The sequence below is a fragment of the Amborella trichopoda genome, chromosome 3 (assembly GCF_054954075.1).
Source record: "Amborella trichopoda isolate Santa Cruz 75 chromosome 3, AtrichopodaSantaCruz75HAP2 v2.0, whole genome shotgun sequence".
NCBI classification, from domain to species: domain Eukaryota; kingdom Viridiplantae; phylum Streptophyta; class Magnoliopsida; order Amborellales; family Amborellaceae; genus Amborella; species Amborella trichopoda.
Genome location: NC_142338.1, coordinates 11,043,565 through 11,100,122, shown reverse-complemented (window position 1 = coordinate 11,100,122; position 56,558 = coordinate 11,043,565). Strand labels below are relative to the sequence as shown.

The window sequence follows — 56,558 nt, the reverse complement described above, 5'->3', positions numbered from 1 at the left end:
AACCTTGACTAAGATCTAGACTAGATGGTGTACGAGTCTCGACTCGGACCAAGAGTGGGTCTAAGTTTAGAGGGGTAAGCAACGCTAATGTATTTTTTTTAATTTTTTTGTTTTATCTTTTTAATTTTGATGAAACACAATTAAACTAAATATGGTGAAAGCAAGAAAAATATGATTTCAGTCAAAATTAACAAACTAAAATAAAATCAAAAGGGCAGAAACAAAACAGATCTATCTGAAGCAAAATAGTTTTTTATATATTTTTTTTAAAATTATTTTAGGTAAAAAGCTGGTCATCAGGGAGCCAAAAGTCCCAGGAATGGCCCTGTGGGTCCTAGAAATTTTTTGGGACACTTACAGTTGGGCAACACGGGTGGTGTCGCCCAAAAAAATTATTATTTTTATATTTTTATCTTGTTAATCTTGATGAAATAAGACTACTTTAACCTTGAAAGAAGTAAGAAATAAAAATATTTATGATGAAATAAATTAAAATAAAGTAAAAACATCAAGCCCAAATTGAATTAAAAAATATTTTTTTTTGTATTTTTAAATATTTTATTTTGTTCTGAAGTTTTTTTTGCAGTCACAAAAGAGACCCTAGAACAGATCCACAAAGTTTCAAAGGTTTCTGAGTCCTTTGAATTTGGGCGACATTGGCAGTGTCGCCTAGAAAAAGCAGGGTCTGGTCACATACGACTTTTTAGGATCTTTTGTGACTGAAAACAGTGAAAAATAGTGAATAAAAATTGTATTTTGATGCTTGGATCAAGCTCGAAATAGCCCTACGCTGGGCGCCAAACTGTTTATGATGAAAATATGACAGATCTTCTGATGAAGATCTCTTTAATTTTAACACGTTAAACTAATAAAATAGATGTAAGTAAAGTGGTAGAGAAAGTGTGACTGATCGAATTCAGATTTGAGGCCAGATTTGCCCGAAAACACGCATATCTACTCTCAGATTTGTGACAGAGCCAGCATGATCCAAAGCATTAAAATACAATTTTAAGACAAAGCTAACACATCAAAATAATAAAAACGGAAATAAAACAATAAAAGAATAAAAAAGAGAGAGGACGAAACAACACCAAATCAAGCCGGATAGTCCGGGGTTCCCGAGCCTTCGAGGGCTCGCTCGTATCAAAACCGGTCCTCTTTGCTTCTCTGATTCAGATGTTTTCCAGTAGATCTCTAGTGTAGAAAGGTTAGATCTAGGGTTGTTGTGCCTTAGGTCTAGGTTTTCTCAAGCTTAGGGGTTAGGGTCTCAAGAGGTTAGGGTTTCTGTCTTTCTGAATCTCTAAGGTTTCAATCTCTATATGTTTCTCTGTGTTTCTCTCGAGTCTGGAGGTGAATTTCTTTAGTTTTCTAAGGGTTTTGTGATCTCCAGAGATTGAATATGAATTCTGAGATTTTCTCTAATTTTTTGGGATTTTTCTTAAATTTTTAGGAATTTTCTATGGGTTTTTCTTATTTTTGGAAAATTTTCCTAATTTTGGGAATTTCTAAGGTTTTTTTTGGTTTCTTTTCCTCTCTCCTTTTGGGTTAGGGAGAGGGGGGTATTTATAAGATTCAATTGGTGATTTTTCCTAATTTTTTTGAAGTTTTTTCGGATTTTTTTTGGATTTATCTTGAGCTTTAGCCCTATCTAATTAAAGAAAACACGTTTACTGTATCATCAGATGTGTCGACTGCATCATCAGCCCACGTCTAGGGCTATCGGACCCATTACAGCTTGACCCGTGGCCCGACAGTTGGGTCTTAAAGGGACCAAATTATCATTTATTATATCTTTTTATCCGTATGTTCGATTCAGACAATTTTTGGACCGTTGGAAAGCTCTTGGACTCTACTTGAAGGTATGATAAGATATGGATAGTTTTGGGTTAATTAAGCTGGGTCTACTAGGTCATAAGGGTTCAAAAAACCATAGAATTTACTAAATTTAAAATGGGGTGTCTACAATATGACTCCTGTTCTCAGCCATCAAATATAAGTATACCAGTGGGAGGATGGCTTGAGTCACAATATCACAAGTTTGCTCTCAAGCATTAGATCTTGATTTGATGGCTAAGAGTGTGTTGTTTTTATTCTTTATTGTACAAGTTATTTTGTTGCAAAATTTGGGGCATGCTTATATGACAAGGGTGCATATGATAAAAATAATAAGAAATATTTATTTTGATGGGAAATTACCAGAATACCTCTAAAACTTTCAGGGGCATTTTGTTATATTTCATGAGATTTTTTTTTTTTGGCCATGTGCACCCAATAAGAAGATGGGACGCCCCAAATTTCACTAATTTTTTTTTGTAAAAGCTTTAAGAATCAAACAACATTTTGGCGTGACATTGTGATATGACCAATTCTAGTTGTCCATTCAGATTGAACAACTAAGAAGCGGGGTTACATATAATTTATACATAGGTAGGGGCAATGTTAGAAAAATCGGCTAGTTAGAACCGGAACCAACAGGTTATATCGAAACTGCTAGTTAGGGGTGGTTTTAGGGTTCTAATAAGTATAAAAAACATCACAAAAAAAATCTGGACCAAAACGGGCTGGAATATACCCAAACCAACCAGTTTTTTAGCTAATATAAATCCCGTTTTAACGTGCGTTATATTTTAAGCGCCGTTATTTTTAGCAGGGTCGTTATATTAGACAAAACCCATGACTTTTGCTTTATTGAAGATTTGATTCGATTTTTGTTGGCTTTCTAGCTTTTTTTTTTTAGGATTTTTCAGTCAATTATTGACTAAACTTATTGTTTTAATGGTATAAAATGAAGGATTTGCAACACAAAACCACCGAAATTTGAAATTTTTTAGCCTACTCAGAAAAATCGGCCAAAATTCATGCCGTGACCTTGTTTTTGGATTGTTATCAATGAAAATGGAGGGATTTTTGTAGATAATAGATGTAGTGAGTATATTATACTCCAAAGTTCATTTAAAACGCTAGATTTGGAGCGATTAGGGCATAGGCTCGATTTTTTAGATCGGTTTTGAAAAAATCCGCTATCCTCCCGATTGTTGGTTCACTTTTGTTTTTGTTTTTTCAATAAAAATCTAGGGATTTTGTAGATGATGGAATTAGTCACAAAATTCAAGTAATAATTTCATTAAAAATATGAGATTTGGAGCTCGATTTTGCGTAATTAGGGCATCGACTCAGTTTTTTTGAATTGAGTTAAAAAAATCCACCATACTCCAAATTATTGATTCAATTTTGGTTATTTTTCAATAAAAATCTAGGGCTTTTGCAGATCATGGAGTTAATCACAATATTGAAGTCCTAATTTGATTGAAAATATGAGATTTGGCAATTGATTTTGACAGATAAGAGCATCTACTCAGTTTTTTTGAACTGAGCTGAAAATCAATCGTGAATCGCTCGATTTTGTGCTCGATTTGGTGATTGATTTTTACAGCTAAGATCACATGTATGAATTTCATGTGACTTTTTACTTCGTATTTTTTTTAATATGATTTTTTTAGTTGTTCTAAGTATATGTTTACAACTTTATTTTGTTAAAAAAATAATTATTTAGCTCAAGCATTATTCAGTTACCATAATAGAAAAATCACTTACTTGAATTCGAAATTGGTGGCTTTTTATGGTGATTTAACATTAGACATCAATGTGAAGAATTAACACACTCAGTATTTGATATTTTACTCAAAAGATTTTTTCTTGTTTGTTCTTTATTAACTTGGGGTTATGAGTTATAAGAGACTTAGCCTATGTAATGATGTGAAAAGATAAAAAGATGTAAAAGTAGAACCTGTGATATTTATATCCTTTATGGAGAATGAATAATTGAAGATTTGAACTCCTGTATCATTATGCGCAAATTTTAAAATTGCTGATGGGAAAGTATTTGTTTTTTATTTTCATCGTATGTTCATTGAATTAAGACGGTTAATGGGATAGTATTTGTTTCAATTTTTTTTTAAGATAAATATATGTAATATGATAATATACGATAGATATATGTTTTTTTTATTTAATTTTTTTTATAATTTTTTTGACTTATTTTTTAAAAAAATTCCTACCGAATCTGATTGACCGCCTTGTTATTTCCGATTCTAACCTGTGGAGGCTCGTGGCCGATTAACGATTCCGGTTAGATTTTACGAACACGACCGTTATCACTGTGCTAGTCGTGTTTCCCACACCTGCCCATTACTTAAATTTAACCGGTTCAAGTTCAACACACGGCTGCCCCACTAAACCTAAACCTAAACCTAAACCTAAACCTAAACCTTTAGCTGATTCGGATTGATTTGCATTGGCTGTCCACCTCTCTCCAAAATCTTCGGAAAGCAAAGAAAAAATGGTAAAAAGAGCGTGGCAACTTTTCCCCCACCAATCGAATGTGGGCCCCAATTTGCTCTCTGCAATCTTTTTTCCCACCACTCGTTCTTTGAACCCAGTTTTACTCTGCTCTTCCGAGTATGAGGAGCTTATGATTCAGCCATGGCATCCCTCTCCCTCTCCCTCTACTCTCAATCGACTCCTTCTCTTTTCAACTCAACCTGCAAGCCCCTTCTTCCTTCAGAGAGCCCAATCTCTCTCCGTAAAACCCCACTCCACTTCCTTCACTCTCAGAATTTCGGAAGAAACTCGAGCTTTCGTGTTTCGTCCAGCTCACCCACCATATCTTCCCCAAAACCCACATCTTCGGGTGTCTCTCCTCCTGTTACTGAGACCAAAGTAGCCAGAGATGGAAATGAGTTCGACTGGTTTTCGAATTGGTATCCAATAGCCCCTGTCTGTGATCTTGATAAGAGGGTTCCTCATGCGTCGAGAGTTTTGGGTCTCGATGTTGTGGTTTGGTGGGATAAAGCTGAGGGAAAATGGCAGGTTTTTGATGATAAATGTCCTCACAGATTGGCTCCTTTGTCAGAGGGGAGGATTGATCAGTGGGGTCGGCTACAGTGTGTTTATCATGGGTGGTGCTTTGGAGGCTCTGGTAACTGCAAATTGATTCCGCAGTCCCCTCCTGATGGACCTCAGGTTCTTACTCTCGTACCTTAATGCCACCCTCTCTCTCTTAATTGCTAAATGGTCCGAATTCATTCATTCTTGTGTTGACCTAGTGATGAGTAGTTTGATATTGACCTATGACAATTTGTTAGTCTAATGATGATTTGATCGAGATTGATATACTGGAAACGCACTAGGTGAGGACAATCTATTTATTGTGAAGAATGATAAACCAATTTGTGTTCTTTCTAAGTTCTTGAAATGTTGTGCAGTTGTTGTTTGATATATGTTGTCAGGTCATGCAGTGTAGTGAATCGATAATGCTTATGCAGTGACTTTTGTTATGGAGAATGACAAACCAGATTCTGTTCTTTCTGAGTTTTTGAATTCTTATTCAGTTGTTCTTGAATCTTGATGTATGCAGTCAGGTCATGCAGTGCAGTGACCTAATATTGCTTATGCAGTAACGCGATTAATAGGGTTCAATAAACAGGCAGACTTGGGATTGGTTTTTCTTGGCATGTCTATACCGTCGCTCCCTCAATGTGTTATATCACATATACAGGTAGTTGAGTATATTGTGGTATGCTCGTAAGGTCTGTTGTGCATTCAGGGAAACTTAATCCATTTCCTGCTTAGTGATTTTTATCTGGGTGCGGTTTGCATAAGGATGCAACCTTACTTGTAGAAGTAAGATTACGGTGTTGTACACTATCCATTTTAGTTGGACGGTCTACATTTGACAAACCTTTTTAGGCAGTATCCAAATGTGGCATGTCCTTTGAGAAAATGTTAAATCTATACTGTTTAAATAAAATGGATGGTGTAGATTAATGCAACCTTACTTCTACAAATAAGGTTGCATCCTTATACAATTTTTTTCCTTTTATTTGGGTTAACACCTATTCAAATGAATCCCTTTTCCAAATCTGGATCCAAAATTTCACATGTCGATATTCTCACCACCGTGATCATGAATCTAAAAAGGAAAATAGGTTTTTGAACCTCAAAAATGGTTTAATTTGGACTTTTTCTTTTGACAGTTCATTTCAGCTCTTTGCAGATCATCAAATCTGTTGGAGTTGCAAATTCATGGATCAAACGTGAAATTGCCCGTAATGATTAACGATGGGTTTTTGATCAAATCCATGGGAAAAAAAGGTGTTCTCGTGTGCTCAGCACGCAATAAACTTCTGCTTTGATAGTGAGCTAAAGCTTTTGCTTTTATTGTGAGCTACTTCGGCTCATTTCAAGTTAACGCAGTTATTTTCACTGTCAAATCCTTGTATTAAAATGTCATCATGGTCTGGTGAAACCATATTTCACTATTCAATACTGTTATTCTTTGAATCCCCTTCTATCTTAACCTTGGTTTTCGACAAAAACTTGAACACAACAAACTGAAATTTCCAAGGCTAATCTATAATTCTACTGTTAGATGTACATGTGGAAATTCTTTTACATGCGTGTCCTCCCTTGGCAGTGGGATTTTGGGAAGAGATGACTCCTCCATGAAGCAGAATGTGGCATGAAAGGCAACGGTTAGAATTTAAGCTAATCATGCTTTGAAAAATGTTATAGGGTTCCTGTTGGAGGGCCATGCTGAGGAGGTGGCTAAAATTTTCAGAAGTTTGGATCTCGTGAAGCAAATATACTGAGGAAGCTTAGGAGCCAGCAGAAGTTGGAAGAGTTAGGGGAAAGGTGTGAGGGAGTTAAAGAAATTTATGTGAATGACTAATAACAAAATAAAATCAATGGACCTAATGGCCAATAAGGAACAATTAATGGTTGTGAGGGGGTTGGATGGGGGGAAGGGGAGATGTTGTTCACTGAATCATTGAGATGTAGATTACCAATGGGGAGGTTGATTGGTGGGGTGGGGTGGGAGGGAGAGGGTGGGGGGCGGGGGGGATATGTGGTGTGCTTTGGTGTTAGTCAAAACTTAAGTGCTTGGCCAAAGATTGATGGTGGACTGCAGTGGCAGCTCATGAGCCTAGAGCCACAGGTAGTCTTTTGGTACATCATGGCATGTATGGGGGAAATGAGTGCGTACTGTCATAGTGGGGGAAACTTCAATTCCTTAGGTTCTCTAATGAAAAGAATTGTTGAAGTAGGCTGTTGAGGTGCATGGCTAAATTCTCAAGGTTTGTAGGACAACATACCTATGTGACCTTGCTTATAGCTCTCAATGACTTCATCTAGTTGAATAACCAAAGTGATCTCGTGATGAATGGGATTCACTGATTTCTCATATCTAGGGAGTGGTAATATCAGTTCCTTAAGATTCATTAATGTGGGTCAGCGAGTGTCTCCCAAGAATTGCATGCAACACTTCTAACTCTTAGATTTTTTCCAGTGGGTATAATGTCCATGTGACATGTTGTATACAATATGCTTAGGACCAGATGGTAACAAGGTTTTAGGGATAATAAGACAACCTACTCTGATGCCGCATTAGACATGAGAATACTTTGGGAAGAAGCACTGACTTTGTGTGCAGATTCTTTCAAGTCATAATGAGAGGGAGCAAGGATTCAGGAAGGAGACAACAATGTCTTGTGAACCAGATTGGGGTTCCACCCATGGAGAGGACAATTGAGAGAAATAAAATAAGGGGTTATTTTACTGCCCCTAGATTGGAACATTTATACTTGGGATAATTTATGGAATTTTGTGATATTTTACATAATACTTGAGAGAGATAAAATCATCTCCAATTTCCTCAAGTTCATGGGCAGAAATTTCATCTTTTACCTATAATTTCTTTCTCAAGCCAAACATTTGAGGATTTCATTTGGAAGAAATTTGTATTACCTATCTTGGTCTTTCCTCTAATTCTCGTCATTGTTTAGATTTTACAAGAATAGGTTTGTAATGGGAAGAAAATCTACTGCTAGATTCTTCAGTGCTTGTTAGCACAAATGTCATTCCGGTTGTCCTAGGATCCAAACTCAAGTATTTGAAAATCTTTCAGTGATACTACATTTGGAAAAGTCTCCCGAAAGTTGTCATAGAATATTCTGCCTCTTTGGTTTTGTCAAATGAATCATTTGGCTCCTCAAGGAATTGAGACCATTAATTCTAATGTAGGGAATTGAGCACACTGAATGTAGTTAGTGACTTTTCTTCCATCTGTCATTTGAGCTTATTTGCATACTCTTTTATCATCAATCCAAGGTGTCCAACAACATGATAAGGATGCTAAGAAATCTCACCTTTTGCAACGTCCTTCTGGCAGACGCTCATTGATCCATTTCATAGACTCTGGGGAAGTAGACATCTCTCTATCACTTCTATTGCCTATTTTCATACTGATTTTTAAAAAAATTGGCTTATTATGACAAAATCACTTTTTACACTGTCACGTCATTTCATGCCTTAGCCACATTCACATAGATTCCATAATACTCATCATCATCATCATCATCATCATCAAAGCCTTTTTTCAAACTATTTGGGGTCGGCTACATGAATTCTGGTCCGCCATTCTGCTCTATCAATGGTCATACCCTTGGGAATGGGGTTGAGGTCATGGTTGTAGCACCACCTAAGCCTCAACTACTGGTCATGGTTTCCATTCTCACTGACGCATTTGAAAACCACTTACGATTTCTAAAATGGGTAGGGGCCCGTATTCCCCACTGATCTACTAAAAAAAGAAGAAGTAGTGGGGCCATAAGTCCCGATATCTTTTCTCACTACTTCTAACCATATCCTTTTGGGCCTGCCCCTTTTCCTTTTTGAGCCTTCCACTTGAACTAACTCGTACCTCCTAACAGGTGTTGTATTGGGTTTGTGCTGCAAATGCCTAGCCCACCTAAGTCTACTTTCTGTCATCTTACCGCCTATTGGAGCCACACCTAAGTTCTGCTGACTGTATCCATTTCGAATTTCATCCCTTATTGTCTTGCCACTCATCCATCTCAACATCCTCATCTCAGCTACACTCATCTTATGGGTAATGTTGTTTCTTGAGCGCTCAACATTCTACCTCATAAAGCAAAACTAGTCTCAGAATTGTCCTATAGAACTTTTCCTATAGCTTCATTGGTATTGTGGGATCACATAAACTCCAGCGATCACATACATTCATTTGGTCTAAGAAGGGTGAGGACCTTAATACTTTCTCGAAACCCATCCCAAGTCCAGGTAAATGAGGTGGATTGTGTTAGTTAGGCAGCTAATGTAAAACTTTGCCAAAACTTTCCATGTGTAATATAAATCAGTTGTTCCAGTACTTGGCACTTCCACCATAGGTAATAAATAAGATATATGCATTTATGTACTTATATATATTTCATATCTTAAAAATATGATGTGACACTTATTCCTATTATTTATCTAGGATATATCTATAGGTGAAGAATTTCTTCTAAATGGGATCCTTTAAATGCTTTATTGTGATCTAAAATAAATAAGATATATGCATTTATATACTTATATATATTTCATATCTTAAAATTATGATGTGACACTTATTCGTATTATTGGTTTGTTATCTAGGATATATCTATAGGTGAAGAATTTTGTCTAATAGAAATGGGATCCTTTAAATGCTTTATTGTGATCTAAAATTTTGTCATACTTGTCACCCTGGTGAATATTGTACGGCATGTAGGCTTATTATGTCAATACTCCAATACTTGAGTTTGACATGTCAATTTTTTTACAGGTTCATACATCCAGAAAGGCATGTGTGGCTGTTTATCCTAGTCTTGAGCAGAATGGAATTGTATGGTTTTGGCCAAACCCTGACCATCAACTCAAAGATATTTCATCAAAAAAGAGTCCTCCTTTCATTTCTGAGTTAGATGATCCATCATACACTCATTTGATGGGAATGAGGGATATGCCATATGGGTATCTATTTTCTGCCCCAAGCTTGAGTTTTCCACTTTAGAGGCATTGTGTTTCATTCTTATGATATATTTAAGTCTCCCAACTCTTCATCTTTTTGGTGCTTTATTGCTAAAGCACATATGGACATTGCAACTTGTTGCATTCTATTGGTGTCCTCCTGACCATCCATGACTTTCAAGTTTCAGATGTCACTCGCTTCCATGACCTCCAATTTTCCTTATGCATTGACTGTATAAAGTTTTCGAAGTATAATTAATGATTATATGTGAGTAGCGTTTCTGATTATCACTTATTCTTCTATTGCTCGATTCAGTCACCACAAAATTACTTTGTCATGCAGAAATACTACAATAATTATTTTATCTTTTTTTGTGGTAATTATTAAAGTGTATAAGAATATTACAATGAGGTTTCTTAATTATTTTATACTGAAGTGCTGATTATCTTTTAGACATGAAAAACATTTTTAGATTGCAATTACTTGTGACTTACAGACTTCTAATGCAGTCTTATTATACGGTTAGCTAAGTAATGGATATTGCTTTTGTGTATTCTGTATCTCTTGGATTCAGTCTTTATCAAAAAAGAATTGTTAGAAATGTAGCACATATTGATGTTACCATTGATTCTTTAACCCTTGCCATTTTTAGACTTAACTAACAATAGGCTTTGCTACTTTGCTAATACGACAGTAAAATCATACATCATTCTTGAGCTTTTCTATGGATGTTCTGTGACCCTCTCCTGTTTAACTTACTGGTTTGAACTTGTCCTTTTGGATGAACTATATAGACTATCATGGATGTGCTTAGTTATTCATATATTGAACAATTTTCCATTTGATTTTAACCACATCAATATGCATTACAAATATTTATTGTCATGAGAGGAGTGTCTATCTCTGCACTTATATGATTTTCTTACTTACAAAAACCTACACACTTAGCTTATGGGTAAAACCAGATGCAGAATACTTTGATTTAGTGGGGGCTGGGTCTCAATTTCTTTAGCCCTTTAATATTTGTGAGCTTTGTACGTTTTGCCTATCATTTGGTTCTTTGTCATTTGAAAAGGCTTCTGGTTCTCCGTTAAAACTCAAATTTTCAATTTTCTGGAGAAAACATGGTCTCCTTGGTTGCTCTCTATAAGGTTCATTTGCATTTCAAGGTTTGTAGCTATTAGACAACGATAAATGTTCATTGGAATGCTCTAAATATTGACCACTTACAATTTAGTCAACATGCCTATGGCATTTCAGGTATGAAGTTCTCATTGAAAATCTTATGGACCCTGCTCATGTTCCATATGCCCACCGTGGATTAATGCGTACAAGCAGTAATCCCAGACCGGTAACCTTTCACTTTTAACTATATCCTTGTGGATCATGATATTTTTAGCAAAGAAAAGTTATGATCCAAAAGATGGCTTTTTGGTATAAAGGGGAAACCACAAGTTTGTGTACTAGTTTCTATTTTTTTTCTCCTTCCTTCCCACATAGTTTTTGAAGTAGTTGTCCTTCCCACATAGTTTTTGAAGTAGTTGTTCTTCCCTTGAAGATTTTGAGCTTGTATTACTGACGGGTTTGTTTCCGTCACTATTAAGGTTGATCGAGAAGGTGGGCGGCCATTGGACATATCTATACTATCCCAAGACATTTCAGGTTTCCTGGCAAACCAAGAATTTGGATATGGCAAATTTATAGCCCCTTGTATTTTCTATGTCTCTGCTTTTTCAGGCTCAACTAATGAATCTATTAGCCAGGTAAGAAATGAAAACTGAGCATAGCTTTTTGTGGTTCGTGTTCTTTAATAATCTTGCAAGAAGGATGCCACATAGTTTTGTGTTTATTTTTCCATCTTGTCTTCTAACATTGTCATATTGCATGCTGCTAATGTCAGGAACCAGCTGCAGATGATCATAAGCCACAACGACCAGCTGCAGATTATCATAAGCCAGAACGGCTATTTCTTTTGATCTTTGTATGTATACCCGTGTCTCCAGGCAGAAGCAGATTAATTTGGTCATTTCCAAGGAATTTCTCAGTTTGGATAGATAAGTTGGTTCCAAGGTGGATATTTCACTTGGGACAAAATCTGATTCTTGATTCAGACCTTTACCTTGTTCACTTGGAGGTATAAGAACCGATATGGGCATCTAACTGTTTGATGGATTTCTTTAATATTTCATACAAAATTTAAACTATTTCCATTTTTCATATAGGTGTGATGAATTGTTTTTTCTTTTTCCTGTTTTAATACACTGACTATTGCAAATATGAAGTATATTGCTTGGTAATGTATTTCTTTTGTATATTAGGCTAAAAAGTTTCCAACAAACGTGATTGACATAGATTAGGAATGTGACAATGAGGATAATACTCTGTTGCAAAGAAAAGTTTTACTTCTCAGGGAGAGTGTAGCAGGTAACAAATAAAATTATAAATTGGATATTAAGGTATCAGGAATCCAGGGTTTTGTCATAAAGGTGATGTAGCGTGTTTTTTAATCTACTTCATGGAGTTATACTCCATACACCAGCTAATGCTGTTAGATACGTAGATTACTCAGTCAAACTTGGACTTTGCATTAGGCTTTACATTTTAGATTTTATTTGGGCCTGAATCGAAGATTACATACCATTGTATCTTTTTTTTGTAATCTTACATGATAAATTTTTATGGAAGGGACTTGGTTCCCTAAAGATGAATTTGGACTAGGATTCATTCTGAGCCCAAATCCATTCGACTTGACCTAGAGAGTCTCTATGTTTTTCTTCATTTGAGGCATGCCGAACATTGACGGAGATTTTTGAGCTATCCAAGCTGACGATTTGTTGTTACCCAGTTATTGTTTTAAGGCATTAGGCCACTTTTTCTCTTTATTTATGGTTTCTTTTTACTTTGGAAGTGCTTAAGATGTTGACAAGACCTTTCACACTGCTTTAGTGCAGTGGTTCAAAGAAGAACATATCTAGGGATGTCCTTCCCTGTTATGTTGCTGCAAGGAAAGAATATAAGTTTCCTTTATTTGAATTCCTGAAATCAGGAAAGCCATAATGGACCCATGTTCTCCTCCTTTTTCTTACTTTTATCTTCTTGTATATCATCTTCTAGCTAATCAAGGCCACCTTCCCAAACTGCTTCTTTTGCTATTTGAATTGTTAAATGTCATCCCAAGCACTTTCAAAGGCTGCAAGCGACTCATCTTTATGGATCATAAACTTTTGCAGATTATGTCAATGAGGATTATTTTAGGAAGTAACTGATTATGTTCTTTGATTTTTCTTTGCCAAAATAATTTAAATTGAGAAAATCACTAACCAGTAGCCTGAATATATTTCTTACAAATTCTCCTAGAACTATGTATTCCTTGTCTTTGCTTCGTACTTTTCTTTGCACCACTTTGTAGCCCAGTGTTACTCCATGAATATTACCTACAATTCTAGCAGATACCCATGATATATTAAATAATCTGACATGATCATTGTTCAAGGACTCAGTCTAATTCACAATGAATCGGCTGAGTCAATCGGACTTGGTCCCTTGCCAAACCAAGTATTGGGGTAAAACTGGTGCCATTTAAAAAATAAAAAAATGTAAAAATTATATGATAGTATGGAATCAATGTATAAAATTTTTATATGTAATTTGGGTCTTTTTTACAATAATTTTTGAGTTCTTCTTGTCATATGCCCTATTTTTATATTTTCCTTTTTTTGAGATTTTTGAAATGTCTCTAACCATAAATGAATTTTTTATAAATTCATGTTTTATAGTTTTTTTAACTTATTTGGATTTTTTATGTTGTCTTAGGTTTTGTTTTACTTTTACAATTTTTATTTTATTTTTATCAATTTTTTTTAATTTTTAGGGCCTTTAGAGCCCTGTACACTCAGCCGAGTTATTCGGCTCAGACCAGGGCCAAGTCCGAGGCCTGAGCAAAGTTTAAAAACATTGGACACAAATATGTATTGCTATGATTGTTAATAAATATGTTCCAAGGAAAACATTTGGACATAAAATAATCTTCTATGTGAATGCGCCTTGCTGAGATTCAACATATTACCTAGGGTTGGAATGATGATCTGATAAGTTCTGCCTATTAGATCCTTGAGATATGTCTCTCTGCAATATACAGCCAACCAAAGGTGGAGTTGAAATTTAATTTTAATAAATGCCACCACATTTCCATAAGGAAGCTGATCTTGTTGATGTTCAAAATTGATAGGATTTTTCATGTATTTCATTTCATTACAACTACTCATACATTTCGAATGTTTGTGTTGATGCAATTCATCAGTATTTTGCATTTTTTTAAACATCCCATCCTACAACAAATGCAATAGGAAATTCGGCATAGAGATTATTGTTCAATGACTCAGTAGTTTTCATTTCATTGGCTTCCTCTTGTATGTGTAGTTATCTTCTTCTTGATTGTGTGTATATTTTGTCCACAGTTATGGTTTACTTGGCTTTCCAAAGGAATTTTTAGCAGTCCACGTAGCATGCAGGCATTTATTTTGCATAAAATGACAGACTTCCAGAAGTAAGCGCATTGTTAACCTATTCTGTGCATGGATCTGAATTTGGATTGTTTTTTCAGGAACTTAAGATAATGGAAATAGGCCAGTCCAATTGGCTAAAGTCTTGTTTTGTACCAACAAAGTCAGATGCACTTGTAATTGCTTTCCGAAATTGGTTACGGAAGTATTGTGGTGGTCAGATTGATTGGGGAACAAAGTTCCATGGATATCTTCCACCAACCCCTCCAAAAGAGCAGCTCATGGACAGGTATTTTAACACAGTATCACTTTCCTGGGCACTTCTTTGATTAGTTATGCCTGAGCAAATTCCTATCGTGTTGCTGTATCATAATTTCTGCTTGCTTATCTAGGTCTTCTTCATCTTTTTCTTGTACACAGTTTTGCATGGATAATTTGATCTTTCATGTAGGTTTGATATTTTGTCATCAAGAAGAGATGGAGAGAGGAGAGAAGATTAGAAGAGTGATACAGGAAGGGAAGGTGGAAAATTGAATCCACCTTTTTCTTGAACCTCAAACAAGTAAAAACATGCAATTATAGAGAAAAGGCATGACCAAAAGGTGGGAAATTGGATCCACCTTTCTTGAACCTCAAACAAGTAAAAATCAGCAATTGTAGAGAAAAGGCATGGTTGTAGTTTCCTAGCATTGTTGTTGAAAAATACCGGAGCTCTAATACCAAATTGATACAGGAAAATTTGAGAAAATATTAAAATCAGCAAGAAACAAAGCTAAACATAAGCATAATTCAAAGAAACCTAAGGTTTATTCTCCACACCCAAGCTAGGGTTCCAAAAGCCTGAGCTTTTCTTTTTTCTCAATTCTGAAAAATCATGTGACTCCCTTCTCCTAGCCCCCCACGCACCTCTTTATAATATTATTTAATGTTCCAAGTACAAAAAGAAGTAATACATTGAACCATATATCTTAACATTGGTCTAAGAAGGGTGAGGACATTAAACTTTCCCTTAACCCATCCCAAGCCCAGGTAAAGGAGGCAGATTGTGTTAGGTAGGCAACCAACATAAAAATTTGCCAAAACTTTTTGTGAATCCTGAATTTTGTATATCCAACCCCAATTAGCTGGGAAATGGCTATGATGATAATGATGATGATGATGATGATGAACCATATATCATAACATAAACTTAAAATTCATAATGATAGTTTTATCCCTATGAACAATACCCGTGAATAGTGCTCATGAAGCAAATTTTTTTTTTAAAAACCCTAGATTCTCTTAAAAAACTAAAAACACCCTAGAAATAAACTCTAAACTAAAACTATAATATGTATTCTTTGAAATTGAATAAAAATTAAAAATAAGAATAATTTTTCCCTCTATCATTCTCCCTTGGTTGGAGAAACTCGTCCTTGAGTTTTGAAGTGTGCTAAGATGAATTCAACAACAAAACCGCCTTCTTTTATCCTTCTTTTTCTTTGTTGCCTCAAATATTATTCGTGGTAGAAAGATTTCCTCAAGAAACGATCTTGATATGTAGATTGAGGAATCGATGCAAATTTATCAACTATGGCTCTCCTTGAACTCCCATTGAAAATCATGCAGGAAACTCCCAATTTTCTGGTCTTTAGAGGATTTCTTGATATTTATTTTATCACGTTTTAAAATTAGAGCCACAATTTGTAGTTTATGAGTTGACCACGTTTCTTCTGTGCTACTCTAATTCCAATATCTTGAATGCTATATCTCTTTGATATTAATGAGATCTTCAAAGGTCATGATTTGGATCATTCTTCCTGCTGCCTTCTCTTCATATTCTTCATCCTCTTCCAAAATCTCTTCATCATCATCTTGATCCTTATCATAGATTGGATCTCCTAAATAATATTGTTGTTCATTGGAGTATGTATCGAAGATTGATAGTGAATCCCAATCTACAACTTGCTGAGTTTTGATGCAATATGTATCAAATTAAGAATCTCATCTTTCAAATCGAAAACCCTGGAGTGATATTCACTATGTCTAAATTAACATTCTAAAAAAGAACCGATATTCCCCATGTCTAGGTCTTCGCCACTATCTTCATCACTCGACCCCCCCACGCGGAGTCGAAAGTGAAAAAGCTTGTACTCGAGGTCCTCTTAGGTTGAAAGATCATCTTTTTGCCCATTATTGAGGCTTGTGAATTGTTGTGTCAGCTGCTGGACTTGCCTTTCAAGTTCCTCATTCCGTCATCTTTGAGATCACCAGGTGTAGGTCTATGAAACCCCCTTCCCACAGTCCCTTCTTGCTGCCGTGGGTTTGCTGAAATCACAAATCCTAGGCAGATGATCAACAATAACCTGCTAAAATCAGTTAGATCTAGGCTTATTTGGTAAATCTTGGGCCAAAATCAGTAAACTCTAGACCCATCTGTGACTTCCCAGCTTTGTTGTTGAAAAAAACCCTGAGCTTTGATATCAAATTGATACAAGAAAATTTGAGAAAACAGTAAAATCAACAAGTTACAAAGCCAAATACAAATATAATTCAAAGAGACCTAGCTTTTCTTCTCCACACCCAAGCTAGGTTGTAAAAGCTAGGGCTTTTCTTTTTTTTCAATTCTGGAAAATCACATGACTTCCTTCTCCTATGCCTGCACGCACCTCTTTATATATAATATTTAGTACAAAAAATATCCAAACAAATTAAACTTAAAATTTATAATGATAATTTTACCCCTATGAACAGTTCTTGTGAATCGTACTCATGAAGTAAATAAAAAATATAAAAAACCTGGAATCCCTATAAGCCAAAAAACCTTAGAACTAAACCCTAAAACTAAAATTACAATATACATCCTTTGAAATTGAATAAAATTAAAAATCGATTGATTTTTCCCTCCATCAAAGAGAAAGATAGATTGGCATGAATCCCCAATTAGTTTGTGTTTGGGTTGCTTCTTCATTATGATTAAATATCACATTACTGAGTATTAGGGCATGTGAAACTAAATAAATTCTCTTAGCATCAATGGATATTACAAAATTATTTAAATAACAAAGTAATAAAGATATTAATGCCCCTTATATATATATAAAATCATGATAGATAATCTTAATAAGGCACAGCCCCCACACCCATCCCTCCTCTTCCATTGTTCTTGAGCATGTATAATTTGTTCTTTAGAAAGTGATGCTACTTACCCAAAAAAAGAAAAGAAAGTGATGCTGCTCACTAGCGAGCCCTTTAGTGGAAATGTCTGCAATTTTATTTTTTGCACAATAAATCTGTTTCAATTGCCCTACTTCTATCGTATCACACACAAAGCGATATTCAATATCTATATGCGTACAGTGGTCATGAAAAATAGGATTAATTGTAATAGCAAGTGCACTCCAATTGTCACAACAGATGGTTGACTGTTGTTCTTTATAACCAAGTCATACAATTCAGACGTCATATCCAAGAAAACTCTGCTACATTGCTTGCCAATGTTCTACATTCAGCCGCCAAACTTGATTTTGCCAAAGGACTTTTCCTTCTTGCTCCTCCAAGATATTAGTTTTCTTTCTAAATAAACACATTATCCCAAGACTGACCAATGTGAATGAAGAAGTCATGCTTAGTCAGCGTCAGAGTAGTCAATGATGGAAGCAACACTCACATCATTCATGTGATTTTTCAAGTATGTAATGCCTTAATTATTGGTTCTTTTCATATATCAGATTATATGTTTAACGCCTCCATATGAACATCACTAGTTTCATGCATAAACTAGAATAGCTGATTTACTACAAAGGTTATATCAGGATGAGTGAGGGTGAGATAATAAACTGTCTGTATGCTTCAGACTTTTCTGGTTCTTCAAGTAATTTTCCTTCATTTGCTTTCAATCTGTTGTCTCGCATTGCTGGAGTGGTTGGTGCTTTGAAGTGCAACTACTTGATTCTTTCAACTAAATCAAACACATATCTATGTTGAGATAATCGGAGTTCATCTTGAGTTTGATCCACTTATCCCCAGAAAGTACTGAACCTGTCCCAAATCTTTCATCTGAAATTGCCAACAAAGAACCTCTTGTTGTGGCCATAAGATCTGAAGAACTTCTTGTAATGATGATGCTATTGACATACTAGAGGATAATGACTATATCTCTGGTTCTCCAATGAATGAAAATAAAACAATCCACTGCTGTTCTCATGAACCTGTAATCCTTTATTTCATGATAAGAGGTTTGAAACTAAGTATGAGAAGCTCTCTTCAATCCATAGATGAATCTATTCAACTTACAAACATAGCCTGAAGAATCCTTCTCATTGAAACCTAGTAGCTGCTCCATGTATAGCTCTTCTTTTAACTCACCATGAAGAAATGCTTCTTCACTAGAACCTTCACTAATGTGTCATCATAATTAAAGTGTTTAAAATCTTCACCAATGTGATGAGGCACACTATCATCAACAGTGTTAAGCTGATGGATATTGTTACGAGCATGCCAAAACAAACTATTCCATCACTCAATACGGATTTTCGTGTGCCATAAACTATACCCCTGTAAAATTTTCTTCTTGAGATATGATGGCCTTAGGTTGATTACAAATCCTCATTTCATTTATCTACATGTGAAATGAGGACTATTTAAATCTAGAGCTATAACAATAGTAGCCCTTTTAGCTGCCACCCCATAAAGATGCACATTTTGCCTTAGGAGAGTGCTTCTTTCTTGGGCTCTTGTCTATATGGACTTCAGAAAAACATTCAAAATGTTAAAGAACTAAATAAGATGCATTCTTACTATAGAACATATCATAAGGAGTTTGGTCATTCAAAACATCCATGGGCAGCCGGTTTATGATATAAATTGCATGTGAACAATTTAGTCCCTAAGTACTTTGGGTCCCAACTAGTGGACATCAAGGAAAGAGCAACCTCATTGATATGCTCCATTTTTTTGTGGAGTATGGGGGCGTGAAATTTGTTGCTCTATCCCATTATTCTTTAAGTATATCCTAAAACCATGAGATTAGTGTTCACCCCCTCCATCACTCAGAGAAAACAATATTGATTTATGAAAATGTTTTTTAGCAAATATTTTGCATTGCAAAACCATAGCGGATACTTGAGATCTTTATTTGAGAAAGTAGATCCAAGTGTATAATGTGAAATCATCTGCAAAGATTACATGGTATTGTGGAAGCAGTGGCTGACGGTGTTCCGCATACATTGGAATGTATTAACTCACGAGATGAGGAAACTTGGTTATTAGAATGAGAAAAAGAAAGTTGGGAATGCCCACCCAATTGACATGCATGGCAAATAAATAGAGGTAGACTCCTGGACAATGAGGGGATCAAACTCTCTTTACATAATTTATTGACTGACTCCATTGCTACGATACCTTAGACAATGATGCCAAACACTGACATCACCATTACTTGGAAAGAAGACACTAGTAATGGAACCTTCCTTGATAAACATTCATCTAATACATATTTATGTCTCGCCACGTGCACTAATGAATGTGGTTCCATCAAAACAACAGAAGATTGTGTAAATACGAAATATGATTTGTTTCCTTTAGTTAATTGAGAGATAGAAATAAGGTTGTGCTTGATTTTGGGAACTAAAAAGACATTATTTAAAAGGACAGGACCCATGGAAGAATTTACAAGGAAATTACCTATATGAGTTGTAGGAATATGACTCATATTCTGTTAATACAGAATTACTACCATAATAGGAGGTAAAAGTTAAAAATTTACCAGGATTACTCGTGACATGGTTGGCTTCCTTGCACCAATCAATGCTTGATCATTCAGTGAGGTCAATGACATATTTTACATCGAAGTGTTAAGGGCAGCAACTCTGTCTCCATTGTTTAAGTTTTCTCTTCTTTGATATTAGCCATAGTAGCAGTACACCACAATGTAATTTTGGCAACCACAAATTTGGTATGTCATAGCATTATTTCCAACAAATGGAATTTCATTGAAAATTATTTGGTGTTGGTAAAAGTTCTTGGTTAGGCGGAAACGAGCAACCTCCACCTCTTCTTCCATTGCCTCTTTTGCCACAACCATGTCCACGGCCTCCTCTTCCTTCATTATAAGACCCCAGGGTTTTTTTCATTATTGTATAATGGAGAATGAGGGTTATTGTAGAATGAGAAGGAATAAATATTACGCCAATAAAGTGGTTAAGTAATGGAGAGATAAAGGAGTAAGGTAAATTGTAAAGTTTCTAGAATTAGCTTCTTTTTCAAGTGGATTGAACAAGAGAAATTAGGACTTTTGAGAAGTTAGGATTTTGATAAGAAAGTGCCCTGGTCCTGGAGATATGGGCTGTGAAATTTCAATGATTTGTTGGGGCTTTTGAGGGAAAGGACGAGAGAAATTAGGGTTTTGATGGGAGAGAGTTTCATTGGTGAAGATAAAGGCAGTAAAATTTCAGCATGAGCAAAATGTTCTGGCAAATTTCAGTGAGAGAGGATATTCCCTTCTTTTCTATTTGGTGCAGGTAAAAGATACATAAGGAGAGACTAGGGTTAAGAAATAGAGGAAGATTTTCAGATTTGGTGTATGACTTGAGATTAAAAGAGAGAAAGACATTAGGGTTTATAGAATGATGGAGATTTTGACATGGGGACTGATTTCAGATTGAGAGAGGGAGATTGAGATTTCAAGTGAGAACTTGAGAAATCAAAAATAAGATTTGAGTTTGAAATTAATAAGGTAAGAATGAGAAGGGGTCGGGGGAGATGTTGAGAATTTGAGCAAAAATGTGAGGAATCAATAATAAGAATGGCGTTTGGGATTAAAGAGGGTATGGGAGGTGTCTGTGTGGCTATGGGAATACATAGAGTGTGCAACGGCTAGTCCTGCTCTGATACCTTATAGGCTTGATAATTTGTCATCACGAAGAAAGAAAGATAAGAAGCAAGAGAAAGTGGTATGAATCCCCAGTCAGTGTGTGTTGGGGTTGCCTCTTCATTATGCGATTAAATATTACATTGTTGGATGTTAGGGCATGTACACATAAATGCAAACAATGCATAAATGCCCCTAACATCCAGGGATATCACAAAGTCATAAATTAACAAAGTAATAATGACAGCTATGCCTCTTATACATGAAAGGAAGTCATAATACAATCTTAACATTCATTCATTGACACATCAATGATATCCTCATGTTGAGTTTCTTGCATTTAGTTCATAAAAGTGAACAGAACTAATAACATAAAAGAGGCCTGATTCATTTGCATGTGGCTGGTCCCTTCCGATGAGCCTTGGTCTAGATTAAGTTCAACTATAAAATTAACGAGAAGTTTTCCTATGTTTTTCCTTCATGTTCTCCTTGATCGACTTACCAAATAAGAGAAGATTTATGTAATCATTTTCATATCCGGTGTATTTGCAGATAAATGGTTGGAAGGTAGGCAGGCAAAGATTGGATGATCTTCAATCTCCAATCAGTATCACACTCCATGGTCCAGACTTTTACTAATTACTCTATGGTCTCAGTTCATTGTCAAGTTAGTTCCCGTTGAAGCATCAAATATGTAACCTGCTGAGCACAAAATGTTAGAAGTGCTTTCTTTTTGCAATGTGTGGTGAAGGATATTATATATGGCCCTTGTGCTTAGCGATAATCTGATGCTTGTCATAACTAAATCAGAAACTCTCTGGAAAATCTTCCAATGATGATTCTAGTCAAATTGCATGGATTGCGGTAAAAAAATGTCTCTACATTTGTAAAAATCTCATGTCAGATCTTACCCTAGTGTTATAGAGAGGAGGGAATGATGGTGTTGAAGAGTACACATGCCACAAACTTGACATCCAAACGGTTAATTACTATAAATTCATATATCAGCATATGGAAGCATCATTGTCTAGATATTTTATCGAATGAAAACAATTGGAGAAAATTATAATCATTCAGAAAATAGTAGGAAGAAAAACAAGAACTATATCTTTTCCATTCTTATTCTCTTAGAAGTGTGATGCGAAATGAAAAACAATGTGCATTTTAAGTACATTTTCTGCCCTCCAAGTTATTTCTATTGTAATATTTGATTATTTTTAAACAATGTCTGGAAATGAGAGAATGATCCAAAAATACATCAACTGTTTAGACCTTACTCCAAAACTTTTCTAACAAATTCAGTTACTTCATTATGTATGTCTCTGCACATTCTTGATATCTCTTGACAATGTGAGCATTAACATCTCAAGCTTGTTAGCCAATTTATTTGACATTTAAAGTAAGATGCATTGTGCCCATTATTTTCAATTGGGAAGCATTCATTACAGTTTTCTGTCTTCTTAACCATTTGGTAACTCAATGGATTTTTTTCTTTTCCTTTCCAAAGGTTGATATGTACAAAAGTTTTATCACTAAATATTGTTCTATCCTGAATATCAAGGATTATGCATAATTTATTGAGTAATCCATATATTTTGGAAATATGGTCCTGTATATTCTGCTGTTCCATGGCACTAGTAATAGATTGATAGCTTACACAATTATATTGGATCTTTTATTGATACAGAAAAGTACACAGAAAAATACACAAAGACCATTTATTTTTGGCACAGCAGGTCACAATCGCTATTGACCATAATTTGTGAAATCGGACGGCAAGGAGTGTGTGATTGATTGGGCACAAAAACCAAAATAAAATTTCTATAAGTGTGTAACATACCCTTGCCTGTCTGATCTCATATTTGTTATCTAAGATTGATTATGACCTTCTTGTACTAAAAATGAATGGTCTTATAGTATACGATCCCTATTTGCATCTAAATGTTGTAGCTTCAAGTGAAATGGATTACTTGCTGTCGGTTGTTTCCCTGGTTCTAGAGTCCTAATTAGGGAAACTAGGGTCCGTAGGTTTCCCTAAAAACCGAGGAATTTATTGAGAGATCTGGCGATCAACTTGCTTTGCATACAAGGGCTCAAACAACCCTCATTGCTATTCCAGGTACTGCTTCAATTGGATAAGAGTCAGTTTGCAGAAGTGAGAAAAGTTTTATCAGATGCAACCCCATAGATGCAGTAGTTGGATCTGCAATTATGAGAGAATATGAAATTTAGTTTCTGTTGGCACCAGCCAGTTTTGGGAAAATTTTTCCCCTTACGATGTCGGACAACTAGTTGAGGTATGAAGGTTCAATGAACAATCTCTAGAAAAGTGGCCTCTGAGAGCCTTCGATAAGACCTTTTGTAATTTTTCCCGACAGAATGGAAGTCAATCTTAGTCGGTTATAGTATGCTCAAGAAAGAATCTTAGTCATTCTAGTTGGTTGTACTCTAGTTTTTAAATTTGCATTAGTGTATCCAGCATCAGTACCATATCGTATCAATACTCGTACTCAAAATACTTACAAATACGTGGGTGAATCTTTGATTAAGACAACTATGGGAGAACATGGGCAGAGAAGAACCCAGGTTAATAACATATCATCGTAAGGGTAATTTTTAGTTGCTGAGAGTGGCATTAGAATTCAATCATTACTTAACTCAGAGAATCTTGAAAAAGATTTTAGTTGGACAAATTATGATATTTGCAGGCCTACTCCTACTATCTTGGACACGTATACAGCATTTTTTTAACATAGCTCACCATCTTGGTGATTTTGTAAGCTGCTCCCATGCATGGAAGACTATTTTTTGTACTTAGTCATTATACCTTTCCATACAAAATTAACTTTCTCTTAAAAAAAAAAAAAAGAGTGAAAAAGAAGAGGTGAACGTGAATGCAAGACAAGGGACGGACACTAATTACGTGTATACAGTATGCAGATATATGATAATCATTCGAAGTTCAAGTTCATTTTTCAATATGCTTGTTCTAATTTGATAATATTTCCTTGCAAGCTTGGTCACATGGACAAGAAAGAAATTCTGGTTTTTGTATATTTTGGCATTAACATTATTGTTTTGATTCGATTTTTCCTCAACAAAGATGGTTGTTTGGCCAAAGATGAATCCTGGTTTTCTTATATCACTATTACCTTTGTGAATTCCTAAACTCTTTCTAAACACCAAATCCTCACACATCCTATTCATGTTGTGCCTTCCAGATACTGGTCACATGTGGTTCACTGCAGCAGCTGTCGTGCAGCCTTGAAATATCTAAAAGCACTTGAGATTTGTCTACAAACTCTGTCAATAACGTTGATTGGTGTAGTCGCGGCGTTTTGGCAGAGCATACCATCCACTGTTGCAAGGATTTTACTTGTCTCCGCTGCTATACTCAGCTCACTCGCATCGAGGTGGCTCGCAGATTTCATATACAAGAATTTCTATTTCCATGACTACAACCATGCGCTGATATGAGAGAAGGATTGTTACTCATCACATTCTTGTAAATATCATGTGAAATATTAGCTGATGTGAACTGGTCTCATGTTAAACTTGAGTTTGTTATATATCACCAGGGTTTTATGGTTACTGAGTGATAAGCTTTTAAGTTGGTTAATGAATGATAAGCTTTTAAGTTGGTTTACTCTTCTGAGTATTATTGAATTGTAAGCTTTTAAGTTGGTTTACCCTCAAGCCAATGCAGCAATGATAGATGTCTTAATGACAGAAAGATATCAAAAAGTAATTGGTTTGGGCAGTAGTTTTACATTTATTGGACTTAACCTAATATTGCAAATGCTCCTCAATCCCAGGTAATAGTGATAAAAGGCATCACCTTGTGATTTTGCTTTTCATAATGCTGATGGCTTGGCATATTGAACTTAGATGGCTTTTCTGAGCAATGGAAAGGAAAGGAACAGTATGCCAACCCAATGAGGTTCTAGGTCAATTATTATGCTTTTCATGGAAAAAAAGGAAATAATCTATGTCCGATATTAGATACCCAATTCCTATATTTGCAAAGTCAAAAGATTTCGCTCGATGCTACTCCCTCAAGTGAATATCAATATTGGAATACTTTTAGAACCCCAAACTTTGGGTCTAGCGACCGATTTCGAACAATAGAATTTCTTTTGAACACCCTATCTATGAACTTGAAGAAAACATCATTCCAAAAGTGAATGTAGGTTGTTCAATTTTTGGATAGCCAATTCTAATTGGCAAAGAGTTAAATGGTATTTGGTGCGACATTGTGATATGACCAATCCTAGCCATCCATTCAGATTAAATGGTTGAGAATTGAGGTTACATATAATTTATATGTGGATGGGGTCACGTAGAAAGCTTTACACGTGTATAATTTACACGAGGAATATACAAGCGAGTAGCTGATCCGGACGCTGTGGTTGCTCCATGGCGATACAAACTCAACCTGCTCCTACCCACCATGGGGCACCATAGCATGTCAGAATAAGGGGGGACATATTGGAGTCCACAAGGCTGAGATGGAAGGGCCTCTCAGGAGCTCACAATGTGCAAGTGTCCTCTCTACATTACTCGAAGTACATAATCAAGGCTCTCAACATGAGAAGGGACAACTCCAATCTTGTGCAAAAACGCTTAGGCACCCCTTCCAAGTTTAATTTAATTTTGAAAACCTTGAAGTACACTATAAAGTACACCATAGGGTACACTGAACAGTAGTTCACACCCAGACCGTAGTCCATCCTTCAAAATATTCCCAAGATTTGAAAAATATTCCAAAATACCTATCTTATAAAAAAATGACCCAAATTAGGTAGGTCCCACACTCACAATGCATGAAAACATTCAAAATAACTCAAAAACCGAAAGATATGAGAATATGTACTAGACAATATCACAACAACGGCAAGTATGGAAATTTTCACGAAAGAAGTGCGTGCTTCACTCCAACGACACGGGGAGTGTCACTAGGCCCAGAGGGCTCAGTGACATGCCTCACTTCACTTACCCATGGACAGTCTAAATTTTCTCCAGATCGCAGTTTTCGCACTTCTTGGGTTTTTTTTCTTATAAATAGTTCAGTTTTGAGGACTTTAAGATGCATAACCTTAGTGTTCGAGACCAGAAAACATAACTATCTAACAAACCCTAAACTTAGGCCGTTGAAACCCTAGATCTAGAACTGTAACTTGGCCACTTTAAAAAAACAAAACAATCTTTCATTCAAGTCGAAAGCCCTAGATGTAAATTTTTACGCAACTCTCTCTTCCTAGAGTGAAATCAAGTATGGATCCACATCTTGAATATTAAGGAGGAACGACTCTAATTTTTGCCGTTTGATCAGGCCCAACTCTAGGTGCTGGCCATGAGGGCTTGGCTTTCAACGTATTTGTCATTTTTATTTTGTTTTCTCTGTTTTTTCCTTTTTATTGTAGTATTATCATTTATGTTATACAAAATCCCCTTTAAATCTTCTTATTTTCTTTCGACTTTTGGTCTTTATTTCGGATTTTACACGAACCTAAGTTGGCTTGGCCTATGATTTGTGAGAAGAGAGATCTTTCAAGACTAATATGCTCATAAATCATAATTTGACATAACCTATCTCTTCTGAAATATTAAAAATATAAATTGGGATAGGATCTTAGACTGATTGGATTTTGAGTACTGTGATATATCTTGGATTCGGATGATGAATTCCTTTTGGAACGTGTTTGTTATTAGGCTTGGGTCTTAATGATGGCCATTGTAGGTGTGTTTCACCTCTACAATATGGTTTGACAAAAGATGATGAACAAAGGTGTAAGAGGTGAACAATTATTCATGACTCTCTCTTTCTGATTTGCACAAATGGCATAGTTACCATTTGGATTCCCCATATTTGGACACTATCATTTATAAGAACCTCTTTTGGTATGCCAAGCAAGCGAACCAGGAAACCCTAGGGTGGATTGGGCTTTTCCATAATTCTTTTAGGATATCATTTATCATTTTATGTTTTCTAGTCACCTCATGGACACCCGTGAGAAAGAAGTACCCATCTTGAGATGGAATCTAGCATATTTATGCTACCCTGTCATTGTGCATTACTTTATGGGAATGATGCTATTGTATAATTTAAAGAGAAAATTTCATATAAAACTCTAATTCCTCATATTATTTTATGGTAGATCATCCTTCCGTTTTTCTTTCAAGCGGCATAATGAAACCTTTAAATATTTCACCATACCTCCTGATATCTTATCTCCCTTTTTTATTGATCATTTCAACCCAAAAACTTTTGTAATGGGTGGAAAGGGAAAAAAATGATTAAAAAATATTTTTGGTTGAAATGGTATAAAAAGATTTGTTGGGGTTAATTTTATGATCAAAAGTTAATAAAAGAGGGAGATAAGAGATGAGAGGGTACGGTGAAATCGTTGGAGGTTTTCTTATGCCGCTTGAAAGAAAAACGGAAAAAAGGTCTACCATGAAATAGTACAAAGACTTAGGGTTCTATACAAAATTTTCTTAATTTAAAGTATATCATGTATAGCTTTTCCAAGCTCATGAATCTCTTTGAACTGAGGGTCTCACAAATGGTGTCCTCAAAGGTACTTATTTTTAATTAATGTGAACCACAAATCAGTTATCAACTGCCATCCTAGCAGGGTTAATGTTGTATTTTTAGCTTTGAAAAATACTTATGATTATTAGAAAATAGTATGCCTCTTGTTCCTTAACGTTTTGGAAAGAGTAAAGACTAGAGAGAGTTACCTTATTAATGGTTGAGATGTAATAATGGTGAGTTAAGTCTAATAGTATCATTCTCACTATTGTAGTATATGGTTAATTATATCAAGGTCACTCATGGTTAAGAACACATATATGTAAGTAGTCAATATTTGGTTAGTGTATAAACTTTTGACAAATTGGTAAATAATGCATAACGTTTAAAATAAGGATTCGGTTTCTATGCGGCCAAGCCTGCGTATGTAGTAATGCGGGCCTCTTAATAAATCTATTTTTGAGAGGTGTTCGCATATGTAGAAATGCGGTCCAGCCCGCATGAAATAATTTTCCTTAAAATAATCTACAATTTATAACTCCCATACATTATAAAAGTCTAAAAAGACTTACAATTTTTTTTTGACCAATTTAAAATAATCTATATATGTTAAACCCAATTTCTATGAGTAACTCTACCATAAATTATAAGGTAAGTGTTGTCTTAAAGAGGCATGCTATTTTTCTACAAACAGGGACCTATTCCCTCCTGTTTTGTACATAGAAAGAATACGAATTTTTATGAGATTTTTATGAGAACTTTATCTTTTTAAAAGTGGCACTTTATCTTTTTAAAAGTGGCAACTCTGATATTCTAGATCTTGCAATACTTGTATATTTGTATTTGTAAGATAGTTTCATCATGTTCCCATATATACCGAAACGACCGGTATTTAAGTGGAGACTAATTCCTATCAGTAAGGGACACATGTTATCTTGAGAAAGCAATTTAGTGTGCCTGGGATCGTAGATTAAAACCCATTTTGTTTTCTTTCATACCATATTCTTGTCCCGTTTCACCCCTCAATTTCCAAGAATTAATAGGGTAAAATTGTTTTCCTTGATTTTTTTTTTTTTTATGACATGCACAACTTTATGATTGGGTTTGCACACTGAGTTCTAGTTATCAAGGCTTAGATATTTTTCTGTTAAATTGGTTGACCCAAAGGTAGGCCCTTTGAACTTTATCAAGGATATTGATTATAGTGGAAGGAAGTTTGAATACAAAACACCAATGAAGTGTGCCTGGGTTTAGGTAGGAATTCATGAGTGCTGGTCTTCCTAGATATGTAGGGGTTTCTATTTTCTGACCTTTGAGCCTAAGAACATAAATTTATCAAGTAGAGGTTGGCATAGGTGATTTGTGAGTTTCCCTTTGAATGGTGGCAAACCAAGTTAACTTGGGGCTAGCTCCAAGGGTTTATAATTTAAAAAAACAACACTTTGTTTTTGACAAAGTTGGGAGAATTGAAGAATAATATATGAGTTTTGAAATGGTTTTTCATCTTGAGAGATTTTGAAAATGGTTAATGGAGGTTTTAAGATGATTAGTTTGTGAATGAATTTTTCCAAAGATTAGAAGGTCAGTGCTGAGTGGGTAGTAATGGGTGGAGGAGACTGTCAGGATCTTGGGTGGTATGAATTTTTTTTCTTTCCCCCATCAATAGCCATATTTTCATGATTTAGGTTTAGGATGCCTATGGGGGGTGTTTTTTATAAGTTCCGGTGCTATAAGTTGGTCTAGGTTTCTATATATCGGACACGGTTTCTACGAGTCTTGGAACTCATATGTAGAAATGAGTCCCCTCTTAGAATACCCTTTTTTGAGATGGGTTTTGGAGCTAAAGTTTTTTAAAATATGTAATATCTAAGTTGGAGATCATTAATATGTGGGAATAACTAAATTCTTAAAAATAAAATAATAAATTTTGACTATTGGTTTTAGTTTTTTTAAGGGACTACTCATTTGTATCCATCTTTTAGATGAATGTTTTATTCCTCGAGGGATGCAAGTATAAAAATGCGTCCCCCGATACATATATTGAAATGTCATCTCATCTCTATTAATATGGTTGGTGGAGATTAGCTTTGTTTGGTCAGTGGTCGAGTTATGCAATGGATAATTCATGTAGATCGTCTATAGTTGTATGAATGGTGGAGATGTCATGTACCCTACCGTTTGATATATGTTCTATTGTTTTTTCAAACGTGGACTCATATGTGAGCGATATTATACATCTACTCCCTTGGTCAAAAAACCTTTTTGAGAATCACTTAATCACTAGATGATTCTTTTAAAAGAAAAAAATATATGAATTTTAAGTTTGTTAACACTTAGATTTCACCCCTCCGTTCAATCTTGAGATATTATTATCTTTTTAGGGCATACGAGTAATTTGCAAAATTTTTATTAAGGTTAGGCTATGGGTTAAAGAGGTTACCATTTCAAAACTTGGGGGTCCTACCGTATAAAATTTTGGGTAAAAAGATTGGTTCTTGTTACCTTTCATACAAAAAAAAGCTCTTTTTCCCTAAAAGGAGTTAAAAAAAGATATCATGGATATTGTAGGGAAATTGTATATAATGAGACTATTTATCTTTGGTACAAGGAGGTCACAATTACTTGCAATCATCTGATGTGAAATCTAATGGTTTAGGCGTGTCATAAAGTTCAAGAATATTTCTTTTGAATTTTGAATTTGGTCAATAGAATAAACGTAACCACTCAATTTCACATCTAAAAGTCAAAGATTGATTGTGACTATCTTGTATTAAATGTAAATAATCTTATTATATATATTTTTATTTTAGAATCTAAATAACAAAGAAATAAAATAAAAAATCTTCATGAGCATTCTTAAAATCATCCGGACTACAAGAAATCTAAGTCATCACCATGTCAATGGCATGGACGGAGTTGGAAAGGGCACGGAACCCACTCTCTCCATCACTGTCCACCTCATCCATTGGAGGGTGATGGCTCTCGTCGATGCAAGTCGAAACCCTAATAAAGGGTTTGGTCATGCGTCGATCAAGAAAACATGCAGGTAGGACATGTATTTTGCGAGGTAAGTTGTCACGATTGGTGAGCGCGGGCATGAGTCCCTCTCACCCTACCATTCATTTTCTATTCAACAACCGGGAATCTCTCTCGTATTTTCAGGTTCCAAAAAGTTTATATAACGTTGCAACTTTTTATTATGGGTGTGGTTTCAACAACCGGGAATCTCTCTCATATTTTCAGGTTCCAAAAAGTTTATATAACGTTGCAACTTTTTATTATGGGTGCGATTTCAATAAGGTTGCAACATGAAACAATTCAATTAAGGTGCACTTTCAAATTTTATCATAATATCTGATTTTGGTGTAAAAAATGTTTATGATTATTTCAAATCTATTTTTATATCTAATTATAAAATTTTAAATTTAAAAAATAGTTAAAATTAAGTAGATACATAAACATATGAAAATCTTAAAAATGGACGATCTAGCTAATATATAGCAAGATGCATTATTTCTAACACTCATTATTTTTATTTTTTTTCATATTCATATATCTCGATGATTAAGGTTTGTCAACAATAAAACAACTTTTTTAATAGACTTTTGAGGTGCATCTTTAATTCCACATTTTAAGGTTTCAACCTTATATAAACTTTTTCCTTATATTATTGAATTAAAGTGCATGCCAAAAATCATACATAAAAAAGTGCTATGGTGTTGGAGAACCCTCAAATTGATCATCTCGATCTTGAGATGTATAGATATGTAGAGAAAAGAATTTTAAATTTTAAAAATAACGTATCTTCAAACAACTTATTTAGACAATCTATTTTCAAGAACAACTTACCTAGATCGTTCATTTTCAATATTTTTTAAAAGAAAAAGTTTATATAGAGTCGATGCTCTATACAATCACCTCAAATTTTCTCAAATTGATCATCTCGACATCAAGATGCACGGACCTGAGAAAAAAAAAAGATTTCAAGTTTTGTAAATAGTGCATCTTGTAACGCATTTTTGGACCATTAATTTTTAAGATTTTCATAGATCTGCTCAATCTACACTATTTTTGAAGCTTTAAATTTTATAATTAAAGGTGAAAAAAATATTTTAAGGCTATCACAAAGATTTTCAACATTAAAACCTCATTTCTCGATACTATTTAAAGGTGCACTTTCTTTTGATTGTTTAGAGCCTCGGCTTTATATAAACCACACATTTTTTATAATATTTATTAACTTGTTCAATACATGCCATTTTGAAATTTAAAATGTTATAAATAAGATTAAAAATAGATTTTCAAACCAAGATTAAAAATAGATTTTCAAGCATCGCTAAAACAAATTTTAGCAAAATTTTAGAGATGCACGTGTGTACGGAGAGGCAACCTTATACAAACATTATTTAAGGTTAGTTCATAAGTGGAATTTTTTAAAAAAATTAATCAATCTTAAGACCACACTTTCTATGCAACTTACGTCCAACTAACTTTTTTTTGCCTCACTTTATTTCTCAAAAAAAACCTTCTATACAAATATCGTTAAGTGAAAAAGTTCATATTTTTTAGATTGAAATGTCATTCCCATGTACAAAAAATCATTTTGCCACGTTGACTTTTAGACTGGGTAGCACATTGTCGGAGCGCACTATCACATTGCCGGAGAGTATAAGGGCCGGACCGCTTGAAGATAACTACTGAACCAAATTACCCTTTACATAGTACCTGAGCCTTAGAAACCTTGGAATATAGTAACATCTACATGCATACTATTCTTTGCAAGTATGAGACTGCCCTTTTCAATTGTCGGATAGCATTTTTACACAATTCTAAAACGGGACCATATTTTATACACTATTGGAGCCATGAGACCACACCTTACATCATGCCAGAGCGCTTACCGCACCTTACATCATGACAGAGCGCTTGACCTTATTTACAGGACAGCACTTATTTTGTGGGATAGAGGAGAGAGGCGTGGGTAAGGTAAAAAGTAAGATAAGGTGGTTTAGGTGTTTATTTTTATTTCGAGCGAAGAGGATTTGCGTATTTTTGAAAAAAACAATGAAAGAAACAGTTAAATTAGGGGTCCGTTGCATCGAGACTATTATATTTGGGGGGTGTTTTGCAATGTTCCCTTCATAATTTGCTCACTCACTCCCGTTTTTAGGTGTTGCTTCTTAGAGAAGAGTAAAACCCGTGTTTTTCTCTTCTCCAACTCCGAGACTCCAATCGTCCAAGAAAAGTAAGAGAAAGAAGAAACGACGACCGTTCCCTGAAATGATGAGAAGAGGGGCCCTCCTTCACTAGACCCATCCACGACAAATTCAGTGGACTTCAAGATCCACTTCCAAACTCTCTCTGTAATGGCTGATTTCCTTTTTCTCTCTCTGTAACTGCATTCTCTCTATTGAAGTCTTTCCTTAAAGATCTGTTCTCTCTGGCATAACAAAACCCGAATTCTTCATCATGGCTGATATGAACGGTGCAGAGCCTCTAGGGCAAAACCTCATAAAACTCATCAGCAATGTCTGTTTCTCTCTTTTTGTAATGTCGGTCCTCATCTTCACAGTCATTGCAATCACATACCAACCCCCGGACCCCTGGCTTGAATCCACCAAAGCCATCACCGCGGCTTTCTCTCGCTATGAAAACGCTACATTTCACCCTGATGATTCTGTCCTCAGTACTGGGGAAGATTTGGTCGCAATTTCTCCTGCTTCTTCACCCACTGATCGCCCACTCACCTTTGAAAGTCTAGAACGAGAGGCCAGTGATACGATACAGCTCCTGAATTTGACTGAGAGTTGCGAAGATGCCTCTCTCCCCATCAATTGCTCAAACCCTAGTGTTCGTGTCACGATCGAGAGGTTCAATTTGAAGGTATTTTCTGGTATCAATTTCTTTGATTATCAAACACCAGTTCGTGGCTCTAAGCCAGATGAGTGTGATGTAGCATGGAGATTTAGATCGAAAAAGGAAAAATCATGGAGAAAATATAGGGATTTTAGGAGGTTTAGGCTTAGAGTTCAGGAAAATTGTAGATTTGAAGTGGTTAATGCTGGCAAATGGCACTCCGGTGTCAAGGCCAAGCCGCCTTCACGTATTAATAAACCCTCGTCGAAATCTCCTTCTGTGTTTGTTGTCGATGAAGAGAAATTTAATGATTCGATCACGAATCAGGCTGCGTTGTCTATTAGAAAGGGCAAGTACCTCTACTATTCGAGAGGTGGAGACTACTGTAAAGGGATGAACCATTTTCTATGGAGCTTCCTTTGTGCTTTAGGAGAAGCCCAGTATCTGAACAGGACCTTTGTCATGGATTTGAGCATGTGTTTGGCTGCAAATTACAACCCTAGCAACAAAGATGAAGAGGGAAAGGATTTCAGGTTTTACTTTGATTTCGATCATATGAATGATTCGGTTTCAATTGTTGAAGAGGGGCAATTCTTGAGAGAGTGGAAACAATGGGATCGAAAGCATAAGAAGGACAAGATCCCTGTGAGGACTGTGACTACTTATAAAGTATCCCCAATGCAACTTAGAAAGGATAAAAGCACAATAATTTGGAGGCAATTTGATACCCCTGAACCAGAGAATTACTGGTATAGAGTTTGTGAGGGTCAGGCTGCAAAGTATATTAAGAGGCCATGGCACGCACTGTGGAAGTCAAAGAGGTTGATGAATATAGTTTCAGAGATTAGTGGGAGAATGGATTGGGACTTTGATGCAGTTCATGTTGTTAGAGGGGAAAAGGCAATGAACAAAGAGTTATGGCCCAATCTTGATAGTGATACTTCCCCTGGCGCAATCCTAGAGAAGGTTATGCAGATGATTAAACCAAGGAGAAAGCTATATATAGCTACCAATGAGCCTTTCTATAATTATTTTGATAAATTGAGGTCGAAATATGAGGTTCATTTGCTTGATGATTACAAGGATTTGTGGGGGAACAAGAGCGAGTGGTACAATGAAACCAAGATCTTGACTGGAGGGCAGCCTGTTGAGTTTGATGGGTATATGAGAGTAGAAGTGGACACTGAGGTGTTAGTCAGGGCAAAGAAGCGTGTGGAGACATTTAATGATTTGACAAAGGATTGTAAGGATGGGATCAACACGTGTTGACGGAGGCTGTTGAGTGCATGTTGAAGATAGAGGTAGTGTGCTTTGTTATAGATTACCTCATGATTTGTAGCCTGAGGTCTGTGTTTTTGGTATATTTGGTATTGATTTTGTTGCATTGTAGTGTGGTTCTTGTTTTCTTGTATTTCAAATCAATTGTAATTGGGAGCAACAAAATTTTTTCTTTGATTCTTCTGATTGTATCAATTGCTTTGTGTCCATAGATGCATCATTGCTTGCCTTCTTTTTATTCTATCTGCATTTCAGTTCTTTTATCCCTTTTTCAATCTTTCTTTATTGGTTTCTCTTTTTTGTTTTTGGTAATGGAGTTCTAATTTTCAATTAGTCTTTGTGTATCATTCTTTTCCATTTTATGTATTTTTACATTATTCTGTGACAATCCTTCAGTATTCTTCTGGTGTCTCATAAGATGCAACTTCTCCAACTTTCAAGATTGATATGATCTTGAGCATGAGCTTTTATTGCATGATACCTTTTTTTTCCCCCTTTGTTTTGATAGAACTGACTGTAGGGTAACTCTGCTTAGAGGCAGCATGTACAGAAGAGGAAATAAAGGAAAAAGTACAAAACTCTAGGTTGAAAGAGGCCTTTTTGTGTTGGAGTTGTTACAAAATTATGATCCAGGGCTCTGTCCCTGGGTATCTCTTCATGCCTTGGCCTCCCTGACCACGTGCTTAGACATGGAATGTATAGATCTCATGAATCCCATGCTGAAAAAATTGGTTGTAAAGTCCATTGTTCAAAAAGTCGGCTGCCCAGCAACCTGGGCGGGCTGCTCAAGTGTTGGGAGGCCTCATTGCCCCTCACGTGGCCTCTGCGGCCCAGTGCGGCGGTGACCCTGGGCCACTTCCTGGGTGGGTGCCCAATGCCCAGCAACTGGGCTCGCACCCAGAGCCCTTTTAGCAAGGGCAGAGATTGCCCTCGGCCAAAGGGCAAAAAAAAGAAGAAGTAATTTTCCTCTTGTAAAAGGCAGAAATAGTATGTTAGGGGCATTTTGGTTCCCCAAAACCCTAGATAACTCTATTTGTGCCCCAAAAACTAGTTCTTTAGCTCAAAATCAAATTTTTTTTTAAGGATCAAATTCGAAGTTTTTGATTTTTTGTGAAATCAAAATGCATTTGACACGGAAATTTTTGGGTACAAAAGTGGTTGCAAAAGAGAGATTTTGGCAACCGAAATGATTGATTTTTTGTGGCTATTGTGTTATGTAATGGTTTTTTATCCTTTTCTTTTTTTTTTTTCTTGTGTTTGTTTTTGAAGTTTGGCTTTACATTATGATAAAACTTGATGAGGGTTTTTTTGGTTATGAGTTTGCAATTTTTTGTGATTATAATATATTTTTGGCTAAGTTTATAATTTATAATGAAAATTTGAAAATTTATAATATATTTTTTGGTTATATTTGGCTTTGTTTCTCATTTATAATGCAAATTTGACGACAATATTGCTCTATGGTATGTTTCTAATTTACAACCCCCGAACACCCCCCAATGCCCCAAACACCCACCCATACACACATACATACACAAGGGCCGCCCAGGTCACTGGACAGCCGCCTGTAGTACCCTGTCCTCCTCGAGCCCCCCGCCCACTCCACCTGTCCCTGTCTTTCCCTCTTCTCCCCTCTGTACCCCCCACCCTCTCTCCACCTACCCCCAACCCACTTCCGAGGCTTCCCTCCCCTCGGAAACTCCAGTTTCCATTCCCTCGCTAACCCACTCCTTCATTTTCGGCTCCCTCACCCCCTCTATCCTCTCTTCCGTTTAGGCTGCATCGACTGATGGAAGCTCCGGCTACCCCTCTGCCCCTCGTCGAATGGAGAGCCCGCTGTCATTCCCTCTCCCTTGCCACAGCCGCCTGGGGTTCCATCAACCCACAATGTGAAACCCCTACTTGTACGTTCTCTCTCTTTCAGCCCGCTTACCCCTTTTTCCCTTGCCCTTCTCGCACCCTTCAACTCTGAACCTCTGCCTCCCCCTTCTAAGATTGTCCCCCCCTACTCCCTTCTTCGCCCCACTTCTCCACCACTGGTGAACCTCGACTCTCCTCTTGGTTCACCCATTCCTCCCGACTCCGTTACCACCACCATGGAGCCTTATACCTTTGACTCTCTGATGCCTTCTCCTCCCATTCTGATTGGGTTTCCCGCAGACCCCTATAGCGGTGACCACATCCTTGTGTCGCTCCCCTACTCGATTTCTCCCGCTCCCATTCCTTCTTTTGGATTATCTTCTGGAAGTCTCTGGTTGCCCCCCCCCCCCCCCCCCCCCCCTTACAATTTCTTAGACGAAGAAGCTCCCCCCCTTACAATTCTTAGGCGAAGAAGCTGCAATCTTCAGGCCAACCCTCAGGATGACGTCACCCCAATTGGTTTGCCTATCCTCGAGGCGAAGTCACCCTCTCAGCAAGCTCCCTCTTCGGAGGAAGTTTCATCGGTGACAGGGAATGCTCAGGGTCCTGCCTCTTCCACCTCCTCTTTGGCCTCCACGCCTTCCCCTATGGCAGTTGACTCCTCCTTCGTCGATAGGATGGACTGAGCCTAAGGGAAGATAACACCATGTCACGGACGTCATGGGATTCCCATACTCCAGACCTAAAGGACCTTTCACGAATTCTTCAAGTCCAAAACCCCAGCCATATTCAGGGTAAGTCGTAAAGGTAAAGGGAAGTGGAAAATCTGGCATGCAGTATCAACAATGACTGTGTAACAACTCTGCCTCTTAACATCCCTTACCCTATTCTTCAAGGGTCTCTGGTGAGACAATCCCCTAGGATCTCTGCCCTCCCACGCCTGTCCTAATGTTTATCTTTTCTTGGAATATTCACGGGTTAGGCCTCCCGAACAAAAAAAAGGCAGGGATTTTTGTCACAGATACAATCCCTCCATTCTTGCCCTCACGGCAACTAAGATGCCTGTGCCTAACTTGCAGCACATTAGACAGATCTGGGGCTGTCGCCCTTGCCAATGGAAAGCACTTCCTGCTAACGGGGCTTCGGGGGGCATATGGGTGATCTGGGATCCCAATGTCCACTCCATGTAGCAAGCTTCCATTGCCATTTTCTCTGTCTCTCTTATCTTATCCAGAAACTGAGACGAGCTAGCTTGGAAACTCTCAGCCGTCTACGGTCCAAACCTAGACGCTCTTAGACCTTCTTTCTGGGACGAGCTCAACAGTATAGCCTCCCTGCCCCACCCCATCTAGTGCTTGGGAGGAGATTTCAATGTGACCTGTTCCTTTGAAATGAATACTTCCTCTAGAATAACCCCGGGTATGCAAAGTTTTCGGGCTTCGTAGCCCAAAACAATCTCCTCGACTTACCTATTCACGACACCCAATTTACCTGGTCTAACCATTCTCTCAACCCTTCGTTATCCAAACTTGATCGTTAAATCGTCTCCCTTGACTGAGACGATACTTTTGCAGGCTCACATGTCTCAGTCATGCCCAAACCCACCTCAGACCACTGGCCTCTTTTACTTGATACCCATCCGGTACTGCGAGGAATTAAACCTTTCAGATTTGAGATGGCTTGGTTGGAAGAACAGTTGCTCTCCTCCCTATTCCTTGATTGGTGGCTATCCCTTAGCAACTCTGTTGTAGGATGGCAGGTTTTAGATTGCAAAGATAACTACAACTCCTTAAAACCACCCTCAAACTTGGAGCAGAAGTCTATCAGGATCTTTTGGATCCCAAAAGAATTCCACTCTTTCATCAATCAAATAATTAGATCTCATTGAAGAAGCCAGACCCCTATCCGACTCAGAGCATCAGTGTAGATCTCGGCTCAAATTGGATTACCAAAATATTCTCAAGAAAGAGGAGATATTCTGGTTCCAAAGATCTACGATTAAGTGGCTCAAGTTGGTAGACCTTAATATCGTCCATAAGACAACTAACTGCAGATGCATGGATTCCATTTCCCATCTCATGGATGGGGATAGAATGCTGGATCACGATTGAAGAGGCCATTCTGTTTTATTTCGCTAATTTATTCTCTGCACCTCAAGGACCCAGGCCTACCATGGGGAATCTCTCCTTCCGTACCCTCCCACCCGACAAAGCTTCATGGTTGGAAAGACCCTTCCTTAAAAAAGAGATTCTTGCAGCCATTTCGGACCTGGATCCAGATAGAGCCCCTGGACCAGACGGGTTCCCTGTTGCCCCATTCAAAATTTGCTGGGATTCCTTTTGTAGTGATTTCTTGGCTCTGTTCTCAGAGTTCCACTCAAGGGGTATCATCCACCGAGCCATGAATGCCACCTTTTTAACGCTGGTCCGAAAGATTGAAGGGGCTGAACATATCAAACCGATCAGCCTAGTGAACTCCACATACAAAATCATCTCAAAGGTTCTAGCCTCTCGTCTTAAAGAGGTCCTGCCTTTTGACATCTACACTTCTCAGAGTGCGTTTGTCAAAGACATACCGATTTTGGATGGGGCTGTTGTAGCCCATAAATGCGTGCATTCTAGGCACCTTAGCAAAATCCCAGGCCTTATTATTAAACTGGACTGGGAAAAGGCATATGATCATGTTGATTGGGCCATACTAGATGAAACCCAAGCCAGAATGGGATTCGGTAGGAAATGGAGGTTATGGATGAAAGCTTGCTACTCCAATCCCTACTTCTCTATCCTAATGAATGGGTCACCCAAGGGCTACTTCCCCTCCTCTAGGGGATTAAGACCCAAGACCCACTGTCTCATTTCCTCTTTGCCATCTTGATGAAGGTCTTTAGCCAATCGTTTGTGAAGCTGACATGTTACATGGGTTTTCTTTCGGAAATCAGGGCACTGTCGTCTCGCATCTTCAATACGCAGACGACACCCTGGTTTTCTGCAATGCTGATCCCGAGGAAGCAGACTGCCTCTTACTGTTTCTAGGATGCTTTGAGTTCACAATGGGGTTCAAAGTCAACTTCAAGAAGTCCAAAATGATGGGGTTGCACGGCTCAAGATCTGCCCTCCGCTTACCTAGGACTGCCTCTGTGTGTGGGAAAACCAAAGCAACGCTTTTGGTCCCACATCTTAGACAAAGTTGACCGGAAATTGGTAGGATGGAAAGGCCATTTTCTTTCTCTGACAGGAAGGACGACCCTTATTAAAGCCACCGTAGCCAACATTCCTGTCTTCCAAATGTCTATCTTCCATATGCCAGTTGCCATAATGACAAGAATTGAACTGCTTATACGGAGGTTTTTCTGGTCAGGAGTTGGAAATAACCACAAATATCCTTTGATTTCCTGGGACAAGCTTTGCCAACCGAAAAGACAAGGGGGGTTAGGCATGAGATTACTGAGGAAACTGAATCTAGCCTTACTTGTCAATTGGTGCTGGCGCTTATCTACTCAAACTGACCAACTATGGATCGATATTATTAGACACAAATACCGTATCCCATCTTCTCCATGTGTCCCTGAATTTAGGAATCACTCCAGAGCCTCTGATTTCTGGAGATCACTTCGCTCCTCCTACGATTCTTTCAGTAATTGCACTCGCATTCACCCAAGGAGGGGCATCCATGTTCGTTTCTGGTATGACGTTTGGCTTGGCCCTATACCCCTCAAGGATAGTTACCCCAACATTTTCTCTCTAGCTCACCACCAAGACTCCTTATTGGCCGATGAGATGACTCTTAGTCTCGTTCATGGAACCCTAGTTTCAGAAGACCTCTGAGTGAGCTCGAAATCTTAGCCTTTCTTGAATTATCGGTGGCTCTTCACAGTTGTTTCATCCATCCAATTGGAGAAAGACCAGTTAATTTGGTCACCTAGAGCCTCTGATGTCTTCTTGGTTTCCTCTTCTTATTGTTATCTCACTTCTCCCCCAACTTTTCCTTATGCACCACCCTTCATAGTGGCTAAGGCATGGGGATCTATCTCACTCCCCAAGCTCATGACCTTTATGTGGATTGCCCTTTGGCAAAGGGTACTCACTATGCATTGGCTGCAAAGAAGAGGCCTACCCCTAGTGAACAGATGTGCCCTCGGCTTGGAAGAAGATGAAACAAATGACCACCTGTTCCTACACTGTCCGTATGATTTTTCCATTTGGGGTAAGTACTAAATCTGTTTGGTGTTAAATGGGTACTTCCAGCCACGGTTCCCCAAATCCTATCAAGCATCCAACCTTCCCCATGGGCAAAACTAGGGATTATTCTTTGGAAATCTGTGGTGGCAGCAATAATGTGGGCCATATGGATTGAGAGAAACAATAGAACCTTCAAGGGAGTCTCATCCACATACCCAATTTGCTTTGCCAAGCTCAAATCCTCTTTAGTGTTTTGGCAACCAATCACAAAGACTTTAAAGGTCTTCTTTATGCAGTTTTCTTCAATGATAGGACGACCATCTTACAAAATAACATCAAAGGCATATCACGAAGTTCATGTTGGAGGCCTCCTGATCCAGGTCTACTCAAACTAAACTTCGATGGTTGCTCGCTAGGAAACCCTGGACCTATCCCCTGATCCAGGTCTACTCAAACTAAACTTCGATGGTTGCTCGCTAGGAAACCCGGGACCTGCTGGGATAGGGGCAATCCTCAAGAATAGCACTGGCACTACTCTTGCATCCCTATCCAAACCCATTGGACATTCCGATTCAATGGAGATAGAAGCAACTGCCTTTCTTGGATGCCTCAAACTTATTTGAGTCTCTCATAATTGAAGGAAACTCCAAAAATGTTATTGCTTGGGCCTCTAAATTTTCTCCACCCCCTTGGAACTTGGCACACATTTTTTATGAGATTCACTATACTTGCAGGGATATGCACGCCTCATGGAAGCATATTTGGAAGGGAAGGAAATCAGGCAGTGGAAAAAAAAGAAATTGTCGATGCCATTTAAAGGTGTGCTCTTTGATTGTTTAGGCCAAACCGCACCCAATAAATAAATGCATAATGGGAAAAGTTTATATAAGGTTGCAACCTTAAAATGTAGAATCACAGATGCACCTCAAAAATCTATCGAAAATGTTGTTTTAATTTTGAAAAACCCTCTAATTGATCATCTCGACATCGAGATCTATGAATATGAAAGAAAAAAGTTTTTGAATCCCATAAATAGTGCATCTTGCAACACATTATCAAGACCGTCAATTTTCAAGATTTTCATATATTTATAGATCTACTTGATTTTAAGCATTTTTGGAATTTTAAATTTTCTAATTAGATATGAAATTAGATTTTAGGATAATCCTAAGAATTTTTTATAGCGAAAGTACATGTTATGATAAAATTTGGAGGTGTGCCTTAATTTGATTGTTTAAGGTTGCAACCTTATAGAAACCACACCCATAATTGGGGTACCCGTAGAGTTCTTTACAGGTGCTGCGGGGTAATGCATGCCAACAGACGAGTCTCGCAGGTCTTGTAAGGAACGAATTGAAGTGTTGGTGCTCCTCATATATATATATACAGAGAGAGAATCCCTCCTTGCAAAATCCAGAATCCAGACTTTAGGGAATCAACTTCTTTCCTCATACGAGTTGAGGAAATGGCAATGGAATTAGGTCAGAGTTCGCGGATGGCTTCCCTTGCTTGTAATCTCCCCCAAGAACTGATGATTAATATCCTCGTATTGCTTCCAGTTGAATCTATCCTCAGGTTCAAAGCTGTCTGCAAATCATGGAATCAACTTCTTTCCTCTCATTCATTCAAGATAGCCCATTCTATCTCCCCATCCACATCGTACATCTTCGAGGACAACCGTTCTCTCAATTACATTGACGATGCCAGCAATTCAGTCTCCCGAAAACTGAGATTCCACCCCCAAGGTGGCCTGAGATACAGGGCTTGCGGTCATGGAATGGTGTGTTTAATTTCTTCTTTCTCTCACTTGTTTTTCATTGGCAACTCAGCAACCTGCAAATTCAGGCCCCTTCCAAGTGCTGGTGATGATTTCCTGTTGAAGACTGTCGGCCTTTATTTCCAGCCAAGCACTTGCAATTTCAAGATATTGGCCATGGGCTCAAACATATTGGTGGAATCGTGTTGAGGAATTTGGGACCTGGGGTTTATCCTTTTCTTTTACTTGGTGAGAACTTCTTCTTCAGAAGGAATGGCAAGGTGTATGCTTATAATGTTAGAAGTCACCAGCTCAAGATGCTTAAAGATGATCATCCCGGTGGCTTTGTCGGCAGTGTCGTGCCTTACCAACCCACCCTCTTCTCTTGCAACTCCAAAACTTAAAACCTTTAGGTCGTTTGGGGAACCTGGATACCCAAAATCAAGTTTTGCAAAACCAGGTTTTGAGGTATGTTGGGGTGTTTGACTCAATACAAGGGGCCCAAACCTAGTTTTCCGTCGGCCCTAAAAAGGGCTTACAATGCTGCCTGTTGCCTTTTCTATATTTTTTTATTGCTCCTCTCTCTCTCTCTCTCTCTCTCTCTCTCTCTCTCTCTCTCTATTTTCTCTCTGCCATTGAAGTCGTCCGCGGCGAGCTTGTCGTGCCCATTTCTCACAGAAATATAATCCAAGAGCTAGAATGAGCTTGTCATGCCCATTTCTCACAGAAATATAATCCAAAAGCTAGGCGAGCTTGTTGTGCTCATTTCTCACAGAAATATAATCCAAGAGCTAGAAAAATCCATTGCTTGCAGCATCATCAGCAGTTCGAGCTCCATTGTTGTTGGGTTTTCTGAGAGTCACCAACCTTCCGTCGGCCATTAAAATCAGAGCTCCAGGTTGGTTTTTGAGGAGCGTATTGAATTTCTTTCCATGAAATGGGGAAAAAACGCTAGTTCATTTTGTTTTTTTTTTTTAAACCCATTTCTCTTGCTAGGGTTTTGCTGGTTCTTCAATCTTTGAGTTTTTCCCCATGATTTCGAGATATGTTTATTAATGGATGCTTTTTGGCCAATTTATGTGATTTGTGGTTGTTTTTTGGAGAATCCATAAGATTTGTGGCATTTTTAGTTAAGATTTTTTTGGGGATTCCTATTATTATAGCTAGAACTATCTCTATGAAACTCTTTTTAGGGATTTATTGTCTGATGATCTGTGATATCTGTAATATCTTCTTCATCGAAGAACAAAGTGTTGTGTCTGATAATCCGTGAGCTCTGTAATTTTGGGTGGTCAACGTCTATTTTTTTGGGTGATTTCTTGTTTGCTTTTTATGTGATTTTTTTGACATCGAAGAAGATAGTGTTCTCTTCCTCATCAAAGAACACAATGTTGTGTCTGATGATATTTGAGCTCTGTAATTTTGGGGGGTCAATGGCCTTTTTTTAAGGAATTTCTTGCTTGCATTTTATGTGATTTTTATTGGCATTGAAGAAGGCAGTGTTTTCTTTCTCATCGAAGAACACAGTGTTGTGTCTGTTGATCTGTGAGTTCTGTGATTTTTTAGGTCCATGGATTTTTTTTTTTGGATTTCTTGTTTGCTTTTTATGTGATTTTTATTGACATCGAAGAAGACAGTCTTGTCTTCCTCATTGAAGAACACAGTGTTGTGTCTGATGATCTGTGAGTTCTGTATTTTTTTCGGTCAATTGCTTTTTTTTTGGGATTTCTTGTTTGCTTTTTATGTGATTTTTATGGACATCGAAGAAGACAATGTTGTCTTCCTCATCAAAGAACACAATGTTGTGTCTGGTGATTTGTGACTTCTGTACTTTTTTTCTTTCTCTATTTTTCCTTGTCTTATTTAGTCATCCACTTTATTTTTCCTTGTCTATATTTTTCCTTTCCTTATTTATTGTGATTCCTTCGACAATGGTTTAGTTTCTGGAAAATTCATGGTATGATCATTAGAATTCACAAAAGGGGCATTCCCAAAAATTGAAACCTTTATATATAGTCCTATTTGCATCATGTATAGAAACTGATTAGTATAGCCTTCAGGTGAGGGTAAACAGAGGACTTTCTTCGTTGTTATAAGATCTGTCTCTAGCTCTGGTTTTGGCATGGGATTAAAAGTCTCATATTCCTGTTCTTCTATGGGTCGTTTGCTCTATCCATTTTGCTATTTAGTAGAGCTAAATAAAACTCTCAATTCCTTGAATTAGTGGTACCAAATTGTGATTAGTAAAAGTATATCATGGTGGAATGTCTTTGATATTGCTCTTGGCAGGGCACCTGCATATATAACTAATCACATCTAAAGCATGCACCAGGCTTTTTTAGGAATGCTTGATTGCTAACATTTACCATATGTTCCCCTTTGCTGCACTATGTAACTTTATAGATGCCTGTTTTTGTTTCTTTCCTGCAGAGGAGCACTAAATTTTGATGCAAACCATCTGAAATTGCAACGTGAAAGTCATGCATTCATAATCCCATTGAACAATATGATTTTGAACCCGCCACAAGTTTTTCTATTGTGTTTTCGAGTTCGAATTTTACGCGGAAAATTTTTAACAGGGAAACTCCTTGTGGATTGAAAGAAATTGTGATTTTAGTAGAGGGTGCTATCGTATTTTCTGCAGCATAGTTTGAGACGTGACCTTGTAAGTCACGGATTTGTCACACCCCTTGGGCAACTTGATTTAGGGCTCATCCTAAGCTTTTATGTGGTATTTCTGCGCCTAGTTTCATTCCAAAAAAATTTGAGAGAGAAACCCCTTATGGATTGCAAGAAACTAAGATATTATTGCAGGATACTCACCTTGGTTTTCTGCTGTAATATTTGAATTGTGACATGCTAGAACATCAATTCATACTCCCCTTGTATGACTGGGTTTGGGAACTCACCCCAAGCTTTTCTCTACTATGCTTTGCTCATATTTTGTGGTAAGTACAAATATTAGTAGTGTCCTGGAAAAAAAGTTTTTTAATCAAAAGATTATATGTATAGTCAAATCATTTGGGTACTTTGACATCGACCTTTTGCTCATATGCACACATCCAATAAAATTTTCACACACAGACATTGGGTACACTTGGAAGGGGAACTACTAGGATTATAAGATCATAATAAGTGTACAGTCAGAGGGGTTGTTACTGCCCAATCAATTGGTCGGAGACTGATAATGGAGAAAAACTCGTGACCTGTTCAGTAAGAAATAAGAACCACCCTTCCTCTGCCATCCAAAGTACCGGTGGGATGGTGATTACCCTACGAGAAGTTATTGCTTATTGCATAATGAGTAATTTATTGTCCTATGATAGCTTCAGTCAATTTCTATAGTCATACCCATGCACATAACTTGGTGACATTAGGAATCAGGCATGCTCTTCCATTAGTGGCATTTTCTGCCAATTCATTATCTATGTGAATATGGACCTTAATGGTCATATACATTACTTATTTTCTACTTGGTTTCATATACTATAGCTTTCTTCCATCTAGGATCTATTCCTAAGATGTCCACAAACAATAGCATGGAAGAAGATGTTAGGAAGAGCAAGCAACTTAAAGCAGCCCTTCTAGGTGTCTATGCAGCATGTGTTGTGGTAGTGGAGAGTATCACTAGACCTATTCCTTTTAGAGTATGGCCTACGAGAAAAGATCAGAAACGAAAGATGACCCTAGATGAAATTTTCGATGAAAAGCTCAGCAAAATTGCCGAAGCTATCAAGAGCCTGGGGAATGATAGGGATGAACAGGTGTTTAATGATGTTTTCGAAGCAATGATGAAGATGGGATTCCTAGACTCTAAAATGCAATTAATAGTTTACGATAATCTCTCTGATGATCTAAGAAAGTGTAAAACTTTCTTGACCATGAATGACCAAAAGAGGGAAGAATGGGTTCGAATGAAGTATGGAAATTTCAACAATCATTTCAAGTGATTGTTTGTTTGAGGGAAACTATAACAATTTCTAGTTTCGGTTGTTTGTTTGAGGGAACTTTATTATGCTTCCGTGATTTTGTGGATTATTTTCTTCTTTGATCATTGGTTCCTTTGACTCAATGATTGGCTTTTAATTTTGTTGAAGACATATCATGGGATGATATATTTACTCTTTCATATATTTGAGTACATATATGCAAAGTGTAATTGGGACTTCTTGGGGATTTTGTATTTAACTTCTTTTTTATTTATTGAGATGCAGTGTTATGGATATGATGCAATTTGGGAATAACTTATTGTAGGTCATGTAGGGAGAGAGAGAGAGACACAGAGAGAGAGAGAGTCATAATTCGACCTATAAAAATATCGAAAAAAATGATCGGAACTGTTTAATTTATTTGTTATATTATTGATAACTTTTTCCGAGAAATTTTTTTTTATTGGACTTGTATTACTAGGGAATCATCAACTTATAGAATAAATAATTGCATTAACAACAAACAGCCAAAACCTGGTTTCCATCTTCATGGTGCCAAACTGGGTATTTTTCATATACTTGGTTCTTCCAGCAGCCAGCCAAACATCATTCTTGTCAAAATCAGCTTTTACATATACTAGAATCTGCATAACCAGGTTTTGAGTCATATCCAGGATTTGCGTATCCAGGGGCCCAAACAACCCATTAGTTTCTAAACCTGGACCAATCTCTCTCTCTCTCTCTGTTCTTCTTCTCATGGTTTCTTTACTACAGAGGCATCTAAAAGTGTTCATTAACTGCAAAAGTTGGATGCCGGGTATTTAATGACCTCCAGAATTCTGGTTGAACATTGGGTTTGAAGTACCCCTGTTCCCTAGGATTTCACTAAGTTTTTGCATTGTTATAGTTGGTAGTTTGGATATTTTACATGTTTATATGAAATACCATGAATGAATGTACTTGTACAACTGCTATTATAAAATTGCCTGCATGGGCCTCTAGTGTTTCTTTGTTTTATATTGATAAACTAGGTTCGAAACATGGAGTTGGTATGGGAGTCATGCGGCAAAGATCTGTTGCTCAATGTATCCCTCAAGTTAAAGTAGACTTTGAATAGTTAAGTTACTGCATTGATATAGTTGGTACTTTTGGTGTTTTACCTGTTTATTTGTCATACTAGGAATGTATTTTAACTACTGGTGTACAATTGTTTCCAGATCTCTCTCCCCTACCTTCTCTGACAATGCTCCTTCATTTTAACTACCGTATACAATTGTAGGTCTGCTCTTCATGCTCCATGTTTTTAGGTGAATCATATTTGTTGTTGCATAAGATTTTAATGTTTTCTGTATTGATAAATTTGGTTTGAAACATTGATTTGGTATAGGAGCCATTAATGGAAGAGTTGTGTTGTTCTTCTAGATATTCCTCCTGTTAAAGTAGTTTAACTGCTGATGTTTCAAAGCTGCAGATAATTTCATGCATTTTTGAGGATGTGCTAGGGGAGGTGTGTTTGTTGCAGATAATAGCTCTAAAGTTCCTTTTGAGGGTCAATCTACAGCGTATTACATAGAATGGGCATTAGCTCCATTTCACGATAGACATGGAGAGAACTGCTGACCTCTTTCTTTTCCTAATGCACGGACTGCACTGCAACTCAGACCTATCGTGTTGGCGATTTTACCTTGAGAAAGATGACACATGAATCCGAATGTGCTTGCTCATTAGAATATTCTCTTAAGACCCTTTGTAATTGTTTTCAATATCTCTAGATTCCTTTTTCTATCTGATGATAGTAATGTCTAGAACCTTCCCCTTTCTGACGTCGTCATTGTAGTTGAAGGGATCACTGTGAGATGGAAGGACCTTGAGGTTATTGTGGTAGATGATGAGGGCTCGCATGATGGAAGAATTTCATGTTTCTTAATAGGGCTTGGTACTTTGAGGCATGGGCTAAAACATTTACCCTTTTTATTTCTATTATGCCGAAATATTTGGGTTGGAGCACATTTTTCTTCTCATTCTTTCTTTTTTTACTCCATTATTTCTCTTTGGTTTCTGTCGCTTAGAAATGTTTATCAGAGAGGATGAACTACATCTGCTTCCTATTTGAAAAGGGCATCTATTTCTTTAAAAAAAAAGAAAAAAGAAAAAGAAGAAGAGAATGCTTGAGAATATTATTTTGGGGGTTGTTTTATATGCCCCTCGGCATTTTCCCCTACCCATTGAGGGCTGTGGGAACAAGAGGGTTCCCCAAGTGGAGCTACAGCCCAGGGATTTTGTTCGAGAGGACTAGAATGACCTGAGGGGATTCCGATAATGGGACTCAGAGGTAAAGAAGTCGAACAAAAATGTATTGGGTTACCCCATCACACTACCTCGGCAATTTGTTTCAGAAAATCAGATCTAGCTTTGAGAAATGGATTTCACTACAGTTATCTGGTGAGAGTATGTAACAGAATGAAGTTACCAGAAATGTAGATTTGTCCTTATAGAGGATGACCCGTACTATACTTAAAGTCAGAGTATTGACTGATCAGCAGTAGTTGACATAGGAAGCGGTTGGTGAATGAGCTGGGAGGGGCATGGTTTTTGACTATTTGGATACAGGGTTGTTGCTTTTGGGGGTTGGGATAGTTGAATTTTCGTAGTAATTTGCTGAAAGTTGAGAAAGGTCTGTTAAGCAGCGAATTTTGAGGTCTTTGCCTTATAATGGGTGTTGTTGCTCTGCTCTATGATCAGTGATTGCCTTCTCCCCAAGTTCCCAAGTGGGGATGGGCTCCCAGGGCAGTGGAGACAAGGTGGCTACATGCGGCAGCAGGACCATGACTGCATGGCCTTGCAATCACTTCTTGACAAATTATGGCCAAGCTTCGGCCACAGGCAACAATATTTTGGTCGTTCGCAGCTGAGATTGGCTGCAAGAGGTCATCTGGCTACAAGCGGTCGTACATCGGCTGCAAGCAACCAGAAGAGGTCATATAAAACTATACGTTGGGTGCTGACACCCGACGATTGACCCCAGGAGGTCATATGGCTGCAAGCAGTTGTAGGTCAGCCGCAAGCAGCTGTAATAGGCACAAGTTGTTGTTTGTTAGCCATAGTAGGATGGCCGTTGATTGTGTTCTCTAAGTTGTCCGAATTGTTTGGTTTTTGGGTTAATGTTTTCTTGATAGTCAGTCAGGACAGTCGGAAAAGTCTCTTGGGTTGGTTTTCCTATGGAAAATGATGGGCATTGTGCTAGCAAAATGGTGGTCCTACGGTTTCTAGATAGGCTTCTATGGTTTCACGAGGTTTTGTACGTGGTCTGGGACATGAAACATCTTTCAAACCATTCGGTAATACAGGTCAAAACTTATTTGTCTACAAGCACCCCCCTTTAATGTTTATCCCAGACCATCAGATTTAGTGAACATCAAAGATTTGGACACCTGAAAGTAGAGAAAATGAAATGCAACTGGATCCTCTTGACTGTTGTGAATTAGATGCCCGAGGGAATGGTGTCACCCCAACACTACCATTCCGATACGAAGGGAACATTGTCATCCTCGAGATTAGCAGGTTATTGGATCCTTGTCATGCTACGACGTGGATGAGGGAATGATGTTATCCTCAAGACTGGGAAAGAACTGAGAACAGCGCAAGAATGTTGTAGAGTTTTGACCGAATTCTAGATTGAACGAAGAAAAGGTTTGTCAGAGAGGATAAACAAGTTTTTCCTAGAAGATGTCGGCTTAGGAAGGCGTGTGTAGGTTTAGGTAGATTTTGCCTCGATTTATTGTGTTGTATTTCAATATCAGGTATGGCCCAAAATACAAATGAATGAGACTAACATCGTTACTAGAGTAGCACTCCATTTCAGATATTTATCAAGCAGATCTTAAATTTTTTTACTGTTTTGGAAAACTGGTGTTTAGAAGTATATGTTGGTGGCATCTATGGGGCAAAGTATAGTTATGGATGAACTGCTCTGATTAAAGTGGTGATCAAGACATGTCCATCGGCTGATTGACAATGGTCCTTTTACAAATCCTTGGAGGGGTTAGTCTATTGTACTCCCAGCTGGCATGTGCATTTGAGGGGTGGTTTCTCCCCAGTCGACGTTTGAATGCATTAGGGAGCACTCGAACCTGATCAGTTTTGCACTGTGCTGCATAAGTGGGTGGTGCATACAACACTACATAGCCCATCTGTTGCTACTCTTCTGGCAGGACCTGTCAGTGTTCACAGCTTATGGTTAGTGTTGGACCGCATGGGATTGTGTGTCAAGCTTGAGGGCATGTGGTTTCAGCCGCTTGTGACTGCATTCATTGCATGCGACTAGCTGTCAGTTGCACCTGGTTTTGCTCAGGCCTTGGTGCGAAAAAGCTTATTGTGCCTATTTATAATGCAGCGCTAAAGCCATTTTTTAGACACCCAATCTTGAAATTAGCGTATTACTAAATTTCTATAACCCTGGGAAAATACCTCAGAATAGTTAAATAAACCCTAGGGACTATAAGCCTAGTGAACCTTATTGCAGCATAATCTATAGTCCCTAATCCTTTGGAAAACTGCTAAATCTACCTTGATTTACCCAAATCGAGCCAAATTTGTTTAGATTTATCGAAAAATTAATCATGATTACAAAAAGACAAAAAATTGTGGATCTTGACCCTAAAGCGGCATCAAACTTCGTTCAAACCACCACTGCCAAACTCAATTTGACCTTCGGGGCAATTCTATCAAGGTTATGGCTAAGTGATGTGGAGCGAGCTCAGTGTCACACCCCACGTTGTTGAAGCCAATCGCCTCTAGATTTTTTCGGAGAGCCCGGTCTAGGCTAGATAAATCCTTCTCTCTATAGATGCTTCCTCTGGTTTTAAGTCTCGGATTGAGATTTCTTAAGATTTTGGAGTTTTGGTAGCCCTAGAATTTTGAATTCTTGGCCAAAAGTCAAGCCTAGAGATAAATCCCAGAAGTCATAATCCCAATTGGGTTTTGCCTAATTGAAGCCTATAAAATACCTACTCTAGTCTCCCATAATTTATAAGTTAATTCCTACAAAGAACCCTTAGGCTAGAAAGGGCTTCAGGATAGAGAAACCCTAGAGCCTAGAAACCCCAGAAAACCCTAGGAGACTTGATCCTAGTTCTCAACAACTCCAATTCTATACAACCATGGACAATCATTAAACCCTAATTTAAAAGAGAACATGACCTAAGCAAAACCAAAGTCCTAGGAAAAAACACGCTCCAGGTATAAACTCGGTACAAATTCAGTAAATTCATCAAGAGAAGAGAGAGAAAAAGGAGTAAATCAAACTGGGGTCCGATATGAGTCCAAACTCTAGTATCGAGTGTCCCAGGCCAGTTGGCATCGCCTTGGTGAATTTTTTCTTTTTTTTCAGCTTATTGTTCTTTGAACGGTTTTCCTACTTTCTTTTCTATTTTAAGTTTTATTGATTTCTATTTGGTTTTTACGTGATTTCAAACCGGTCCTACTGACGATGTATGAGGAGAAATCTACTCCACAGATCTATCTTCTCATGTACTGTAATTCTACAGAATCCGCTATTCTCTATTAAAAAAATTAATTATTTTATTGAAAGCATAAATTCGGAGTTTCGGTCTCTTTAGATTTGGTCGTAACTACATTTTTTTGGCCAATGCTTTTGTAGTTCTGAGAAACAATGATGAGTAAAGATACACGCATTTATATGCAGCGTCTCTCCCATCCCAAGGTAAAGAGTCAAGGTCTGTTAATTCCGGACTCTTCCATTGTTATGCTTCATGAGCCCTGCGATCCCCTATAACTATCATCGCCGATCATTCCAACCAGAGTCTTCAAGTTTTGATGCCCTTGACCTTGACCTCGAGGGGCTATTTGTAGCGATGTTCAAAAGAAAGAATCGGATTGACTGGTTGGTCCTAGCGTGATCCGATTAGTCAGACCGATTCCACTAAATTGGTTGATTAGTGCTCCGACTATTACTGAAAAATATAAATTGGGTAAAAAATTCCGAAAAATTATAAAAAAAAATTAAAATTTACTTGTATAGTTGTCTTTTATATTGTCACATAAAATAAGATAAACAAAAAAAAAAATATTCTAGACATAATTGGGTTTCAGAGAAAATTTTTAAGCACATAAAACAAGACCTTTTCAGTGCATTAGTAATTGAAAGAGATTATATGATATTACACAATAGTTAAAAACAATGCTCAAAAGTAGTAAGATTGACGATGGGGTTCGAGTTATTCTTGAGTTTCGTTGTCAGGGAGAAAAATCGCCGTGAAGCCCGAGGGCAGCAGCAGTACCTCCCTACCAAGTAGGAATACTATCTTACAAATTTTCTAGGCTATAATTACCTAGACTTTGAATCTGTTCATGCTCATCGCCTCCTTGGAATGTGTTTTGCCCCTTATCAATGTTTTGAATAATTAGCCTACGATGCTTGTGACCTGTTTGTCTCTGTCCAAAGGTATAGTTATTATGTCTAGCTCTTTCGACTTCTTCCCGAACTAAGCTAAGTCCCTTTTCTTTCGCAATGGAGGTCCTAATACCTTGCGACACCTCACACTCTACAACTGTTGGCTCATACCTATCATCTCGTATTTCCACATCATCACCGTCGTGAGCCTAATCGATGCCCTCATTGTTTGAGCAGAGAAAGAGCACCAACCAACCATCCATTGTTGGCATCTAACGGTTTGGGACAACTAAGCAAACTGTAAAAAACAACCATATGAAAATCTAATATACGTTGTCATGATAGTACATTGAATATCCGCTGCACTCCTAATGATGGTTACTTAGCCATATCAATGTAGTAATTGGGCTTGATTAGTTAGCAATTGCCATTTAGTAGTGCTATATCTCAAGTTTGATACCTACCGTTGACCTACTTAAGAAAAAAAAAATTTACTAGAAAAGGTGTTTCGATGTTCAAAAAATCCTCAAATCGATCATCTCGACCTCAAGATATATAAACATGAGAAAAGCTAGATTTCTTGTCTCAGAAACATTGCATCATTGATACATTTTTTGGACCGTTAATTTTTAATATTTTCAAGTGTTCATATATATACTCGATCTACATTATTTTCAAGCTTTATATTTTATAATTAGATATAAAAGCAAATTTTCAGGCCATCACAAAGATTTCTAGTACCAAAACATCTTTCAACACTATTTGAAGGTGCGCCTTACTTTGATTGTTTAGGGCCTCAGCCTTATACAAACTACACCTCTTAAAACCCATAATGGAAAAAGTTTATTTAGGGCGACAACTAAATTAAGGCCCACCTCAAAAATCCATTAAAAGTTATTTTGATGCTAAAAAAATCCTCAAAATCAATCATCTTGACCTCAAGATGTATGAACACGAGATAAAATAGATTCCAAGTCTTCAAAATAGTCCATTTTGCAATCTATTTTTAGACCGTCAATTTTTTAGATTTTTCAAGTGTTTAAAGATTTTTCACTATAATAGTGCACAAATCGGGCGATCCTTTATAACAAATCGCTGATAAGTACACAAATCGGGCGATCCTTTATAACAAATCGCTGATAAGTGCACAAATCAGCCGATGTGTGCCGATTAGTATCGATTAGTACAATAAATAGGCCGATTAGTTCACTGAATGAAAATTTCAGAATACATAACCTTTGGAATCGGACCAACTCAGGATCGACCAATGACCAATCCCGATTTAGTCAGCAGATTTATCAAAAATTGGCCAATCTTCTGATCACTGGTTTTTATAGTCTTATGCTCTCCCCATCAGGTGTGGTTGCCACTAGGATCGTTCTCCCTCCCTGCCAATGAGATGATTTTTAAGGGAGGGCAGATCACTGAGAGTTCATCTGAGCAACCTTATATACCGAGCAGCTTGAGCAGGATGTCCATCACATTGATGCTGCTTACGATAACCTCCTGAAGCAGAACTTATGACTTGAAGGAAGCATTGTGCGACTGCATTGAATGAGTCTGTGAACCGTTATGTTGAGTGTCAAGCACTTGTCGAACGAAAACAGTCCCATATAGGTATTTGATCTAAAATTTGAGGTTAAACAGACATTTGTGCCGGTAACTTGTGGAAATACATCCCATAGAAAAAGCTTTTTACCATAAAATGGCTCTGTCCATAAGAAATGGAAAATTGTTTCATGTGGGCTGCACTGCATTTCTATAATATGCAGTCCCAAGGTATACTGCATCCATGGATGCAAATAGGTGGTCCATCTAAAAACAATTGAAACTAATGGTCCAAATGTTTTGTTAACGAAATTATTATTTTTTATTTTTTTTATTTGTTTTTCATATTCATGATCTCCATGTTTAAGATTACATTCTCAAAAATAGATTTTTAAGAAGTGACTCATTTCTACATGGACTCATAAAAACCGTGTCCATATGAAAATGGCTCCCTACCTCACAAGGTGCAGAGCTACTTCCCGGGTTCCTTTTCCTACTAGACCTGAAATTAAACCATAAAATATGCTCCATTCCACCAACACGCATAGCAAGGAATAAATAATAAAATAATGAGAAAATATTTCGATAGTTCATATTTTTAAGTTTCATTTCACAATAGTCTCAAGGTTTTAAAAGATATCTTGGGGCATAAAAATTGTAGACTTTATTTCTTTTAACCCCGTGAGCTAATTTAACCTTGTTTTTTTTAGGTCAAACAAATCTAAAAATACAAGTTTTTTATGAAAGCCACCCTCCCAAACTTCTAGAGAGAAGGGCTTTATGGAGGTGAGAGGTTACTGAGAGGAAAGAGATAGATGTTTGGAGAAACACGGGAGAAGAGAAACGATTGAGTTTAGAAAAAGCATGTCTTTCTCACATTTATTTAGTTTAAAAAATATGTTTAAAGTCGTCAGGAGCTTGAAGATATCTTTTGAAACTCTGAGTTTATCAAGAAACGAAACCTAAAAATAAGGGAGATGAATATATTTTCTCCAAAATCAACTATCTCTCCCTCCGGCACCTAGGCTTTCTCTTTCCCCCAAACTTGCAACTCCGCTCTCTCTCTCTCGCCCAATTGCAAAGGCACAACCCAAACCCTTGATCCATACGATTGGTCAACCCAACTCTCTTCCTCTCTCTTTATAGCCAAACCCTGCTCACTCCCACCTGCAATAAGTCCTTGCTACCTCCCAACTCTCTCTCCCTCTCTCCATCTAATCGAAATCTCCTTGTTTTTGCCTTTTTTGAATTCCAATGAATAATTATACAAAAGCAAAATTGAACAATCATCAAAAAGCAAAATTTGAAAACACACTCTAAAACATTGTTTTTTTGGGCGATTAATATAAGCTGTCCATTTTAATAAGATTTTTAGATCTAAAACCTATAAGGAATTTTTTCCTTTTCAAAATTGTTAGATAGTTTTATTCTCAATAGATTACGGATGTTAAAAAAATAAAATAAATTGATTTTGAATTTGTGAAGGCCTTGATCTTGAAATTCATCAAATGGATGGTTTAGATTACGGGAACTCATTTTGATTTTATTTAGAGTACAAATTGAATTTTATTTTCCTTGAGTTTGATTATTAGGATGAAGAGAGAGAGTGTGAAAATTTTGAGGTCAAATAAATACCATAGACATGATTTTTTAGAAATATGGTTTCACGACATTATAATAACTCAGGAACATGATATAATTTCCTTATTTTTAAAAAATCATGTTTTTGGCATATATTTGACCCCAAAATTTTCACTCTCTCTCTCTCTCTCTTCATCCTAATTCAATTTACATCCTAAATATTATAAATTTTAAAATTAAAGTCAAATAAATAGCTCTAATATAGTTTTTTTTTAAATTGTTTTGTTATACTACAATAGAACCGTTGCATGAAATTACTCCCTCTCCCCCACACACACACGCACACGCACATGCACACGTGCACACACACACACACACATATATATATATATATATATATATATATATATATATATATATATA

General features: G+C 37.2%; 4 protein-coding genes across 11 annotated transcripts; all 4 read left to right on the top strand.

Moving 5' to 3' along the window:
- Window positions 1-4,448: 4,448 nt before the first annotated feature.
- On the top strand, window positions 4,449-24,848 carry ACD1-LIKE (ACD1-like protein). Of its 6 annotated transcripts, none has more exons than XM_006858924.4 (7): window positions 4,449-5,022; window positions 9,665-9,852; window positions 11,111-11,201; window positions 11,455-11,613; window positions 11,751-11,984; window positions 14,454-14,641; window positions 24,424-24,848. In XM_006858924.4, exons 1-7 carry the CDS (start codon window positions 4,483-4,485, stop codon window positions 24,677-24,679), a joined length of 1,656 nt encoding a protein of 551 aa, XP_006858986.1. In that variant the 5' UTR covers window positions 4,449-4,482; the 3' UTR covers window positions 24,680-24,848. The 6 variants fall into 6 exon arrangements, with proteins under 6 accessions (XP_006858986.1, XP_088719465.1, XP_088719467.1 ...); XM_088863339.1 differs by lacking the exon at window positions 24,424-24,848 and adding an exon at window positions 21,755-21,964; XM_088863341.1 differs by lacking the exon at window positions 9,665-9,852.
- A 7,770-nt stretch (window positions 24,849-32,618) lies between these two features.
- SUB1 (calcium ion binding protein) lies at window positions 32,619-48,603 on the top strand. 3 transcript variants are annotated; one of them, XR_016053026.1, is made up of 3 exons: window positions 32,619-34,894; window positions 41,644-43,563; window positions 48,066-48,603. XR_016053026.1 is itself a non-coding variant. In XM_006858923.4 (2 exons), the coding sequence occupies exon 1, from the start codon at window positions 33,207-33,209 to the stop codon at window positions 34,860-34,862; it is 1,656 nt and encodes a 551-aa protein (XP_006858985.1). In that variant the 5' UTR covers window positions 32,619-33,206; the 3' UTR covers window positions 34,863-34,894; window positions 48,066-48,603. The 3 variants fall into 3 exon arrangements, 2 of the variants coding, with proteins under 2 accessions (XP_006858985.1, XP_020532098.1); XM_006858923.4 differs by lacking the exon at window positions 41,644-43,563; XM_020676439.2 differs by lacking the exon at window positions 41,644-43,563 and having other exon boundaries at window positions 48,060-48,603.
- Window positions 38,904-40,555, top strand: LOC148782742 (uncharacterized). The gene is made up of 2 exons (XM_088862601.1): window positions 38,904-39,459; window positions 39,966-40,555. The coding sequence occupies exons 1-2, from the start codon at window positions 38,904-38,906 to the stop codon at window positions 40,553-40,555; spliced, it is 1,146 nt and encodes a 381-aa protein (XP_088718727.1).
- LOC18448867 (F-box/kelch-repeat protein At3g23880) lies at window positions 42,375-42,875 on the top strand. Its single transcript, XM_006858922.1, has one exon. It carries the CDS (start codon window positions 42,375-42,377, stop codon window positions 42,873-42,875), a length of 501 nt encoding a protein of 166 aa, XP_006858984.1.
- Window positions 48,604-56,558: the final 7,955 nt, after the last annotated feature.

What these genes read in the sequence shown, in the direction of transcription:
- ACD1-LIKE (XM_006858924.4), top strand. Translation starts at nt 4,483, where the DNA reads ATGGCATCCCTCTCCCTCTCCCTCTACTCTCAATCGACTCCTTCTCTT. An exon ending in CTAATGAATCTATTAGCCAG is followed by an intron (nt 11,614 to 11,750) that starts GTAAGAAATGAA and finishes TGCTAATGTCAG; the next exon opens with GAACCAGCTGCAGATGATCA. An exon ending in AAAGAGCAGCTCATGGACAG is followed by an intron (nt 14,642 to 24,423) that starts GTATTTTAACAC and finishes TGTGCCTTCCAG; the next exon opens with ATACTGGTCACATGTGGTTC.
- LOC18448867 (XM_006858922.1), top strand. Translation starts at nt 42,375, where the DNA reads ATGGCAATGGAATTAGGTCAGAGTTCGCGGATGGCTTCCCTTGCTTGT.
- SUB1 (XM_006858923.4), top strand. Translation starts at nt 33,207, where the DNA reads ATGGCTGATATGAACGGTGCAGAGCCTCTAGGGCAAAACCTCATAAAA.
- LOC148782742 (XM_088862601.1), top strand. Translation starts at nt 38,904, where the DNA reads ATGGGGAATCTCTCCTTCCGTACCCTCCCACCCGACAAAGCTTCATGG. An exon ending in CCAAGCCAGAATGGGATTCG is followed by an intron (nt 39,460 to 39,965) that starts GTAGGAAATGGA and finishes TTTCTCTGACAG; the next exon opens with GAAGGACGACCCTTATTAAA.